Source organism: Triticum urartu, chromosome 3A (genome assembly GCF_056163025.1).
Source record: "Triticum urartu cultivar PI428250 chromosome 3A, HENAU_Tu73, whole genome shotgun sequence".
NCBI classification, from domain to species: domain Eukaryota; kingdom Viridiplantae; phylum Streptophyta; class Magnoliopsida; order Poales; family Poaceae; genus Triticum; species Triticum urartu.
In genome coordinates, this window is record NC_141875.1 from 472,340,734 (window position 1) to 472,412,822 (window position 72,089).

Genomic DNA, 72,089 nt, shown 5'->3' on the forward strand with positions numbered 1-72,089 from the left:
AGTATCGGCGGGGTGCCATCTACACCTCTTGTGACGCCCCCGATTTGACCGTACACTAATCATACACACAAAGGTGTACGATCAAGATCAAGGACTCATGGGAAGATATCACAACACAACTCTAGTCACAAATTAAAATAATACAAGCTTTATATTACAAGTCAGGGGTCTCGAGGGCTCGAATACATAAGCTCGAATACACAAGAGTCAACGGAAGCAATAATATCTGAGTACAGACATAAGTTAAACAAGTTTGCCTTGAGAAGGCTATCACAAAAGTAGCAACGATCGAAAAGGCAAGGAGTCCTGCCTGGGATCCTCCTAAACTACTCCTGGACGTCGTTAGCGGCCTGCACGTAGTAGTAGGCACCTCCAAAGTAGTAGGAGTCGTCATTGACGCTGGCGTCTGGCTCCTGGACTCCAACATCTGGCCGCAACAACTGGGTATAGAAAGGGGAAAAGGGGGGCGAAAGCAACTGTGAGTACTCATCCAAAGTACTCGCAAGCAAGGAGCTACACTACATATGCATTGGTAACAATGAAGGGACAATTGCATTTTTACCCCTAGTTGGTTCCTACCCACGGGTTTTGCCCTTACTTTTCGAGCTTGCTCAGTTTTGCCCTTACTTTTTCCGTCGTGGTCCCTCGAATGCCCTTTGACTGTTTGACCAAAACTTTGAAAATTCATAACTAATTCATATGAACTCAGAAAAATGAAAATAAGATATCAAAATGTTCAGATAAACATTACCTTTATGTGCATATCATTAGCATTCAGGACAAAAGCATCCTTTAAACTACCTAAGGTAATTAATGTTATTAACATTATTAAAAATAAAAAGGTATAAACAATATTTTTTTCATGAATAAAAATGACATGCAAATGTAGGTGATGTTTTCTGAACATCCAGATATCTTATTTACATTTTTCTGAGTTCGTATCATCTTGTTAAGAATGTTCTAACGACTTTGACCATTATTTGGAAACTCCATAACAAGTTGATACGAACTCAGAAAAATGCAAATAAGATATCTGGATGTTCAGAAAACATCACCTACATTTGCATGTAATTTTTATTCATGAAAAATATATTTTTTATACCTTTTTATTTTTAATAATGTTAATAATATTAATTACCTCAGGTAGTTTAAAGGGTACTTTTGTCCTGAATGCAAATGATATGCACATAAAGGTAATGTTTATCTAAATATTTTCATATCTTATTTGCATTTTTCTGAGTTCATATGAATTAGTTATGAATTTTCAAAGTTTTGGTCAAACGGTCAAAGGGTATTCGAGGGACCTCGACGGAAAAAGTAAGGGCAAAACTGAGCAAGCTCAAAAAGTAAGGGCAAAACCCGTGGGTAGGAACCAACTAGGGGTAAAAATGCAATTGTCCCAACAATGAAAGGGGTAGTATATGTGGACTGAACTACAGAATGCCAGAATAAGAGGGGGATAGCTAGTCTTGTCGAAGACTACACTTCTGGCAGCCTCCATCTTGCAGCATGTAGAAGAGAGTAGATGGTAAGTTCACCAAGTATCATCGCATAGCATAATCCTACCCGGCGATCCTCTTCTCGTCGTCCTATTAGAGAGCGATCATCGGGTTGTATCTGGCACTTGAAAGGGTGTGTTTTGTTAAGTATCCGGTTCTAGTTGTCATAAGGTCAAGGTACAACTCCGGGTCGTCCTTTTACCGAGGGACATGGCTATTCGAATAGATAAACTTCCCTGCAGGGGTGCACCACATTTCCCAACATGCTCGATCCCCTTTGGCCGGACACACTTTCCTGGGTCATGCCCAGCCTCGGAAGATCAACACGTCGCAGCCCCACCTAGGCACAACAGAGAGGTCAACACGTTGGTCTAAATCCTATACGCGTAGGGGTCTGGGCCCATCGCTCATTGCACACCTACACGTTGCATACGCGGCCGGTGAGCAGACATAGCAACCTCTATTACAAAGGAAGTTGCGTTACGCGGTCCAACTCGGCGCGCGCCGCTCAGTCGCTGACGTCACAAAGGCTTTGGCTGATACCACGATGTCGAGTGCCCATAACTGTTCCCGCATAGTTGGTTAGTGCGTATAGGCCAGTGGCCAGACTCAGATCAAATACCAAGATCTCGTTAAGCGTGTTATTTTGAAGTAACCGCAAACGCCGACCAGGGCCAGGCCCACCTCTCTCCTAGGTGGTCTCAACCTGCCTTGTCACTCTGCCACAAAGTAACCGTCATGGGCTGTCGGGAACTCAGGCCCACCACTACCTGGATGGAGCCACCTGTCCCTTCAGCCCCCACATCAGAATCACTTGCGGGAACTCTACGAGCTGGCCCGACTTTAGTCACCAAGTATCACATATAATAAGTATGTAAGTATATACCCGTGATCACCTCCCAAGTGATCACGGCCCGATAGTATAGCATGGCAGACGGACAAGAATGTAGGGTCACTGATGATAAACTAGCATCCTATACTAAGCATTTAGGATTGCGGGTAAGGTATCAACAACTGTAGCAACAATGACAGGCTATGCAACAAAATAAGATTAACCGAAAGCAGTAACATGCTACACTACTCTAATGCAATCAGTAGAGAGAAGAATAGGCGATATCGGGCTAATCAAGGGGAGGGCTTGCCAGGTTACTCTGGCAAGAAGGAGGGGTCATCGACACCATAGTTGAACTGGGCTTGATTATTTTGCTATGATCTTGAGGGAATAAAATAAAAGAGAAAGAATAAAAGGAAATAAAAGAGATCATATGGATCTTATGGAGAGTAATGACTTCACATATAAAGAGTATGATGAATAGAAGTTGTTGAGAGTTGACAAACATAGTTTTGGTCATCGTTGCAATTAATAGAAAGTAATAAAGAAAGAGAGGTCTTCACATATAAATACACTATCTTGGACATCTTTTATGATTGTGAGCACTCATTAAAATATGACATGCTAAAGAGTTGACGTTGGACAAGGAAGACAACATAATGGGTTATGTTTTCTTACATCTGAGATAAATTATATTGTCATGGATCATCCAACATGTTGAGCTTGTCTTTCCCTCTCGTGCTAGCCAATTCTTTGCACCAAGTAGAAATACTACTTGTGCTTCCAAATATCCCTTAAAACCAGTTTTGCCATGAGAGTCCACCATATCTACCTATGGATTGAGTAAGATCCTTCAAGTAAGTTGTCATCGGTGCAAGCAATAAAAATTGATCTCTAAATATGTATGACTTATCAGTGTGGGAGAAAATAAGATTTATACGATCTTGTGATGTGGAAGAAATAAAAGCGATGGACTACATAACAAAGGTCCATATCACAAGTGGCAATATAAAGTGATGTTCTTTCGCATTAAGATTTCGTGCATCCAACCATAAAAGCGCATGACAACCTCTGCTTCCCTCTGCGAAGGGACCATCTTTTACTTTTATCTTCTACCTTACATAAGAGTCATGGTGATCTTCACCTTTCCTTTTTACATTTTATCCTTTGGCAAGCACAATATGTTGGAAAGATCCTGATATATATAGCTAATTGGATGTGAGTCTTCATGAACTATTATTGTTGACATTACCCTTGAGGTAAAACGTTGGGAGGCAAAACTATAAGCCCCTATCTTTCTCTGTGTCCGATTAAAACTTCATACCCATAAATACCGCATGAGTGTTAGCAATTGTGAAAGACTAAAAGCTGGTTGAGTATGTGGACTTGCTGAAAAGCTCTTATATTGACTCTTTCCTATGTTATGATAAATTGCAATTGCCTCAATGACTGAGATTAGAGTTTGTTGGTTCTCAATGAAGTTTATGATTCATACTCGAAATTGTGATTGAATTGTTACTTTAGCATAAGAGATCATATGACAATAATTATATAAGTTGTTGTTCCAAGAATGATCATGATGCCCTCATGTACGTATTTTATTTTTATCGACACCTCTATCTCTAAACATGGGGACATATTTTTCGATTTCGGCTTTCGCTTGAGGACAAGCGAGGTCTAAGCTTGGGAGAGTTGATACGTCCATTTTGCATCATGCTTTTATATCGATATTTATTGCATTATGGGCTGTTATTACACATTATGTCACAATACTTATGCCTATTCTCTCTCATTTTACAAGGTTTACATAAAGAGGGAGAATGCCGACAGCTGGAATTCTAGGCTGGAAAAGGAGCAAATATTAGAGACCTATTCTGCACAGCTCCAAAAGTCCTGAAACTTCACGGAAGTTATTTCCAGAATATATAAAAAATACTGAGTGCAAGAAGTACCAGAGGGGGCCCACACCCTGGCCACGAGGGTGGGGAGTGCGCCCTTCCCCACTGTGTGCACCCCCTGCCTCGTGGGCCCCCCTGGTGGCCCTCCGGTGCCCATCTTCTGCTATATGAAGTCTTCCGTCCGAGTAAAAATCATAAGAAAGCTTTCAGGACGAGACTCTGCCGCCACGAGGCGGAACCTTGGCGGAACCAATCTAGGGCTCTGGCGGAGCCGTTCTGCCGAGGACACTTCCCTCCGGGAGGGGGAAATCATCGCCATCGTCATCACCAACGATCCTCTCATCGGGAGGGGGTCAATATCCATCAACATCTTCACCAACACCATCTCATCTCAAACCCTAGTTCATCTCTTGTATCCAATCTTTGTCTCATAGCCTGGGATTGGTACCTATGGGTTGCTAGTAGTGTTGATTACTCCTTGTAGTTGATGCTAGTTGGTTTACTTGGTGGAAGATCATATGTTCAGATCCTATATGCATATTAATACCCCTTTGATTATGAACATGAATATGCTTTGTGAGTAGTTACGTTTGTTCATGAGGACATGGTAGAAGTCTTGCTATTAGTAGTCATGTGAATTTGGTATTCGTTCGACATTTTGATGAGATGTATGTTGTCATCCCTCTAGTGGTGTCATTTGAACGTCAACTACATGACACTTCACCATTGTTTGGGCCTATAGGGAGGCATTGGGAAGTAATAAGTAGATGATGGGTTGCTAGAGTGACAGAAGCTTAAACCCTAGTTTATGTGTTGCTTCGTAAGGGGCTGATTTGGATCCATATGTTTCATGCTATGGTTAGGTTTACCTTAATACTTCTGTTGTATTTGCGGATGCTTGCAATAGGGGTTAACCATAAGTGGGATGCTTGTCCAAGTAAGGGCAGTACCCCAGCACCGGTCTACCCACATATCAAATTATCAAAGTACCGAACGTGAATTATATGATCGTGATGAAAACTAGCTTGACGGTAATTCCCATGTGTCCTCGGGAGCGCTTTCCTTCATATAAGAGTTTGTCCAGGCTTGTCCTTTGTTACAAAAAGGATTGAGCCATCTGTTGGGGATTGTAGAGGAAATTTAAAATTTTCTACGCATCACCAAGATCAATCTATGGAGTCATCTAGCAACGAGAGGGAGAGGAGTGCATCTACATACCCTTGTAGATCGCGAGCGGAAGCGTTCAAGAGAACGGGGTTGATGGAGCCATACTCTTCGTGATCCAAATCACCGATGATCCTAGCGCCGAACGGACGGCACCTCCGCGTTCAACACACGTACGGAGCAGAGACGTCTCCCGCGCCTTGATCCAGTAAGGAGGAGGGATAGGTTGAGGAAGAGAGCTCCAACAGCAGCACGACGGCATGGTGGTGGTGGAGCGGCAGTACTCCGGCAGGGCTTCGCCAAGCTCTTAACGGAGGAGGAGAGGTGTTGGGGAGGGGAGGGGCTGCGCCTTTGATGTGGTGTGAAGCCCTCCCCTTGCCCCTCTATTTATAGGGGAAGGGGGAAGGGGGCCGGCCCCCTCTAGAAGAGATCTAGAGGGGGGGCGGCGGCCAAGGGGGTGGCTTGCCCCCCAAGCAAGGGGGTGCCCCCTCTAGGGTTTCCCCCCCAACCCTAGGCGCATGGGCCCAAGGGGGGATGCTCCCAGCCCTCCAAGGGCTGGTTCCCTTTCCTCTACGGCCCATGAGACCCTCCGAGAGAGGTGGCCCCTCCCGGTGGACCCTCGGAACATCTCCGGTGGCCCCGGTATAATACCGATATGCCCCCGAACTTTTCCGGTGACCGTATCACAACTTCCCACATATAAATCTTCACCTCCGGACCATTCCGGAACTCCTCGTGACGTCCGGGATCTCATCCGGGACTCCGAACAACATTCGGTAATCACATACAAGTCTTCCTAATAACCCTAGCATCATCGAACCTTAAGTTTGTAGACCCTACGGGTTCGGGAACCATGCAGACATGACCGAGACAACTCTCCGGACAATAACCAACAGCGGGATCTGGATACCCATGTTGGCTCCTACATGTTCCATGATGATCTCATCGGATGAACCACGATGTCGAGGATTCAAGCAATCCCGTATACAATTCCCTTTGTCAATCGGTACGTTACTTGCCCGAGATTCGATCGTCGGTATCCCAATACCTCGTTCAATCTCGTTACCGGCAAGTCACTTTACTCCTTCCGTAACACATCATCCCGTGACCAACCCTTAATTAGTCACATTGAGCTCATTACGATGATGTCTTACCGAGTGGGCCTAGAGATACCTCTCCGTCATACGGAGTGACAAATCCCAGTCTCGATTCGTGCCAACCCAACAGACACTTTCGGAGATACCCGTAGTGCACCTTTATAGTCACCCAGTTACGTTGTGATGTTTGGCACACCCAAAGTATTCCTACAGTATCTGGGAGTTGCACAATCTCATGGTCTAAGGAAAAGATACTTGACATTAGAAAAGCTTTTAGCAGACGAACTACACGATCTTGCGCTATGCTTAGGATTGGGTCTTGTCCATCACATCATTCTCCTAATGATGTGATCCCGTTATCAATGACATCCAATGTCCATGGTCAGGAAACCGTAACCATCTATTGATCAACGAGCTAGTCAACTAGAGGCTCACTAGGGACATGTTGTGGTCTATGTATTCACACATGTATTACGATTTCCTGATAACACAATTATAGCATGAACAATAGACAATTATCATGAACAAGGAAATATAATAATAACCATTTTATTATTGCCTCTAGGGCATATTTCCAACAGTCTCCCACTTGCACTAGAGTCAATAATCTAGTTACATTGTGATGAATCGAACACCCATAGAGTTCTGGTGTTGATCATGTTTTGCTCAAGGAAGAGGTTTAGTCAACGGATGTGCGACATTCAGGTCCGTATGCACTTTACAAATATCTATGTCTCCATTTTGAACATTTTCACGAAAGGAGTTGAAGCGACGCTTGATATGCCTGGTCTTCCTGTGAAACCTGGGCTCCTTGGCAAGGGCAATAGCTCCAATGTTGTCACAGAAGAGAGTCATCGGGCATGACGCATTGGGAATAACTCATAGGTCGGTAATGAACTCCTTTATCCAGATTGCTTCTTGTGCTGCCTCCGAGGCTGCCATGTACTCCGCTTCACATGTAGATCCCGTCACGACGCTTTGCTTGCAACTGCACCAGCTGACTGCCCCACCATTCAAAATATACATGTATCCGGTTTGTGACTTAGAGTCATCCAGATCTGTGTCGAATCTAGCATCGATGTAACCCTTTACGACGAGCTCTTCGTCACCTCCATAAACGAGAAACATATCCTTAGTCCTCTTCAGGTACTTCAGGATATTCTTGACCGTTGTCTACTGTTCCATGTCGGGATTACTTTGGTACCTTCCTACCAAACTTACGGCAAGGTTTACATCAGGTCTGGTACACAGCATGGCATACATGATAAACCCTATGGCCGAGGCATAGGGGACGACACTCATCTTTTCTCTATCTTCTGCCGTGGTCGGGCATTGAGCCATGCTCAATCTCATACCTTGCAATACAGGCAAGAACCCCTTCTTGGACTGATCCATATTGAACTTCTTCAATATCTTGTCAAGGTACGTACTTTGTGAAAGACCAATGAGGTGTCTCGATCTATCTCTATAGATCTTGATGCCTAATATATAAGCAGCTTATCCAAGGTCCTGCATTGAAAAACACTTGTTCAAGTAGGCCTTTATGCTTTCCAAGAATTCTATATCATTTCCCATCAATATTATGTCATCCACATATAATATGAGAAATGCTACAGAGCTCCCACTCACTTTCTTATAAACACAGGCTTCTCCATAAGTCTGCGTAAACCCAAATGCTTTGATCATCTCATCAAATCGAATGTTCCAACTCCGAGATGCTTGCACCAGCCCATAGATTGAGCGTTGGAGCTTGCACACCTTGTCAGCATTCTTAGGATCAACAAAACCTTCTGGCTGCATCATATACAATTCTTCCTTAAGGAAACCATTAAGGAATGCCGTTTTGACGTCCATTTGCCATATCTCATAATCATAGAATGCGGCAATTGCTAACATGATTCGGACGGACTTCAGCTTCGCTACGGGTGAGAAAGTCTCATCGTAGTCAACCCCTTGAACTTGTCGATAACCCTTAGCGACAAGCCGAGCCTTATAGATGGTCACATTACCATCCGCGTCTGTCTTGTTATTAAAGATGCATTTATTTTCTATGGCTCACCGATCATCGGGCAAGTCAGTCAAAGTCCATACTTCATTTTCATACATGGATCCTATCTCGGATTTCATGGCTTCCAGCCATTTATCGGAATCTGGGCCCGCCATTACTTCTTCATAGTTCGAAGGTTCACCATTGTCTAACAACAGGATTTCCAGGACAGGGTTGCCGTACCACTCTGGTGCGGAACATGTCCTTGTGGACCTACGAAGTTCAGTAGCAACTTGATCTGATGTTTCATGATCATCATCATTAACTTCCTCTCTAGTTGGTGCAGGCACCTCGGAAACATTTTCTTGAGCTGCGCCACTCTCCGGTTCAAGAGGCAATGCTTCATCAAGTTCTACTTTCCTCCCACTTACTTCTTTCGAGAGAAACTCTTTCTCTAGAAAGGATCCATTCTTGGCAACAAAGATCTTGCCTTCGGATCTGAGGTAGAAGGTACACCCAATAGTTTCTTTAGGGTATCCTATGAAGACGCATTTTTACGATTTGGGTTCGAGCTTTTCAGGTTGAAGTTTCTTGACATAAGCATCGCATCCCCAAACTTTCAGAAACGACAGCTTAGGTTTCTTACCAAACCATAATTCATAAGGTGTCGTCTCAACAGATTTCGACGGAGACCTATTTAAAGTGAATGCGGCAGTCTCTATAGCATAACCCCAAAATGATAGCGGTAGATCGGTAAGAGACATCATAGACCGCACCATATTCAATAGGGTGCGATTACGACGTTCGGACACACCATTACGCTGAGGTGTTCCAGGCGGCGTGAGTTATGAAACTATTCCACATTTCCTTAAGTGCGTGCCAAATCCGTGACTCAAATATTCTCCCCAACGATCTGATCGTAAGAACTTGATTTTCCTGTCATGTTGATTCTCAACCTCACTCTGAAATTCCTTGTACTTTTCAAAGGTCTCAGACTTGTGTTTCATTAAGTAGACATACCCATATCTACTCAAGTCATCAGTGAGGGTGAGAACATAACGATAGCCACCGCGAGCCTCAACACTCATTGGACCGCACACATCAGTATGTATGATTTCCAATAAGTTGGTTGCTCGCTCCATTGTTTCGGAGAACGGAGTCTTGGTCATTTTGCCCATGAGGCATGGTTCGCACGTGTCAAATGATTCATAATCAAGAGACTCTAAAAGTCCATCTGCATGGAGTTTCTTCATGCGTTTGACACCAATGTGACCAAGGCGGCAGTGCCACAAGTATGTGGGACTATCATTATCAACCTTACACCTTTTGGCATTCACACTATGAATATGTCTAACATCACGTTCGAGATTAAATAAGAATAAACCATTGACCAGCGGGGGCATGACCATAAAACATGTCTCTCATATAAATAGAACAACCATTATTCTTAGATTTAAATGAGTAGCCATCTCGCATTAAACGAGATCCAGATACAATATTCATGCTCAAAGCTGGTACTAAATAACAATTATTGAGGTTTAAAACAAATCCCATAGGTACATGTAGAGGTAGCGTGCCGATGGCGATCACATCGACCTTGGAACCATTCCCGACGCGCATCGTCACCTCGTCCTTCGCCAGTCTCCATTTATTCCGCAGTTCCTATTTTGAGTTACAAATATGAGCAACTGCACCGGTATCAAATATCCAGGAGCTACTACGAGCGCTGGTTAGGTACACATCAATAACATGTATATCACATATACCTTTGGCATTGCCGGCCTTCTTATCCACTAAGTACTTGGGGCAGTTCCACTTCTAGTGACTGTTTCCCTTGCAATAAAAGCACTCAGTCTTAGGCTTGGGTCCATTCTTTGGCTTCTTCCCGGCAGCTTGCTTACCGGGCGTGACAACTCCCTTGCCGTCCTTCTTGAAGTTCTTTTTACCCCTGCCTTTCTTGAACTTAGTGGTTTTATTCACCATCAACACTTGATGTTCCCTTTTGATTTCCACCTCCGCTAATTTCAGCATTGAATATACCTCAGGAATGGTCTTTTCCATCCCCCGCATATTGAAGTTCATCAGAAAGCTCTTGTAGCTAGGTGGGAGCGACTGAAGGATTCTGTCAACGACCGCATAATCCGGGAGATTAACTCCCAGCTGAGACAAGTGGTTATGCAACCCAGACATTTTGAGTATGTGCTCGCTGACGGAACTATTCTCCTCCATCTTACAACTATAGAACTTGTCGGAGACTTCATATCTCTCGACCCGGGCATGATCTTGGAAAACCATTTTCAGCTCTTGGAACATCTCATATGCTCCATATTGCTCAAAACGGTTTTGGAGCCCCAGTTCTAAGCTGTAAAGCATGCCGCACTGAACCAGGGAGTAATCATCACTACGCATCTGCCAAGCATTCATAACGTCTTGTTCTGCTGGGAAAACAGGTGCTTCACCTAGCGGTGCATCAAGGACATATGCTTTCCTGGCAGCTATGAGGATAATCCTCAGGTTACGGACCCAGTCCGTGTAGTTGCTGCCATCGTCTTTCAGCTTGGTTTTCTCTAGGAACGCGTTGAAGTTGAGGGCAACATTAGCATGGGCCATTTGATCTACAAGACATATTGCAAAGATTTTTAGACTGTGTTCATGATAATTAAGTTCATCTAATCAAATCATTTAATGAACTCCCACTCAGATAGGCATCCCTCTAGTCATCTAAGTGATACATGATCCGAGTCAACTAGGTCGTGTCCGATCATCACGTGAGACGGACTAGTCATCATCGATGAACATTTTCATGTTGATCGTATCTTCTATACGACTCATGTTCGACCTTTCGGTCTTCCGTGTTTTGAGGCCATGTCTGTACATGCTAGGCTCGTCAAGTCAACCTAAGTGTATTGCGTGTGTAAATCTGGCTTACACCCGTTGTATGTGAACGTTAGAACCTATCACACCCGATCATCACGTGGTGTTTCGGAACAATGGACCTTAGCAACGGTGCACAGTTAGGGGGAACACTTTCTTGAAATTATTGCGAGGGATCATCTTATTTATGCTACCGTCGTTCTAAGCAAATAAGATGTAAAACATGATAAACATCACATGCAATCAAATAGTGACATGATATGGCCAATATCATTTTGCACCTTTTGATCTCCATCTTCGGGGCGCCATGATCATCATCTTCACCGGCATGACACCATGACCTCCATCATCATGATCTCCATCATCGTGTCTTCATGAATTTGTCTCGCCAACTATTACTTCTACTACTATGGCTAATGGTTAGCGATAAAGTAAAGTAATTACATGACGTTTATGTTGACACGCAGGTCATAAATAAATTAAGACAACTCCTATGGCTCCTGCCGGTTGTCATACTCATCGACATGCAAGCTGTGATTCCTATTACAAGAACATGATCAATCTCATACATCACATATATCATTCATCACATCCTTTTGACCATATCACATCACATGGCATATGCTGCAAAAACAAGTTAGACGTCCTCTAATTGTTGTTGCAAGTTTTTACGTGGCTGCTATAGGTTTCTAGCAAGAACGTTTCTTACCTACGCCAAAACCACAATGTGATATGCCAATTTCTATTTACCCTTCATAAGGACCCGTTTCATCGAATCCGGTCCGACTAAAGTGGGAGAGAGAGACACCCGCTAGCCACCTTATGCAACTAGTGCATGTCAGTCGGTGGAACCAGTCTCACGTAAGCGTACGTGTAAGGTCGGTCTGGGCCGCTTCATCCCACGATGCTGCCGAATCAAGATAAGACAAGTAACGGCAAGTAAATTGACAAAATCGACGCCCACAATAACTTGTGTTCTACTCATGCATAGAAACTACGCATAGACCTAGCTCATGATGCCACTGTTGGGGATCGTAGCAGAAATTTAAAATTTTCTACGCATCACCAAGATCAATCTATGGAGTCATCTAGCAACGAGAGGGAGAGGAGTGCATCTACATACCCTTGTAGATCGCGAGCGGAAGCGTTCAAGAGAACGGGGTTGATGGAGTCGTACTCGTCGTGATCCAAATCACCGATGATCCTAGCGCCGAACGGACGACACCTCCGCGTTCAACACACGTACGGAGCGGAGACGTCTCCCGCGCCTTGATCCATCAAGGAGGAGGGAGAGGTTGAGGAAGAGAGCTCCAACAGCAGCATGACAGCGTTGTGGTGGTGGAGCAGCAGTACTCCGGCAGGGCTTCGCCAAGCTCTTAACGGAGGAGGAGAGGTGTTGGGGAGGGGAGGGGCTGCGCCTTTGATGTGTTGTGCAGCCCTCCCCTTGCCCCTCTATTTATAGGGGAAGGGGGAAGGGGGAAGGCCCCCTCTAGATGAGATCTAGAGGGGGGCGGTGGCCAAGGGGGGTGGCTTGCCCCCCAAGCAAGGGGGGCGCCCCCTCTAGGGTCCCCCCCCCAACCCTAGGAGCATGGGCCCAAGGGGGATGCGCCCAGCCCTCCAAGGGCTGGTTCTCTTTCCTCTACGGCCCATGAGGCCCTCCGAGAGAGGTGGCCCCTCCCGGTGGACCCTCGGAACCTCTCCGGTGGCCCCGGTATAATATCGATATGCCCCCGAACTTTTCCGGTGACCATATGACAACTTCCCACATATAAATCTTCACCTCCGGACCATTCCGGAACTCCTCGTGACGTCCGGGATCTCATCCGGGACTCCGAACAACATTCGGTAATCACATACAAGTCTTCCTAATAACCCTAGCGTCATCGAACCTTAAGTGTGTAGACCCTACGGGTTTAGGAACCATGCAGACATGACCGAGACAACTCTCCGGCCAATAACCAACAGCGGGATCTGGATACCCATGTTGGCTCCTACATGTTCCACAATGATCTCATTGGATGAACCACGATGTCGAGGATTCAAGCAATCCCTTATACAATTCCCTTTGTCAATCAGTATGTTACTTGCCCGAGATTCAATCGTCAGTATCCCAATACCTCGTTCAATCTCGTTACCGGCAAGTCACTTTACTCCTTCCGTAACACATCATCCCGTTACCAACCCTTAGTCACATTGATCTCATTACAATGATGTCTTATCGAGCGGGCATGGAGATACCTCTCCGTCATACGGAGTGACAAATCCCAGTCTCGATTCGTGCCAACTCAACAGACACTTTCGGAGATACCCGTAGTGCACCTTTATAGTCACCCAGTTACGTTGTGACGTTTGGCACACCCAAAGTATTCCTACAGTATCCGGGAGTTGCACAATCTCATGGTCTAAGGAAAAGTTACTTGACATTAGAAAAGCTTTTAGCAGATGAACTACACGATCTTGCGCTATGCTTAGGATTGGGTCTTGTCCATCACATCATTCTCCTAATGATGTGATCCCGTTATCAATGACATCCAATGTCCATGGTCAGGAAACCGTAACCATCTATTGATCAACGAGCTAGTCAACTAGAGGCTCACTAGGGACATGTTGTGGTCTATGTATTCACACATGTATTATGATTTCCGGATAACACAATTATAGCATGAACAATAGACAATTATCATGAACAAGGAAATATAATAATAACCATTTTATTATTGCCTCTAGGGCATATTTCCAACACCATCTTGCCGCACCTTGTTTACTTTTATTACTTGTTGCTCGTTACCAATTACTTTATCACAAAACTATCTGTTACCGATAATTTCAGTGCTTGCGGAGAATACCTTGCTGAAAATCGCTTATCATTTCCTTTTGCTCCTCGTTGTGTTCGACACACTTACTTATCGAAAGGACTACGATAGATCCTCTATACTTGTGGGTCATCATATCACGACGGGCCTCCCCTTCTCCACGACTAGCATGCCTCCTACACGCACATGTACAAAACAAGCTCGTCAAGCGACGAGTCTTCAGGAAGGGCGAGTTGGTACTCTTTCTTCGACTCCCCATCGTGGTCACACACAATACGAGGGGGGAGTTTGAGGCAAAGTAGGAAGGACCATATGCCATCGAGCTGGCGTACGACGGAGGTGCGTAACAGCTGGTTGATCCGCAAGGAGCCCGGCCGATGCCATCGATTAACGGTAGGTTTTTGAAAAAGTATTTTTGTGTAAAAAAATCATTCTTTTCTCAGGCTTTCTTTCCTTCGCTTGTTTTCTTATGTTTTCACTTATCAAGAACAGGAGTTTTCGGTGGCTTATCAAAGTCCGCATTGCACTCACAATTGCATGGAGCGGACTTGTTGGTGTTTCTTTTGTTTTCCCCTTCTTATGGATTGCAAAATCCTAAAAAATGGCTTTTCCCAAACCACACTCAGCTATGATGAACTATCTGGCTGCCTTATGACTTGTCTAGTGGAAGCATGGTGCATCGTGTCGCAAGTGGAGCGGCTCTCTCACCCATAAAACAAGACACACATACATCATATGCTCCCAGAGGCAGCGAAGAAGACTACTTGGGTTATTTCTAAGAAATGAAGCCCCACACCCCCATGCTCCTGGATGTGTCTCAGGTCCCAGAGACTCCACACGCTCCAGGGAAGACTATAGGCAAAAGATCATGAAAGGGTTGCCCAATCCAACATAAGTTGGGTCTGGTGCGTAGCCGCTTAACAACCCTAGGGTGTGCTAGCAAAGCTCCACATAAAGTACCTTAGGGTTTTAGTCCACATAGGTGGATGACTGCCTTCCAAGTTCTCAAGGTAGTCCCCGAAGAAACATGAATAAACCTCCAAGCGCATGCAAACCCGCTGAAAGATTAAACAATCTCCCGAAGTCCACGGCCACCAAGGCCGTCAATGAAGCAATCCTCTCCAAGAAGAGACGACCTCCAAAAGATTGCGGCCACCAATGCCGTCCATGAAGCAATCCTCTCCAAGAAGAGACAATCCCCAGAAGTTCGCGGCCACCAAGGCCGTCCATGGAGCTATCCTTGCCAAGGGGAGACGATCCTTGGAAGTTCACGGCCACCAAGGCCATCCATGAGGCAAACCTTGAGATGAAAATCCCCAGGAAATTCCAGAAGCAAGTTCCGACGTTCAAGCAGTCGAGGAACCACTGGAAAGAAGGCGGGAGGTAGTCATCCACTACCCCTCCACAAAGGCATGAACATATGCTTTCAGCCGTTGTCCCAAAACCACAGACCCTAAATTCACCTCACCCAAGTCTCTGGGTTCTTGAGGCCCAAAAGGGAGCATGGTGTAGCTATGGGGTTACTGATACGTCTCCAACGTATCTATAATTTTTGATTGTTCCATGCTATTATATTATCTGTTTTGGATGATTATGGGCTTTACTAAACACTTTTATATTATTTTTGGGACTAACCTATTAACCGGAGGCCCAGCCCAAATTGTTGTTTTCTTGTCTATTTCAGTGTTTCGAAGTAAAGGAATATCAAATGGAGTCCAAATGGAATGAAACCATCGGGAGAGTTATTTTTGGAACGGAAGCAATCCAGGAGACTTGGAGTAGACGTCAGGGAAGCTTCAAGGTGGCCACGAGGCAGGGAGGCGCGCCTGCCACCCTGGGCGTGCCCCCACCCTCGTAGGCCCCTCGTGGCTCCCCTGACCGACTTCTTTCGCCTATATATGTCCATATACCCTAAAAACATCGAGGAGCAGAATAGATCGGGAGTTCCGCCGCCAGAAGCCTCCGTGGCCACCGAAAACCAATCTAGATCCGTTCCGGCACCCTGTCGAAGGGGGGAATGCCTCTCCGGTGGCCATCGTCATCATCCCGGCGCTCCCCATGATGAGGAGGGAGTAGTTCACCCTCGGGGCTGAGGGTATGTACCAATATCTATGTGTTTGATCTCTCTCTCTCTCGTGTTCTTGAGGTGGCACGATCTTGATGTATCGCAAGCTTTGCTATTATAGTTGGATCTTATGATGTTTCTTCCCCTCTAATCTCTTGTAATGGATTGAGTTTTCCCTTTGAAGTTATATTATCGGATTGAGTCTTTAAGGATTTGAGAACACTTGATGTATGTCTTGCATGTGCTTATCTGTGGTGACAATGGGATATCATGTGATCCACTTGATGTATGTTTTAGTGATCAACTTGTGAGTTCCGTGATCTCGTGAACTTATGCATAGGGGTTGCCACACGTTTTCGTCTTGACTCTCCGGTAGAAACTTTGGGGCACTCTTTGAGGTTCTATGTGTTGGTTTAATAGATGAATCTGAGATTGTGTGATGCATATCGTATAATCATACCCACGGATACTTGAGGTGACATTGGAGTATCTAGGTGACATTAGGGTTTTGGTTGATTTGTGTCCTGAGGTGTTATTCTAGTACGAACTCTATGATAGATCGATCCGAAAGAATAACTTTGAGGTGGTTTCGTACCCTACAATAATCTCTTCGTTTGTTCTCTGCTATTAGTGACTTTGGAGTGACTCTTTGTTGCATGTTGAGGGTTATTTATATGATCCAATTATGTTATTATTGTTGAGAGAACTTGCACTAGTGAAAGTATGAACCCTAGGCCTGGTTTCCTAGCATTGTAATACCGTTTATGCTCACTTTTATCATTAGTTACCTTGCTGTTTTTATAATTTCAGATTACAAAAACCTATATCTACCATCCATATTGCACTTGTATCACCATCTCTTTGCCGAACTAGTGCACCTATACAATTTACCATTGTATTGGATGTGTTGGGGACACAAGAGACTCTTTGTTATTTGGTTGCAGGGTTGTTTGAGAGGGACCATCTTCATCCTACACCTCCCACGGATTGATAAACCTTAGGTCATCCACTTGAGGGAAATTTGCTACTGTCCTACAAACCTCTGCACTTGAAGGTCCAACAATGTCTACAAGAAGAAGGTTGTGTAGTAGACATCAAGCTCTTTTCTGGTGCCGTTGCCGGGGAGGTTAGTGCTTGAAGGTATATCTTTAGATCTTGTGATCTAATCTTTTTGTTTCCTGTTTTATCACTAGTTTAGTTTATAAAAGAAAACTACAAAAAATGAAATTGAGGGTACCTCATATGCTTCATCTTTTTAATATCTTTCATGAAAATAAGGATTCCGATAATTGTGCCAAAGTGTTAGAAGAATAATGCATTAAAATGTTTGGCACTAAATCTTTGGATGATGAGCATGATTGCAATGTTGTTAGTATGAATTCTTTGAATATCCATGATGCTAATGATATGCAAAGCCACAAGCTTTGGGATGCTATGTTTTATGAAGATGATATGTTTAACCTCCCAAGTTTTGATATGCAAATTTATTATGATGATAGCATGCCTCCTACTTATGATGATTATGTTGATGAAAGTGGGTTTGGAAGAGTGTAAACTTTAGGAAGTAATGATCCCACTATTTTGGAGGGTGTTTAATCTTATTGTGACAATTATAAAAGTGGATTTGGAGAGGTCATGACTTTATTTAGTAATGATTCCACTATCTTGGAAGAGGTTTCAATTGATTATGATGAGAACAAAGTTGCTACTTATGATGATTATTGTGATAATACATATGCTATAAAAAGTAGTGATGATTATATTTATAAAACTTGTTATGATTATGATTACCCTTTTTCCGAACATTACTCTTTTAATGTGGAAACAATTTATAGTATTCGAGTCTCTTATGATACTCCCACTATTTCGAATGAGAAGAATTTTGCTTATGTGGAGAGTAATAAAAATTCTATGCTTGTAGATCATGAAAAGAATGCTTTAGGTGCTGGTTATATTGTTGAATTCATTCATGATGCTACTGGAAATTATTATGAGGGAGGAATATATGCTTGTAGGAATTGCAATAATATCAAGTTTCTTCTCTATGTGTTGAAAATCTTGAAGTTGTGCTTGTTTTGCCTTCCTATGCTAGTTGATTGTTCCCATAAGTTGTTTTCTCACAAAATCCCTATGCATAGGAAGTGGGTTAGACTTAAATTTGCTAGTGGTATTCTTCATGATGCTCTCTTTATGTTTCAATTCTTATCTTTTATGTGAGCATCGTAGAAATCATCATGCCTAGCTAGGGGCGTTAAACGATAGCGCTTGTTGGGAAGCAACCCAATTTTATTTGTGTTCCTTACTTTTTGTTCCTGTTTATTAATAAAAAAATTCATCTAGCCTCTATTTATATGTGGTTTTATGCTTTTAATTAGTGTTTGTGCCAAGTAGAACCTTTGGAAGACTTGGGGAAAGTCTTTGCGATCTTGCTGTAAAAAACAGAAACTTTAGCGCTGACGAGATTAGCTGTCATTTTTTACTGGAGAGTTATATTTAGTTAATTCTTTTTGAAGATGATTAGTAGATAAATTACGCACGTCCAGAAATTTATTTTAGAATTTTTAGGGTTCCATAAGTATTTGAAACCGACAAATTACTACAGACTGTTCTGTTTTTGACAGATTCTGTTTTTCGTGTGTTGTTTGCTTATTTTGATGAATCTATGGCTAGTAATAGAGTTTATGAACTATAGAGAAGTTGGAATACAGTAGTTTTAATACCAATATAAATCAAGAATTAGTTTATTACAGTACCTTGAAGTGGTGTTTTGTTTTCTTTTACTAACGGAGCTCACGAGATTTTTCTGTTAAGTTTTGTGTTGTGAAGTTTTCAAGTTTTGGGTAAAGATTTGATGGATTATGGAACAATGAGTGGATAGAGCCTAATCTTGGGGATGCCCATGGCACCCCAAGGTAAAATACAATGACACAAAAAATCCTAAGCTCCCTCTTTCGTCTTCATCTATCGGTAACTTTACTTGGAGCTATATTTTTATTCACCACATGATATGTGTTTTGCTTGGAGCGTCTTGTATGATTTGAGTCTTTGCATTTTAGTTTACCACAATCATCCTTTCTGTACACACCTTTTGAGAGAGACACACATGAATGGGAATTTATTAGAATACTCTATGTGCTTCACTTATATCTTTTGAGCTATATAGTTTTTGCTCTAGTGCTTCACTTATATCTTTTAAGAGCACGGTGGTGGTTTTATTTTATAGAAATAATTGATCTCTCATGATTAATTTATATTATTTTGAGAGTCCTTTAGAACAAGCATGGTAATTTGCTTTTGCTATAATTAAAAAAACTTTCATATAAGTGTATTGAATACTAAGATAAGTTTGATACTTGATGATTGTTTTGAGATATGGAGATAGTGATATTAAAGTTGTGCTAGTTGAGTAGTTGTGAATTTGAGGAATACTTGCGTTGAAGTCTGCAAGTCCGGCAGCATGCACATATGGTAAACGTTGTGTAACAAATTTGAAACATGAGTTGTTATTTGATTGTCTTCCTTATGAGTGGCGGTCGGGGACGAGCGATGGTCTTTTCCTACCAATCTATCCCCCTAGGAGCATGCGCGTAGTACTTGGTTTCTGATGACTTGTAGATTTTTGCAGTAAGTATGTGAGTTCTTTATAACTAATGTTGAGTCCATGGATTATACGCACTCTCAACCTTCCATCATTGCTAGCCTCTTCGGTACCGTGGATTGCCCTTTCTCACCTTGAGAGTTGGTGCAAACTTTGCCGGTGCATCCAAACCCCGTGATACGATACGCTCTATCACACATAAACCTCCTTATATGTTCCTCAAAACAGCCACCATACCTACCTATTATGGCATTTCCATATCCTTTCCGAGATATATTGCCATGCAACTTTCCACCATTCCGTTCATTATGACACGCATCATCATTGTCATATTGCCTTGCATGATCATGTAGTAGACATTGTATTTGTGGCAAAGCCACCGTTCATAATTCTTTCATACATGTCACTCATGAGTCATTGCCCATCCCGTTGCGCTGCCGGAGGCATTCATATAGAGTCATATCTTGTTCTAGTATCGAGTTGTAATCATTGAGTTGTAAATAAATAGAAGTGTGATGATCATCCTTAATAGAGCATTGTCCCAAAAAAGGGAGAAAGGCCAAAAAAAGAAGGCCAAAAAAAGAAAATAAAAGGGGGCAATGCTACTATCCTTTTCCCACACTTGTGCTTCAAAGTAGCACCATGATCTTTATGATAGAGAGTCTCTTGTTTTGTCACTTTCATATACTAGTGGGAATTTTTCATTATAGAACTTGGCTTGTATATTCCAATAATGGGCCTCCTCAAGTATCCTAGGTCTTCGTGAGCAAGCAAGTTGGATGCACACCCACTTAGTTTCTTTTGTTGAGCTTTCATACATTTATAGCTCTAGTGCATCCGTTGCATGACAATCCCTACTCCTTGCATTGACATCAATTGATGGGCATCTCCCTAGCCCATTGATTAGACTCGTTGATGTGAGACTTTTTCCTTTTTGTCTTCTCCACATAACCCCCTCATTATATTCTATTCCACCATAGTGCTATATCCATGGCTCATGCTCATGTATTGCGTGAAAGTTGAAAAAAGTTTGAGATTACTAAAGTATGAAAAAAATTGCTTGGCTTGTCATCGGGGTTGTGCATGATGAGAGCATTCTTGTGTGACGAAAATGGAGCATGACCAAACTATATGATTTTGTAGGGATGAACTTTCTGTGGCCATGTTATTTTGACAAGACATAATTGCTTAGTTAGTATGCTTGAAGTATTATTATTTTTATGTCAATATTAAACTTTTATATTGAATCTTTCGGATCTGAAAATTCATGCCACAATAAATAAAATTACATTGAAAAATATGTTAGGAAGCATTCCACATCAAAAATTCTGTTTTTATCATTTACGTACTCAAGGACGAGCAGGAATGAAGCTTGGGGATGCTTGATAAGTCTCCAACGTATCTATAATTTTTGATTGTTCCGTGCTATTATATTATCTGTTTTGGATGATTATGGGATTTACTAAACACTTTTATATTAATTTTGGGACTAACCTATTAACCGGAGGCCCAACCCAAATTGCTGTTTTCTTGCCTATTTCAGTGTTTCGAAGAAAAGGAATATCAAATGGAGTCCAAACAGAATGAAACATTTGGGAGAGTTATTTTTGGAACAGAAGCAATCCAGGAGACTGGAGTAGACGTCAGGGAAGCTTTGAGGTGGCCACGAGGCAGGGAGGCACGCCTGCCACCCTGGGCGCGCCCCCACCCTCTTGGCTTCCCCGACCGACTTCTTTCGCCTATATATGTCCATATACCCTAAAAACATCGAGGAGCAGAATAGATCGGGAGTTCCGCCGCCAGAAGCCTCAGTGGCCACCGAAAACCAATCTAGACCCGTTCCGGCACCCTACCAGAGAGGGGAATCCCTCTCCGGTGGCCATCGTCATCATCCCAGCGATCTCCATGATGAGGAGGGAGTAGTTCACCCTCGGGGCTGAGGGTATGTACCAGTAGCTATGTGTTTGATCTCTCTCTATCTCTCATGTTCTTGTGGTGGCACGATCTTGATGTATCGCGAGCTTTGCTATTTTAGTTGGATCTTATGATGTTTCTTCCCCTCTTGTCGTGGAATTGTCACGGCAGATGTCCTTAGTGTCAGGACTTAGTCGCGAGGCCAACGCGTCTATGTGGTAGCTTGAGAGGGGTTGAGAGGGACGAGAAACGCGATGTTTTACCCAGGTTCGGCCCCTCACGGTGGAGGTAAAAGCCTACATCCTGCTTCATTGATATTGATGATGATGACCACTATTACAAGAGTGCTCTATCTCGAGAGCTATTGTCTAAACCTAACTTGTCCAACTTGTGGAACTTGTCAGTCTTGTCCCTCTTGGGGTGCCCTGCCCCTCCTTATATATGTTGAAGGGGCAGTTTACATGACTAGTCCTATTAGGATTAGGATTACTCTATTACAAGTGGAGTCCTAGTCTTGCTTCCTTTGTAAGGGAATATTCCTTATGCTTTCCTCTTAATCCGGCCCACCATAAATATGAGCCGGCCTTCCATGAACCATTTGCTTGCGCCACTGGGTCTTGTTGCTCCTCTGCTCCGCCGGCCGGGTCACCAATGAGTCACCTGGCTCGGCCGGGTCATCAGTGAGTGGAGAGATCCGGGCGGGTCACTTAGTGAGTCGCCAAGTTAGGGCGGGTCACCGGTGAATCGCCAAGTCCGGCCGGGTCATACTTCCGGCCAGGTCATACTTCCGGCCGGGTCATACCGTGGGGTATATCCCCGACATTAGCCCCCAGTTTAATTTGGATTTATCCATGTTAAACTTGATCCTGCAAAATAAACACAAGAACAAATTTGACAGGTTGTGATCCGGGTTAAAAATTCTTGTAATCCGGCACCTGGCCATCTTTAAGTCCTTATCATTTCCTTCTTGATACATGCCCATGAACTCATAGCAAATCTCCTTTAGTAGATATGTTTGTAGGATCTAGAAGTAGATGTGTCTAGAGGGGGGGGTGATTAGACACTTAGTGCTAAAGTTGCAATTTTTAGGCCTTTTTGGTTTGAGTGGAGTTTTAGGCATAATTTCAACATACACAATACATATCAAGCAAGCATGCAAAGAGTATATGAGCAGCGGAATGTAAAGCATGCAACTTGCAAGAATGTAACGTGAAGGGTTTGGAGAATTCAAACGCAATTGGAGACACGGATGTTTTTCCGGTGGTTCGGATAGGTGGTGCTATCCTACATCCACGTTGATGGAGACTTCAACCCACGAAGGGTAACGGTTGCGCGAGTCCACGGAGGGCTCCACCCACAAAGGGTAATGGTTGCGTGAGTCCACGGAGGGCTCCACCCACGAAGGGTCCACGAAGAAGCAACCACCCACGAAGGGTCCACGAAGAAGCAACCTTGTCTATCCCACCATGGCCATCGCCCACGAAGGACTTGCCTCACTAGCGGTAGATCTTCACGAAGTAGGCGATCTCCTTGCCCTTACAAACTCCTTGGTTCAACTCCACAATCTTGTCGGAGGCTCCCAAGTGACACCTAGCCAATCTAGGAGACACCACTCTCCAAGAAGTAACAAATGGTGTGTAGGTAATGAACTCCTTGCTCTTGTGCTTCAAATGATAGTCTCCCCAACACTCAACTCTCTCTCATAGGATTTGGATTTTGTGGAAAGAAGATTTGAGTGGAAAGCAACTTGGGGAAGGCTAGAGATCAAGATTCATATGGTAGGAATGGAATATCTTGGCCTCAACACATGAGTAGGTAGTTCTCTCTCAGAAATAGGATGCTGGAAGTGTAGGCTTAGTCTGATCGCTCTCTCCACGAATGAATAGGAGGTGGAGGGGTATATATAGCCTCGACACAAAATCCAACCGTTACACACGATTTACCAATCTTGGTGGGACCGAATCAACAAACTTGGTCAGACCGAAATAGGAAACCTAGTGACCGTTAGAGATTTTCGGTGGGACCAACTGGATCAACTCGGTGGGACCGATGTGCTAGGGTTAGGGTAAATCCAAAACTCGGTTTGACCGATTACTCAAACTCGGTGGGACCGATTTGGGTAATAAGTGAAACATAGAGTTGGCCAAGCAAACTCGGTGGGGCCGAATGCATATCTCGGTGGGACCGAAAATATTGCAATAGGTAACAGAGAGTTTGCAAGCCCATCTCGGTGAGACCAAGATCCCATCGGTGAGACTGAACTGATTAGGGTTTCTGGCAGTGGCTATGATAGGTGAAACTCGGTGGCGCCGGATAGGAATAATTGGTAGGTCCGAGTTTGGCTTTGGGTTTAGGTCATATGTGGAAGTGGGAAAGTAGCTGAGGATTTTGGAGCATATCATTAAGCACATGAAGCAAGAGGCTCATTAAGCAACACCTCATCCCTCCTTGATAGTATTGGCTTTTCCTATGGACTCAATGTGATCTTGGATCACTAAAATGTAAAATGAAGAGTCTTGAGCTTGAAGCTTTAGCCAATCCTTTGTCCTTAGCATCTTGAAGGAGTTCCCACAACCTTTAGTCCATGCCACTCCATTGTTGAACTTATCTGAAACATGCTAGATAGAAATGTTAGTCCAACAAGAGAATGTTGTCATCAATTATCAAAACCACCTAGGGAGCACTTGTGCTTTCAATCTCCCCCTTTTTGGTAATTGATGGCAACATACATCAAAGCTTTAGATAAAGATATAAAGAACAGCAAGTAAAGCTTTGGAAGGACATGTAACAAGCATAGGCTCCCCCTACATGTATGCACTCATGTAAATATGAAATATAGAGGCATGTGAGAGCATAACCATGATAGAGTAGGCAATGTGTTACATGTATCTTGGCCATATGCATCATAGCAAAAGATTATCAAGGAAAATACCTTCATGCTCATGAGTCCTTCTTGAAAACAGTATGTACATAAGCAAGAACTCCTCATACTCATGATTTTGATGCATATACTTACCTTGTGGTCTTGAGTTGGCTTAGGATGGAATGAACCTGCACAAACAAAGTTAGATAACACAGGTACATCCACTAGCCAGAGCAAACAAAAGAAACCACAAGAATACCAAGACTGGGATGACATGTAGAGAGTGAGTACAAGGTACCACATTGGATTCAACATGTCCCCAAGAATAAAGATATGCAATGAATTTGACTGATTTCTTTCCCTTAGGTGCCTTGCTCCCCCTGAATCTTACATGGGATATTGGGAGAAGATAGGGAACAAAAAATCAGAGCTGAAAGATACAAATGAACATGTCTTTCCCCCTAAAAGGACATGTGACATCTCTCCTCTTGAACATCAAGCATTTGGGATCCTTGAGTATTTTCTCTCCCCCTGGAAATCTCTTTCTCCCCCTTAATACTTTCTCTCTTGTAGGTTTGGTCCTCGAGACTTCTCTCTCTCCTACAAGCTTTGATGTGATCTCTCTCTCCCCCTTTGACATCAATTTCCAAGAAGGGCTTTCTGGAATCCGTCGTATAGGTTTGGTCCTTGAGACTCAGCACAAAGCAATGGATAAAACTGTGATGCTTGTAGAGGACAAGATTCATTGAGTAGAGCTGGATCAGAAGAAATATAGAACAAGTGGCAAACTGTTTTTCTTGTTGCGAAGTCGGTGGCACCGAGTGGTATGTTTTAGTGGCACCGAAAAGATTCGGTTGGACCGAAAATTACAAGTCGGTGAAACCGAGTTCACACAGAGAAAAACACTTGTCACCTCAGCTCACTAGACATGTAGAATCTCACAAGGATTTGCAATGAATCACCTGAAGGATTTGCAAGGAATTAAATGCAGAAAATGCAGAACAAAAACAAAGAGAAAAGAGAAGAAACTGAAAGATCTAGATGAAGTTTTTTTTTTGAAAAAGAGAAAGAAAATAAACATGCATGAGACAAATGCAATAACATAGAAAAGAACACAAGAGAACTTCATCTAGAGTTGGGCGGTGACATAGTCACCTATGTTAGAGTATATTGACTTAGGAGTCAAGTGAGAACACTTGATCATAGGTCATACTCATTGTTTAAGCTCAAAATGGGGTTACCATTTTTCGTTTAAGCATCTTGATGTATTCACATCTTGTTGAGTTGCTTTGACTCATGTCTTGGAGTAAAGCTTCTCTAAGATGGAATAACATACCTTGGGTGGTGGTGTGGTTCTTGCTCATGTAGTTGAACTTGTGTGGGTGCTCAAGGTTGATGTAGCTCATCAAGAGTTGGGGGCACCACTTGGAGTTTGAGTTCATCTACCTACATGGGTTAGTTCTTGCAAGGAAGAGCACTTGTGTATCCAAAAATGACAATCATGAAGCTCAACATAGAATTTGTCAAAGGATATGTTTGAATGGTTTTGTGCTTCCTTGTCTTCAACCACAATTGTGTAGAGTCTTGGTGATGTAGAGATTGCTCAAGATGTGAGTGAGTCGCAATCTCATGGAATTAGATTCAACCAAGCACCTACATGGGTTAGACAACATGCAAGGTACAAATATATCTAAGACATAAGATAGTCATCATAAGAGATATATCATGGATTAGTCATAAGCTCATGTCTTGCATGTATCCAATGGAGTTTCTACTCCAAGTTCGAAGCATCAATGATGTTCAATTCTCCTCTCAACCTGCAAAACACTTTCTCATCAAGAGGTTTAGTAAATATATCCGCTAATTGCTTATCTGTGCGAACATGCTTAAGATCAATGTCACCCTTAGCAACATGATCTCGAATGAAATGATGACGAACTTCAATATGCTTAGTTCGAGAATGTTGTACAGGATTATGACCAATTTTGATAGCACTTTCATTGTCACAAAGTAGTGGAACATGTTTCACATAGATCCCATAATCTTTAAGAGTTTGGGTCATCCAAAGTAATTGAGCACAACATGAACCAGCGGCAATGTATTCCGCTTTGGTAGTGGATAAGGATACCGAGTTTTGTTTCTTGGAAGACCAAGACACAAGAGATCTACCAAGAAATTGACAAGTACCCGAAGTGGACTTTCTATCAACCTTGTCTCCGGCATAATCCGAGTCGGAATAGCCAACAAGATCAAAAGAAGACCTCTTAGGATACCAAATGCCAAAATTTGGTGTATGGATTAAATATCTCACTATCCTTTTCACAGCCTTAAGATGACATTCTTTAGGAGCAGCTTGATATCGTGCACACATGCACACACTTAGCATAATATCGGGACGTGAAGCACATAGGTATAACAATGAACCAATCATAGAGCGATAAACCTTTTGATCAACCGGTTCACCATCTTTGGTCAAATCATTATGTCCACTAGTAGGCATGGGTGTAGTCATACCTTTGCATTCTTGCATATTGAACTTCTTGAATAAGTCCTTGGTGTACTTCGTTTGAGAGACAAATGTACCTTCCTTAGTTTTCTTGATTTGCAAACCGAGAAAGAATTTGAGTTCACTCATCATAGACATATCAAACTTCTCTGACATTAGCTTTCCAAACTTTTCACTAAAGAGAGGGTTAGTTGAACCAAATATGATATCATCAACATAAATTTGGCATACAAATAGTTCTCCATTAACCCTTTTAGTAAAAAGAATAGAATCAATTTTACCAATTTCAAAACCACTTGCAATAAGGAACTTGGTCAAGCATTTATACCATGCTCTAGGAGCTTGTTTAAGACCATAAAGAGCTTTGTGAAGTTTGTAAACATGATTTGGTTTCTTAGGATTGATAAAGCCGGGAGGTTGTTTGACATAAACTTCCTCCTCTATTTCACCATTTAGAAAAGCACTTTTAATGTCCATTTGGTACAAGGTGATATTATGGTGATTAGCATAGGCAAGTAAGATGCGAATGGACTCAAGTCTAGCAACGGGAGCATATGTCTCACCATAGTCCATACCTTCGACTTGTGTGTACCCTTGGGCGACGAGACGTGCTTTGTTGCGAACCACTTGTCCATCTTCATCTTGCTTGTTGCGAAACACCCATTTGGTACCAATGATGTTGTGGTTGTTGTCGGGCTTCTCAACCAATGTCCAAACTTGGTTTCTCTCAAAATTGTGTAGCTCTTCATGCATAGCGTTTATCCAATCCGGATCTTCCAATGCTTCTTCAACCTTCATAGGTTCAATGCTAGAGATAAATGAATAGTTTTCACAAAAGTTAGCTAAACGAGTTTTTGAGCGAGTGATTCTCCCAGTTTGTATATCATTGAGGATTTGCTCGACGGGATGATCTTTGGCAATTCTTACTCGAACTCGTGAGAGCTTTTGCTTGGGTCTTCGTTGAACATCTTCTTCATCTTGTTCTTCTTCTTGGCCTTCTTCATTGTTGACGTCGTCGTTCTCTTGTCGTGGTGGAGAAATAGGTTGTTGATGTTCGTCTTGATGCATTTCCTTGTCTTCTTCATCTTGGTGTGTCCCACTTGTGGATGCTTCCGTGTCGATTCTTGGTTCACCTTGTCGTGAAGTAGAAGCTTCCACTTGGACGGATGAAGTACTCTCCTTCACCTCCGTTGGACGAATTTTGCCAATGGACAAGTCTTGGATTGCTTCTGAAGGGTCTTTGTCTCCTACATCAATTGGCAATTGCTCTACTTGCGAGCCATTAGATTCATCAAACTTCACATCTACCGTCTCTTCAACTTTTCGGGTGAAATTGTTGTAGACACGGTAAGTGTGAGAGTTTGAGCCATAACCAAGTAGAAAACCTTCATGAGATTTAGGAGCAAACTTTGAACGACGATGCTTATCAAGAATGTAGCACTTTGAGCCGAATACTCGAAAGTATCCAACTTGGGGTTTGTTACCGGTGAGAAGCTCGTATGCCGTCTTGCCGAGTAGCTTGTGAAGATATAAGCGATTTGTTGCGTGACAAGCTGTCTCAACCGCTTCTGCCCAAAAGTGCTTCAGCGTCTTGTATTCATCAAGCATCGTTCTTGCCATTTCGATGAGCGTCCGGTTCTTCCTCTCAACAACTCCATTTTGTTGAGGTGTGTACGTAGCCGAGAACTCGTGTGAAATCCCTTCTTCATCAAGAAAGGTGTCCACATTTGCGTTCTTGAACTCCGTTCCGTTGTCACTCCGAACCTTCTTGATCTTCACGTCAAACTGATTTTGGGCCTTCCTAGCGAAGTTTCTGAAGATCTTCTGGACCTGTGACTTGTCATTAAGAAAGAACACCCATGTAAATCTTGAAAAATCATCAACTATAACTAGACCAAAAGAATTTCCACCGAGACTCTTGTAGGCGTTGGGACCAAAAAGATCCATATGAAGTAGCTCGAGTGGCCTTCTTGTGGTCATGATGTTCTTCACAGGATGCCTTCCTCCAACCTGTTTACCTGCTTGACAAGCACTGCAAAGTCTATCCTTATCAAATATGACATCGTTAACTCCAAGGATATGATTTCCTTTAATAAGCTTGTCAAGGTTTCTCATGCCAACATGACCTAGTCGTCTATGCCACAACCAACCTTTTGAGGATTTAGCAACAAAGCAAGTTTTAGGTTGTGCCTTTTTAGAGAAATCGACAATGTAAAGATCACCTCTACGCATACCTGTAAAGACCATTTTATGATTGTCTCGACGAAATACTTGGCAATCTACCTCAGTAAATAGGACATTCAAACCGAAATCAACAAGTCTAGATACTGAAAGTAAGTTGTAGCCGAGAGATTCAACGAGCATGACATTTTGAATGGAACTATCATGTGAGATGGCCACCTTACCAAGGCCAACCACTTTACCCTTTGAATTATCACCAAAGGTGACATATTTTCAAGGGCCGTCATTTTCAGCAAGTTCACGGAACATCTCTTCATCTCCGGTCATATGATCGGTACATCCACTATCAAGAACCCATTCCTTTCCTCCTGACTCATATCCCCGAAGATTTGCCGTAAGACCAAAATGTCTCATTGCATCGTCAAGATCGAAGTCACTATCATCATCATCATAGTATCCATGTTCATCATGATCTTGTGACTCATCATTTCCTAGAGAGGGTAATTCATTAGATAAATGATCATCAAAGTGGTCACTTTTATGAATTCTTATAGCTTCGAATATAATATCACTAATGATTCCAACATCTCCTTTAGCATGCTTGAGATTGGTAAGCTCAAATAGACAATCACCAAAACTAGGATCACTAGATTTCATCTTACTCAAGGCAATTGATTTATGGAGAATTTCATCCAAATTTTTCAAGGAATGATCGGGAAATCATTCCTAAAGAAATTTCCATATAGTATAGGCACAATTAAGAGTAGGCAAACAAGCAATCAAATTTTTGGGCAATCCTCTAATGATAAGCTCAATAGTTCTAAGATTGCGAATCATGTCAATATCTTCATCTAGGGTAGGATGCAAAGGATCAATATGAGGTGCACAAGGGCTAGCAATATACTTGTTCAAATGATATTGATTGAAAATTACAAGCATCTCATTTTTCAACTCATGAAAATACTCTCCATCAAGAATAGGCACTCTATGTCTAAGACTCCCTAAGGTAGACATATCCATCTTCCTCCAATGGTGATTAAACCAAGGCAATGGAGACCAAAGCTCTGATACCACTTGTAGGATCTAGAAGTAGATGTGTCTAGAGGGGGGGTGATTAGACACTTAGTGCTAAAGTTGCAATTTTTAGGCCTTTTTGGTTTGAGTGGAGTTTTAGGCACAATTTCAAAATACACAATACATATCTTGCAAGCATGCAAAGAGTATATGAGCAGCGGAATGTAAAGCATGCAACTTGCAAGAATGTAACGTGAAGGGTTTGGAGAATTCAAACGCAGTTGGAGACACGGATGTTTTTCCCGTGGTTCGGATAGGTGGTGCTATCCTACATCCACGTTGATGGAGACTTCAACCCACGAAGGGTAACGGTTGCGCGAGTCCACGGAGGGCTCCACCCACAAAGGGTAATGGTTGCGCGAGTCCACGGAGGGATCCACCCATGAAGGGTCCACGAAGAAGCAACCACCCATGAAGGGTCCACGAAGAAGCAACCTTGTCTATCCCACCATGGCCATCGCCCACGAAGGACTTGCCTCACTAGCGGTAGATCTTCACGAAGTAGGCGATCTCCTTGCCCTTACAAACTCCTTGGTTCAACTCCACAATCTTGTCGGAGGCTCCCAAGTGACACCTAGCCAATCTAGGAGACACCACTCTCCAAGAAGTAACAAATGGTGTGTAGGTAATGAACTCCTTGCTCTTGTGCTTCAAATGATAGTCTCCCCAACACTCAACTCTCTCTCATAGGATTTGGATTTTGTGGAAAGAAGATTTGAGTGGAAAGCAACTTGGGGAAGGCTAGAGATCAAGATTCATATGGTAGGAATGGAATATCTTGGCCTCAACACATGAGTAGGTAGTTCTCTCTCAGAAATAGGATGCTGGAAGTGTAGGCTTAGTCTGATGGCTCTCTCCACGAATGAAGAGGAGGTGGAGGGGTATATATAGCCTCCACACAAAATCCAACCGTTACACACGATTTACCAATCTCGATGGGACCGAATCAACAAACTCGGTCAGACCGAAATAGGAAACCTAGTGACCGTTAGAGATTTTCGGTGGGACCGACTGGATCAACTCGGTGGGACCGATGTGCTAGGGTTAGGGTTAATCCAAAACTCGGTTTGACCGATTACTCAAACTCGGTGGGATCGATTTGGGTAATAAGTGAAACATACAGTTGGCCAAGCAAACTCGGTGGGGCCGATTGCATATCTCGGTGGGACAGAAAATATTGCAATAGGTAACAGAGAGTTTGCAAGCCCATCTCGGTGAGACCGAGATCCCATCGGTGAGACCGAACTGATTAGGGTTTCTGGCAGTGGCTATGACAGGTGAAACTCGGTGGCGCCGGATAGGAATAATCGGTAGGTCCGAGTTTGGCTTTGGGTTTAGGTCATATGTGGAAGTGGGAAAGTAGTTGAGGATTTTGGAGCATATCATTAAGCACATGAAGCAAGAGGCTCATTAAGCAACACCTCATCCCTCCTTGATAGTATTGGCTTTTCCTATGGACTCAATGTGATCTTGGATCACTAAAATGTAAAATGAAGAGTCTTGAGCTTGAAGCTTTAGCCAATCCTTTGTCCTTAGCATCTTGAAGGAGTTCCCACAACCTTTAGTCCATGCCACTCCATTGTTGAACTTATCTGAAACATGCTAGATAGAAATGTTAGTCCAACAAGAGATATGTTGTCATCAATTATCAAAACCACCTAGGGAGCACTTGTGCTTTCAATGTTCAAACTTTGTGAATGCAAAAAATCCAGATAATTCTTTTGAGAAATTCGGGTCAATAGGCCAGCTTCAGAGTCAATTTGCTGATATTGGTCTCTTGTAGAGGAATATTGTAAGAAATAATCCACTTGAATCGGCTTCCAAAGCGCCGGCTTTAAAAAATATTGGTTTTGAAATACTCATCTGACTTTCAGCCGGCTTATAAAACTTGCCGGTTTATCATTGCCAAAATATCCGGTTTATGAATATTGATAGCACCGGGTTATAATTGTTGCCGATGCCGGGTTATAGTTATTGGTGATGCCGGGTCAATTTGGTTTACTCAAAACCGAGAATTTGAAGATTTTTCTCCCTTATATCCATATTACATGTAGCCCCCAAGTCTTGAGCAGAAACAAAGTGATGATTTAAGACTTGTTTCAATATAAATATTGCCACTTTGAAGGAATCCATATTGTTCATCTTAGTCACTAGTAAAGACTGAATACTCCATATATGTAGCCCCCAAGTGCCAGGTTGTCATGCTTGCAGCAACCTGGGACTTGTAATTGCCTTATACTCATAAAAACTTCAACCAGTGTAGCCCCCAAGGGCCGGCTCAGTAAGATAATATTGAGCTGGGACTTTATATATACTTCTTTTGAAAAGAACATCATATGATGTAACCCTCATCATGGGGCTTGAACCCACGTCCACAAGGTTAAAAGCTTTGTGCTTTACCAACTAAGCGGTGGACCCTTCAATATAATAGATTAAAACTTGTGTACCTTGAATTATTGATAGGAGCAATTGGTAGCCCCCAAGGGCCGGCTCATTATGATGTGATGAGTCGGGTCTTCAATAAGGCCAGTAAAAATGACTTTGCATTAGCCCCCAAGTGCCATGGTGCATGCTGGCAGTGACATGGGACTTGCATATTTGATATAATCTCAATTTGAATAATATAGCCCCAAAGTGTCGGGTCGTAAGCCTGCTGCGACTCGGGACTATTCCTTCCATTGTAGAATAAATTATATCCATTGATAAAATAATATCCATTGCGCTGAAGTGACTTTGAAAACCTCATTTGTAATATTAGTTATTGATAACCATAATAAAAATCCATCCATGTTGGCTATTAAAGATTTGAATAATATAACCCGGTTTGAAAAACCGACTCCTGTGATATTGAATCGTACTACCGGTTTAGGATACCTGTGCAGTAAGGGTGATAACCCATTCTTTAGAAGCCAAAACTTCCAAATGTTTATGATTTTCATATATGGCGACTTATCATCCAAAGTCAAGCCGGGTTAATCGAAACCACATATATGCCTCAGATATGAACAAAAAGGTCTCAAGACAAAACCAAAGATTGTTTGCAAAAACTTAAACTAAATAAAAATCGAGGTTTCTGATTTGAATACGACCAGTAAACCGTTGCAAAGGGGTTTAAGCTAGGATTCGAATACGATCATGTAGCCCCCAGTGGCTTTGGCGTTGCGCCGATCAAGAGGGTACCGACAGCTATGTTCTCTTTGGTTCGAATACGACCTATGTTTGAACAGGAAGCCCCCAAATGATCTTGAGAGGTTTTTAACGACCCTGATTGGAATACGATCGAAGTTGGACCCAAAAGGGGTTAAGCTATGATTCGAATACGATCAAGAAGCCCCCTAGTGAGTTTGGCAGTGTGCCGATCAAGAGGGTTACGACAGCTATGTTCTCTTTGGTTCGAATATGACCTATGTTTGAACAGGAAGCCCCCAAGTGACCTGTAAATGTGGCTATGAGCCGAATCAAAGGGTAATCATAGCTTACTCAATAAGCAGGAAGCCCCCAAGTGATACATTTCTGAGCTGTGCTCGTCGGGTGCCTATGTTTGAGTTTTGCTGTGCAACAAACTCTCTTTGGTCCCTGTAATTTTTTCTGAAAACTCGAACTTGCGAGAGATGAATTCTTTTTAAACCGGAATTTCAAACCGGATATTTAGAGCTTCAAAGCTTTGTAGGAAACAGATTGTCCTTGAGATGGATGTTTGAACCGCATTTGAGAAAAAGCTTTGTAAGAGACAAATTTACCTTGAGCCGGATGTTTGAACCGGATTTGAGAGCTTCAAAGCTTTGCGGGAGAGAGATGTCTCTTGAACCGGATTTTAAACCGGAATCTTTATTTTGAACCGATAATTTTCTGACGGCCTTTAAATTTTCATCAATATGGCGGTGTCCTTCGGAACCGGGTTATCATTGCCTCCAATGACCCGGAGTTCCCGAGTCATGTCATTGTAGCCCCCGAGTCTTAAGACTACTCAAGGAGTTGGCTTGAGACTCTCCATATTTGACCGTGATATAAACCGGTTCAAGTCCTGCATGGGAGAACTTGCAAGCCAAAGCAATTGCTCTTTTAAAGAAAATAATATGTAATACAAAATATACTGGTCGGATTTCACCTGATATGTTAGGCCGAAAATTATCAGCCATGATGTTGAAGATCACGACGGTGAAGCTGAAATCAACCACGAGTGAGTCGGACGCGGCGTTGTAAGCCGATGCGGACAGGAGAATCGACCGTGACGTTTGTAAGCCGGCGCAGACGCACGAGTCGGCCGTAGGCGCGGACGGATATAAACCGAACAGCGGGGCCGGTAGCTTGCACGTATATTAGCCGAGCAGCATGGCATGGAGGAATGCCAGTGCAAAAATTATGCTAGTGTGCGCTTCATATCTACGGTATAGTTATACCATGGTCATGAATAATTATCCTACATAAAAATATTACAGGATAAAGTAATTGCTTTTTGACAAAAATAATATGTGCTAAATATATTTACAGAGATATCAGCTGATGTTTTGTCGGGCGAACCGCGACGAAGCCGACCAAGTTTTAATACGCAGGTGATCCACAGTAGGAATTATGGACAACATCCAGCCGCCCAGCGCTAAGTCAAATTGGCTGGCATCTTTGACGTGACTCTGGGCAGATTTTATCTCCTCGTTGCTCATTGCTTTAAGTAGTAACAGCGGCGTCCTGTCTGTCTAGCTTTTTTATATTAGCCCCATGGTTGAGAATGTATCTGGTAACAACAAATTCTGCAGACAACACAAATATTTGCAGCTCTTCATTTGAGGCATGCACGAGGCCAATCCTAGTAATCCAACACCCTTTAGTATATCTGTCTCAACAAGCTTTCTCTATCCTCATCCATTTGCACGAACTATATCTTCTTGATCTGTACAATTTGCCAAGGCAGCGACGGCAGTTTTAACGCTCAGCCACGGGCCACAGCGGCAGAAGTGGACGGAGGCGAACCGTTCAGCCGGGCCGGCTCAGTGCAGCTGCAGGTGAAGAGGCCTGCAGCGAGGCGGGTCAACAGCAATAGCGGCTCTGCAGGAGGTGAGGCCGCAGCGGTCGAGTCCACTCGAGGTATAGCTGTTCGGAGACAGGTGCGAGGCAAACGGTCTCGAAACAAGGCCCGCGACTCGGCAACTCGGTAAATCTGACGGAGGTTCTTCCTCCAAGGGTGACAGCAACAGCGGGTCACAGCAGATGCAGCCCGCGGCAGGGGCGGACCCAGAACAAAAATGTTCCGGTGTCCACATGTACACTATGTCCACATATACTACGGAGCTGCATAAGAATAGATATTATACATAAAAGTAATACACTAAACATTTTTCAAATATTCAACAGTAAAAATTCTTACCAAAATAAAGCATTCCACTTAAATGTTCTTAACACTCTTATATTTATTTATAGAGGGAGTAGTTGATTATGTAAAGTTGAATAATAAAGCTTAATAACAAGAGATTCTCTGGTTTTAGATTCGAAGCTTGGTGGGCAATGCAAATAGGGTTCAGAGAAACCGTTGAACATTTTTGGAAGAAACCTTTCTCCTGCTCCGATCACATTCGCAGGCTACACATCAAGCTCACCAGGACGGCAAAAGGCCTCAGAAAATGGAGCAAGCAAATTCTTAAAGAAAGAAAATTGGCTGCTGATATTGCATCCGAAGTGATCTTCCAGTTGGACATCGCACAAGAATCGCGGCCACTTTCTGTTGAGGAACTAAAGCTGCGTGTTTTTCTTAAGTCCAGATTACTTGCACTAGCTGCCATTGACAAGATCAAGTGGCGCCAACGATCCAGGTTGATTTGGATCAAAGTCGGGGATGCGAATACAAGATTATTTCACTTGCGAGCAAATGGCCGAAGAAGAAAGAACCACATCCCCTTCTTACATGTGGATAGTAGAGTTGCAACGGAGCACAATGACAAAGCAGGGGTTTTCTTTGATCACTTCAACACCCTGATGGGGCAACGCCAAGCAACTGAAAAGTGTTTGAACTGGGACTACATCAATATGCCCATTGCTGATCTAAGCCACCTTGATCAGCCCTTCACTCTCGAGGAATTGCAGACTGCTATTTTTGATATTGCCGCTGAGAAGGCACCTGGGCCTGATGGATTTATCGGGACTTTCTTCAAAATATGTTGGCACACTGTCAAGATTGACCTTCTCAATGCAGTCAACCAGATGTCTGCTCTTGATGGCAAACAATGGAACCTCCTCAACACGGCGTACATCGTGCTTATTCCTAAGAAAGAAAATGCCCTCAGACCACAGGACTACAGACCAATCAGCTTAACTCATAGCGTTGCAAAAATACTTGGAAAACTTCTTGCCAGCAGAGTTGGTCCTGAGTTACAACACATCATCTCGGTTAGTCAGAGTGCTTTCCTTAGGGGAAGAAGTATTCAAGAAAACTTTCTTTATGTTCAAAACTTGATCCAGAGTCTACACCGTGCAAAGAAACCTACCTTATTCCTGAAGCTAGACATTGCAAAAGCATTCGATTCGGTTAAGTGGGACTATCTTCTTGATGTTCTGAAACAAGTGGGATTCAGCCAAAGATTCAGAGACCTGATTGCTATCTCGCTCGCCTCTACCTCTTCGCGGATCATCCTAAATGGTGTACCTGGAGCTCCTTTTCTTCACCGCCAAGGTCTGAGACAGGGTGAACCGCTCTCGCCGTTGCTCTTCCTGCTGGCCATTGACCCCCTACAACGAATCCTTGACAAAGCTACTGAGGAACATATTCTTAGTCCAATCAATCGTCACAGTGCCTCAGTCAGAGTCAGTCTTTACGCAGATGATGCTGCCCTATTCATGAACCCTGTCCGAGCTGAAGTGGCTGCTCTTCAATCCATCCTTGCAGCCTTTGGCAAGATCTCCGGCCTCTGTACAAATTTCAACAAATCAGCAGCATACCCAATTGCATGTGAGGACCATGTGATTGAGGAGGTTCTAGCTGAGTTTGAGGGCGAAATCAGCTCCCTCCCGTGCAAGTACCTTGGGATGCCTCTGAGTATTCGCAAGCTTCGGAGGGTGGATTTTCAAGTGCTCATTGATAAAATCGCAGCAAAGCTTGCGGGCTGGAAGGGAAAATTACTTAACAGGATGGGACGGCTGGCTCTCATCAACTCGGTGTTAACCTCCTTGACCACGTACTATCTGACAATTTTTGCTCCAACCAAGTGGGTTGTAAAGAGGATTGACAAGCTTCGAAGAAGTTTTCTTTGGAAAGGAGAAGAAGAGGCCAAAGGAGGCCACTGTGTAGTCAATTGGCAACAAGTATGCTCCCCCAAAAAGCTTGGGGGCCTTGGAATAAAAAACCTAGCTTTCTACAGCAGATCTTTGAGATTAAGGTGGGCTTGGTACTCCTGGAAATACCCCAATAGGCCTTGGGTTGGATTGCAAATTCCATGCACTAGCACTGACATGCAGCTGTTCAACGCCTCCACAATTGTCAAGCTTGGTGACGGTCAAAGTGCTAAATTCTGGAGTAGCTCATGGCTAAATGGCTCTGCACCTAAGGACATCGCCCCAAACCTACATAAGCTTGCAAGGCAGAAAAATGCCTCGGTGGCGGCTGCTCTCCATCGGGGCCGCTGGATGAAAGGAATCGAGCAACTTAGCACCACTGAGGATCTGATCAGTTTCATTGACCTTTGGCACCGGATACAAGGGGTTAACCTCTCGGATCAACCGGATGACATTGAGTGGAAATGGAACGACAGCAAATCATACACTGCTGTCACTGCTTATGATGCCCAATTCATCGGAACCATTGCGAAGCCTGAGTTGAATGCCCTTTGGAAAGCAAAGGTGGAGGGAAAGATCAAATTCTTTGGTTGGCTTCTGTCTCAAAATAGACTGCCAACTGCTAATCGTCTTCGCGCGAGAGGATGTGAACACAACGACACCTGCTCCCTTTGCGACCAAACGATTGAGACTGCCGCTCATCTGATCTGTGGCTGCCCATTTGCAAAGGAAGTGTGGCAGAAGATCAACACCATGCTGCCTAACTTTCAACTTCAAGCAACCTTGCCGTTCACCTCCATCGCAACCTGGTGGAGCAGTTTTGCCTATGGGCAGCAGAAAAAGGCAGCAGCTGCGCTATACTTTGCCTGGAATATTTGGAATGAGCGAAACCGAAGAATATTCCAAAACCTGTCTTCAACTGCTGATATGGTGGCTTGCTTAGCCAGGTCTGACTTAGCATACTTGGACATGGCCAACGTAAGGCCTTAGCTTTGTATATCTGCTGTATCTTTATCTTTTTTATCTGCCTTAGGGCTTCAGACTTTTTCCCTTGTAAATTCCTGAACTATAATGAAAAGGCAGAGCACCTGCCATTAGCCCTAAAAAAAAGCTTAATAACTCCAAACAATAAAAACACATATGATCAGCGACGGCAGCATAAGTCAATAGAACCGGGTTACATCGTTTGTGTTTAGAGATGCATGAATAGGAACAAGAAATAAAGCATATTGATTGAACTGTACAGACGTTAAACTTACTTGATATTTTTTCTTATTATCGTTGTGTGCGGTCGACAAATAATCCAAATTGATGTGAATTAGTAGGAATAGTTATCGAATCGTAGCAATCCAATCCCCTATTGTAGTATCTTTAATCTTGAAACCCTAACCACACAATTTAGACATAAAAAATTAGGCAAGAGTAAGGTAAGTACACGTACTTGAGCGAGATCGACCACCATACTTATTTCCTTCTATTATTTCCAGTCTGCAATGGGGAGGGCCGGACCGGGCAGCCGGCGGCAGGCTCTGGCTTCCGGAGCACTTAAGGAGGCGGCGGACGCCTGACACCGTATCGCTATGGGGGCAATTGGAATTGCCGAATAGCGCACGTAGGTACCGTAGAGAGATCGATCCAATCGATCAATTGCTTTTTTATTTAGCGCCTTGGTGGTGGGCCGTGGTGAGTGCCCGTTCAGTTTTGGAGGAACCTAGGCTGCTGCGTGCCCGTTTCAGAATTCCAATGATCCAATCAACTGATGGGCCGTGTCTGCCGCCCGGTGTCCAGCTTAAAATTCTACCGGTGTCCAAGCACAATATCTCGCCAGTATATAAGGTAAGCATAAATTTCAACCGGTGTCCTGTGACACCGGGTAGCAAAACGTGCGTCCGCCCCTGTCCCGCGGCGATGGAAACAGCCGGCCACGGGCGCTCGGAAGCACGAGGCAGTGCAAGGCATACGGGGACCAAGACGGCCAGGCAAGTGACGACAACGGGCGGCTCAAGGTGCAGCGACGGCCAGGGCGGCTTGGAGGCGCAGCCCTGCGGTAGAGGCGGACTCCCAGTGGTGGCTCGAACCCGACCGAGGCAGAACGCGGCCGGCTGTTCCGAAGCAAAGACCCAGCCGGAGACCAAGTTGGTGGCTTGATCCACTTTCGGTCGTGGCCTTCCTGTCTTATGTGTTTTTTTCTTTGAATTTTGCTCTAATGATCCGCCAGCAGTACTTGATCTCTTCCGACTCGGATGGATGCAGTAATTAAGGCCGAAACATATATGATCTAGTAGTACTAGCCCTCTTCCCAAAAAAAATAGTTGATGATGGATTTCATGTGGCCGGGTACTAGTTTAAGTAGTACTATTAATCTAGTACTTTTTTTCTTTGGATATACATACGTATGTGGGTTTCCCTCAGATGAATAGCAAGAGTGATTAGTTAAATCTCCTCGTGACCGCAACGCTGGGTCGTATCTGGACTTGAGCATCTCAGAATTGATTTTGATTTCTGATGATTTTTCCTTCATCTGGATATTGCAACAGTGTGGACGACTCATGATCTGACAGTTCCAATATTTGTATCGCGGACTAACCACCATACTTAGCTCAAACAATACTTTTTCTCGGTCTCCATGGATCGCCATGATTTTTTTTGGCGGCTGTAGAAAACACAACCCTCAATCTCTTTCATCTCAAATCTCATACGTCGTTCTGGCTGATTGTTATGGAGACAATGTAGATCCTTCCCAACCGGCTCTTCTTTGTTCAACAAATCACGAGCCTCTCGATCCCTGAAGAGCTCCCTCCAAGAACTCAACACCACCGGACACAGGCCCCACGGTGGGCGCCAACTGTCGTGGAATTGTCACGGCAGATGTCCTTAGTGTCAGGACTTAGTCGCGAGGCGAACGCATCTATGTGGTAGCTTGAGAGGGGTTGAGGAGGACGAGAAACGCGATGTTTTACCCAGGTTCGGCCCCTCACAGTGGAGGTAAAAGCCTACATCCTGCTTCATTGATATTGATGATGATGACCACGGTTACAAAAGTGCTCTATCTCGAGAGCTATTGTCTAAACCTAACTTGTCCAACTTGTGGAACTTGTCAGCCTTGTCCCTCTTGGGGTGCCCTGCCCCTCCTTATATATGTTGAAGGGGCGGTTTACATGACTAGTCCTATTAGGATTAGGATTACTCTATTACAAGTGGAGTCCTAGTCTTGCTTCCTTTGTAAGGGAATATTCCTTATGCTTTCCTCTTAATCCAGCCCACCATAATACGAGCCGGCCTTCCATGAACCGTCTGCTTGGGCCACCGGGTCTTGTTGCTCCTCTGCTCCGCCGGCCGGGTCACCAATGAGTCACCTGGCTCGGCCAGGTCATCAGTGAGTGGAGAGATCCGGGCGGGTCACTTAGAGAGTCTCCAAGTCAGGGTGGGTCACCGGTGAATCGCCAAGTCCGGTCGGGTCATACTTCCGGCCGGGTCATACCGTGGGGTATATCCCCGACACCTCTACTCTCTTGTAATGGATTCAGTTTTCCCTTTGAAGTTATCTTATCGGATTGAGTCTTTAAGGATTTGAGAACACTTGATGTATGTCTTGCATGTGCTTATTTGTGGTGACAATGGGATATCATGTGATCCACTTGATGTATGTTTTGGTGATCAACTTGCGAGTTCCGTGACCTCGTGAACTTATGCATAGGGGTTGGCACATGTTCTCGTCTGAGATTGTGTGATTGAATAGATGAATCTGAGATTGTGTGATGAAACTTTAGGGCACTCTTTGAAGTTCTTTGTGTTGGTTGAATAGATGAATCTGAGATTGTGTGATGCATATCATATAATCATCCCCACGGATACTTGAGGTGACATTGGAGTATCTAGGTGACATTAGGGTTTTGGTTGAGTTGTGTCTTAAGGTGTTATTATAGTACGGACTCTATGATAGATCGATCTGAAAGAATAACTTTGAGGTGGTTTTGTACCCTACAATAATCTCTTCGTTTGTTCTCTGCTATTAGTGACTTTGGAGTGACTCTTTGTTGCATGTTGAGGGCTAGTTATATGATCCAATTATGTTATTATTATTGAGAGAACTTGCACTAGTGAAAGTATGAACCCTAGGCCTGGTTTCCTAGCATTGTAATATCATTTATGCTCACTTTTATCATTAGTTACCTTGCTGTTTTTATAATTTCAGATTACAAAAACCTATATCTACCATCCATATTGCACTTGTATCACCATCTCTTCGCCGAACTAGTGCACCTATACAATTTACCATTGTATTGGGTGTGTTGGGGACACAAGAGACTCTTTGTTATTTGGTTGTAGGGTTGTCTGAGAGAGACCATCTTCATCCTACGCCTCCCACGGATTGATAAACCTTAGGTCATCAACTTGAGGGAAATTTGCTACTGTCCTGCAAACCTCTGCACTTGGAGGCCCAACAACATCTACAAGATGAAGGTTGTATAGTAGATATCAGTTACTCCTTGCCATGATGGGCTAAGGTACGATTCCATGCTGCCTCTCGGGAGCATTCCAATCACGTCATCGTGATACAAACATATTCACACACAAACCAACACAGAAGGCAATAAGTTACTGAGTTGTGATCATCATGGCTTTTCGATGATTCCTGATGACTAAGCCCTTCAGTAGCCTTTTCCGACGTCACAGTCATAGCTAGTGTCAAGCAGAAAAGCCAACATTTTAAACAATTTTTTTTCTTTTTCTCAATTCCTCTCCCTGAGTTGGTTTTCATTTGGTCTTTTCAGTCGCTTGGTTCCTTTAAATTTTTGTAGGAGCGACTAAGTTTTTATGCCGATGAGAGACGATGCCCACATGTATGTGTGCTAGCGATGCACCTTTGGCTTGACATCACCACGAGCGTCGGGGGGGCATCACCGCCCTTCAAACGTCCACTTCACCGACAACCTCTACAACACCATGGCGGGAGGGCTGGTGTCGGTGTCAAAACCGGCGGATCTCGGGTAGGGGGTCCCGAACTGTGCGTCTAAGGCGGATGGTAACAGGAGGCAGGGGACACGATGTTTACCCGGGTTCGGGCCCTCTCGATGGAGGTAAAATCCTACGTCCTGCTTGATTGATCTTGATGATATGAGTATTACAAGAGTTGGTCTACCACAAGATCGTAGAGGCTAAACCCTAGAAGCTAGCATATGGTATGGTTGTATGTTGTCCTACGGACTAAACCCTCCGGTTTATATAGACGCCGGAGGGGGCTAGGGTTACACAAAGTCGGTTACAAGGGAGGAGATCTACATATCCGTATTGCCAAGCTTGCCTTCCACGCCAAGGAGAGTCCCATCCGGACACGGGACGAAGTCTTCAATCTTGTATCTTCATAGTCCAATAGTCCGGCCGAAGGATATAGTCCGGCTGTCCGGAGACCCCCTAATCCAGGACTCCCTAAGTAGCCCCCGAACCTGGCTTCAATGACGATGAGTCCGGTGCGCAGATTGTTTTCAGCATTGCAAGGCGAGTTCTTCTCCAAATTCTGAATATCTATTGAGTAGTGTTCGGCTCCCCATAAATGTTTCACTTCTTGGCTTTTGCGCCCAATAAGGGCTATCTTCCACGTGTCGAGCGAATGCGAGGAGCCAGGGCGTTTTTACATTCGCCCCCCTAGCCATGTAAATAAATTGTCTATTAAAGGGACGGGGATTCTTAGATCCAATCCACACCATCCTCCCACGGCGAGTATCCATCGGAGAGCGCTCGGAAAAATCCATTCCAACATGGCCGACCATTGCAGCTCCTCCTCTCGCTCTCATAGCCCTAAGCCCGATGATTGGGAGAAGTGTTCTGTCCCGCACAGCCAATTAGTAGAGTTACAGACCCATGGATTTCTCCCTCCAGCATATATGGTCCCCATTCGAGCCGGGCTCGCCACCTATAATGGCGGGGAGCAAGCGGAGAGCTTCCCCAATACCTCCGAGGAGGAGCGGGTATGCCTTGTCCCTTATTTACTAAGGGGACTTGGATTTCCAATCCATCTGTTCCTCCGCGGGCTCCTGGAGTTTTACGGCCTCCAGTTGCATAATTTCACCCCCGCTTTCATATTACACATAGCCGGTTATGTTGCCCTTTGTGAACTGTTTCTGGGCTGCGAGGCTCATTTCGAGCTGTGGAAGAGGCTATTCTACCTTGTGCCTCGTACACAGGAGGGGTCACTATATCAAGTGGGCGGAGCCGAAATATGGCACATCGCCGGGACCAGATACTTGTCCAGTACCCCAAAGAAGACGTCCAAAGATTGGCCTTCGGAGTGGTTTTACATGGAGGACGTCCCCCTTCCAGATCCTATTCGGAGGGGTCTTCCCGAGTTCAACAATACTCCTCTGAAGAAACGCCGAAGCTGGCGCCCACGGAGCCCCCAGGAGGAAGACAACGGAGAAGTCCTTTACTTGATGGACCGGATTAAAGTGCTGGCTCAATCAGGATTGACAATACTCGAGATTATGTCAATATGCATAATGCGGGGGGTGCAGCCACTTGAATATCGAGGGCACCCCCTATGGTGGTTTAACGGGGAAGATGATGCCACCCGCTGCGGGCGTAAGGGACCGGACTCCGCTGCTGCTCTAGCAAAAATCCTGTCCGAGTTGTTCAAGGGAGAGGAAGAGGAGTTCACCCGTATCAAGCCACGGGATGGATTCTCCATGTACAACCCTCCAAGCTGGGTAAGCTATCACTCTTTATTCCCAACCTTCCCGCATTCTTCGTCGTAAATACTCACCTTGCCGTTTCACGACAGGAACTGCGTTAAGCTGTAAGGGAGGTCAGCATCCCACCTCCACAATCGGAGGACCCTGACTGGGCCTGACGGTGTCCTGGACTAGGGGGTACTCAACACGTCACCTCCCGATCTGATAGATTGGGCCAAGGACCCCCATGGCCGTATACTCATGGGCCAGTTCGGACAGTTGCCGCATACATGGAAGATTCCACAAGACTTGGTGATCAAGACAAGGACTCCTCCCCACCGGCGTATTCGGCTAGGACTCTTGTTATCCTAGGCCTCTGGTGCATTATATAAACCAAGGCCAGGCTATTCGATAGAGATATACAATAGACAATCATACCATAGGCTAGCTTCTAGGGTTTAGCCTCTCTGATCTCGTGGTAGATCTACTCTTGTACTACACATATCATCAATATCAACCAAGCAGGACGTACGGTTTTACCTCCATCAAGAGGGTCCGAACCTGGGTAAAACATCGTGTCCCTTGCCTCCTGTTACCATCCGGCCTAGACGCATAGTTCGGGACCCCCTACCCGAGATCCGCCGGTTTTGACACTGACATTGGTGTTTTCATTGAGAGTTCCGCTGTGTGATCGACAAAAGGATCGATGGCTCGCCTGCAGATCAACTGCAACTTCGGCATCTTCGTCACCAGCTCGACTGGTCACCTTGGTCCGACCAAGAATTGCACCCCGTGTTCGGATCACCATGTTCGGACGAGGGCCTTCATCAAACATCAACTCCGATCTCTATCAAGATCACGGAGGAATCATCTATGGAGCTCGGGGGCTCAACGTCAACATTGCCCTCAAGCGACCGTGCTGTTTTTTTTGGACAGCGAACTCGTATCTGCCGCCACCACCTCCTCGAGTATCGCTTTGACGATCGCTTTGGTGTAATTGTGAGGAATTGAGTCTATGACAACTCTGGAAAATTTCGTCGAGTTCCGATGGAGGAATCTCAGGCAACCCACGATATACCGGAGCCGTGTCAAATCTGAACGGGAATTTGGATGAGTTTAGGGCGTGGTGTCCAGCTTCTAGCTCGGACGTCCTTTGGAAGATCCAACCGTTGATCGGCTGCGGAATTCCTATATCTACCACCTCTAAAAATTGCAGCTCGATCCGACCGTACAAACTCCGGGAACCTTCCGATTAGTGCACCACTTTTCGGATCTGTTTTCTGCGCGAAAACGAATCCGACCCGAGTTCATCTTTTTTATGAACGGGATTTCGGACATCCCTTTTGAAGGAAGTTTTGTATGGGGTATTGTGTTTTGTTCCCGAACACATCCCACTAACTTTAAGATCTTTTGAACATGATCTTCAACATCATGCTGGTGTCAAACCAGTCCGGCAATATCACTCCACGGCTGCCGACCTACGCTAGGCATGGCGTCACTTTGTTGAGCCGAGCTCAACTTTTTCGGATCATCATCTCGGCAAGCCGAACAAGAGTCCGGTATCGTGAAGGATAAATCATCACCAACATTGCCGCCCCATGGATTACACGGAGCGGGCATACTGGCATCGCCGCACGGTCGCTTCATCAAGCCGGCATCGACCACGTTACGACCTGCATCGGCAGGGCCGCACTATTGCCTCTTCAAGCTGGTGTCCATCACGCCGACCTACTTCGACTCATCGGCTTACATCGAGGCTTCGACATCTCGGCTGGACCGGGGGCTTCGCCATCTCTTCATCAACCTACTCCGGACACTTCAACGTCACTAGCCGAGCAGCCCCGTCACGTTAGCTGGGCCGAGGGCTTTTCCACGGCGAGTCAACCTTTATCAGCATTGCCATGCCGTCGTTTTATCACCCATCAGGCAATGGGCGTGCGGAACGAGTCCCAATTTTGGGAATCACCTTCCTTCGGATTGCTACAATAAATAAACCAGGTCTATCAAATGGTGGCCGCATTAACGACGGTCGCGTGGTGGTTCGATCAGTTTCCATACATAGTCCGGCGAACGCCGCATCCGGAGCTCGGACCGACCTGTGAATTCAGGCTTTGCCACGCCTTTACTGCATCACGCCGACGCCCTGCATCGACATTGACTTCGGCGCCAGGCCATATTTCTTCTATTACTCACTTTGCATAAATTATTTATTATGCAACGATTTTTTAATTATCATTATTACTATTATCTCCGGTTTGCACTATTTTTTGTGCACATGAAAATGATCAGGGGACTTCGGCGTCACTCTGCCGGTCTGCATTGACCGAGCCATATCACCACTTCGGCGTGTCAAGCTCTCCGCTCCGCCACCTCGGGACCGGTTTGGGGGATGGAACCTTGTCCCGCATCAAGCTCGGACCGCGTCATCAATACCGAACACATTAACCAGCTAAGTCGCTTTCATGCTCAAAGCTTTAATTTCTAACTTGTGTTCGGTTCGACCAAGCATTATACTTTTTTAGAAAAAAGTCGCTTGTAAAAATTTTTCCTTGTCCAAACTTTGTTTGTGGCGCATAAATTCAAATACCCCATTTACTTGGGGGCTTCCTTTATGAAGTTTTTCCTGTTGCATATGATTATACTTGTACGGCTTCGTTCCTTGTTCGTGTATTACGCCACAATATGCACCATATTGACTTAAGCGATTTGCAAGCTGGGTTGCCTCGCTTCTGTGTTTACCCCTACGTTCCCGATTGTTCGGCTAGGGAGTAAAGGGAGCACCTCTGCGATTGTCGCGATCGGGTCACCCGAGCCGGACCTTAGACTGGGTGAAGCCGAAAGCTAGCGCTCTTATAGTTTTCAATGATGGTCGGCACACAACGGAACTCATGAGTACAAAAAATCTATTGCACAAGTCTCATAATAACAATGAGCACCGAAGAAAGGTATCGGTGGGGGTACTATTTTCTTCGAAGATGCTTCTTACACTTCGCAGTAATATAGCATAAGTTCCCTGAGCGCGTTTTGTCTGTTACAGCCTTATGACCTGATTGCCTGGTTATTGGAAACACCGTTGATATTCTCGACAGATGGAATACATAACACTTTTCGGTCCTTGGCCCAAGAGGGAGAAGCCGACGGTCGGTTAAGACGCGTTTAAAGTTCGGTTGAACATAGATATGATATAAGTACTTCAGTACATGCAATCATTCTTTTACCCAAGTCACTTGGGGGCTCTTAAATTTATGTGAGCCGTTTTATAATAAGTGTTCTTCTTAGTCGTTGCAAAGTTTTTCTTACTATTATTATTTATCACTCCTCTTTTCGACACGAGTGTGTGGTCACTAGCCGGGGAGCCTAATTTCTCTCTCAAAGCCGCTAGAGTTTAGTTTGCTAAACTGGCCTAATGAGAAGTACTCCGCCTTCGGGATAGGAGGTTGAAGCCGTAGGATGACCCGCTTGAAGTCTTGAGATAGGATGTGTCATGTTAAAGCACGACAGAAGCACTTTTTTTAAGACCAATTTTCGGATTGGCACCGAACACTTGATCTTGTTCGGACGTCATGTTTTTACTGACGTTTTTTGGTTTTCCAATCTTTTTGGCACTTTTAAACTATTTGTGCTTTTCCAGCATTAGTCTCGTAGTGCAACACCGGACACCTTTAGGGATTCGGCAAAAACATTCTCGGATATTGCTATATATGCATCGGTTTCGAATTGTGTCTTCGGTCAATAGTTGGGTTGCCCGGCTCCTGTGCTTTCCTCCTACGTTTTGCTTTGTTCGGCTAGGTGTGCAAAGGGAGAACCACTGCGATTGTGCTTCCAGCTCGCATGGTCAAGCACCTCAGTGGAGAAAGCCGAAAACTGACTGTCACAATAAGCGTAAACTGGTCAGCGATCCGATGACTATGTTAAATGATGGGCCATTCATAACAATGGCCGAAGTGTTTATGGCTTGACCTCGACTGTCGCCGAACACTACCGGGGGCTATTAACTGGCCTCCCAAACTAAATCCTTGATATTTTTCTCTTACATTCGAGCTGAGGTTTCATGGTCATGCTTAGCATGACAACCCAAAGAAAGGAACCGATAGCGGGACTATTTTCTTTGGAAGACATTTCTTCTGTTAAACAGCAATATAACATATCTCTCTACGTACCTTTGTTTATAAAACTATGTGGCCAGATTGCCTTGTTTGTCGTAAATCTTTGCCCTCATAAAGGCTTTATAAAGTAGGACAAACACTCCTCGGCTATTGGCCGAGGAGGTGGAAGCCGATGGTCGATCAACAAAGTTTGGTACAATGCGGATCCGAGCATTAATGACGTAAAGTACTTGGATACATAGAGTCATTACACATAATTTGCGATTTTACTATGGATATTGATCCTTAATTCAGCCACCCGTGCCCGCATTAAGGCTCGGGGGCTACTGGGCTTCGGGCCTATTATTTACAAATATTAAAGGGGCACATCGATCCCCTGATCCGGTGTTGCCACCCGACCAGTGTCTCGGGGGCTACTGCATTGCTTGTCCAATGCAGAAAATTTTATGTGCAATATAGTTTCTGAGGAGATTTTGATCCTCAGGTTGGTCGGCCGCACCCAACCTGAGTCTCGAGGACTAAGCACGCCGCTTTTTGTGTCCCGAAGTATTCTGCCGAGCTAGGACTTGATCCTCAGGCCGATTTTGCAAATCAACCTGAGTCTCAGCGGCTACTGGGATCAGCGGTCTTACGTCATCCTTCAGGTGCATCTTGGGTTTTAGACTGACACACACCTTGAGGGCTACTGGCTATATATCTCGGCAGAGAATAAATTACAATAATAAAAAATATTGACAAAAAATCGGCCCACAGTCGGGGTGGTGCACCAACTCGGAAGCAGTCTGGCATAAAGCTCGGGCGCTAGTGGCTGTCTCCATAGAGGGCATTTCCGGCATTAAGCTCGGCTAAACTCCTTCAACTTTTTTGAACCAAGGTGATATGACACCTCGGATATAGTCCGGCGTTGGAGCTGGGACACTGTCCGGCGTTGGAGCTCGGATATAGTCCGACGTTGGAGCTCGGATACAGTACGGCGTTGGAGCTTGGACATAGTCCGGCGTTGGAGCTCGGATACATTCCGGCGTTGGAGCTTGGAAGCGGTCCAGCATTGGTGCTCGGCCGCAAAAGATACCTCGAATGCAGTCCGGCGTTAGAGCTCGGACGCAAGATGACACTGCCTCCCGGGAACAACTTCAAACCCGAGGTGTGGCATAAAAATAACAAGGCATTGATAAAGGCCGGAAACTTAAAGGGGCTCCTCGGATACCCGACGTGTAAACTCGCCGAATGCATTTCGGCGATCCTCAAGATCGAAGATGAGAAGATTTGTTGAACCAGTTTTCAAGACCGTCAACCGAGGATGAAGAACAGTTCGGAAGAATCGAGGAGCGTCCCTAACTTGAAGACCAGTTCAGGGGGCTACTGACGGTGTCCTGGACTAGGGGGTGCTCAACACGTCACCTCCTGATCTGATAGATTGGGCCGAGGACCCCCATGGCCGTATACTCATGGGCTAGTTCGGACAGTTGCCACATACATGGAAGATTCCACAAGACTTGGTGATCAAGACAAGGACTCCTCCCCACCGGCGTATTCGGCTAGGACTCTTGTTATCCTAGGCCTCTGGTGCATTATATAAACCGAGGCCAGGCTAGTCGATAGAGATATACAATAGACAATCATACCATAGGCTAGCTTCTAGGGTTTATCCTCTCTGATCTCGTGGTAGATCTACTCTTGTACTACATATATCATCAATATCAACCAAGCAGGACGTAGGGTTTTACCTCCATCAAGAGGGCCCGAACCTGGGTAAAACATCGTGTCCCTTGCCTCCTGTTACCATACGGCCTAGACGCACAGTTCGGGACCCCCTACCCGAGATCCGCCGGTTTTGACACCGACAGGGCCCTCGATCCCGGACTCGAAGAGGATTCAGACATATTTGTGGAGCTGATAGATAGGACGTTCTATCAATTGAGCTGCGATAACGCCATGGTGGCCATCATGGCCGACTATCCTGGGCTACTCCCTACATCGCATGTAAGAAAAAACCGGAGTCCCAACTTCCGAGAAGGATCCCCTTTTATGCACTTCACCTACCGTACACATATGGTGTTTTACAGGGAAGGCCTTCGGGACGCCATGACGAACCTGCAGTGACTCGCCAACAAGGGGCACTGAAGCCGGGTAGGCCAAAAAGGAAGGCGGTCAGGACTGAGACGCCGGCGCAGAGGTATGATTCAAAACCTCGCTCCGTGGTTGTCGTCTTTCTTAAAATATAATGACGTCCATGTTTCCTAGTAGAAAAAATGCTCCCTGGACTATATCCGGAGAGGTTGCCTATCACGCCTCCACCAGTCGGGCTCCAGGGCCGGACGTAGAGGTGGAAGCTAACACGGGGCGAACGCTGGATGCTCCTCCTATAGAGGATGCAGACAGACTATTCGCTACAAATTCCAAAGTGGAGAGCGCCATGAATCACAGGCGTCGCCGGGCCGTGCTCCGTGACGCTTGTTTCTCCCAAGAGGCGTTCGATGCCTTCAACTCAAGAGATGCGTTCATCCGTGCTGCTCAAAATGGTCTAGCCAGAGCCACGGGCCAGTATGTAAGGGATAAACGGGTAAGAAAATCTGACGATTATATATATCAGTAGCCCCTGAGACTTGAAACAGTTGACGCAACTGATTTAAGGATCATTATTTGTGTAGGTTCTTACAGGGAAGAATTCCCAATTGTCTCAAGAGCTGGAAGAGTGCAAGGCCCAGCTAGGGGCCGCTGTTGCCGCGTTGAAGGATTCCGAGAAGGGCCCCTCTGGGAACACTTGTTTCCATTGCAAAGAATACAGGTACCAGATAGTATGCGGCATGCATGCAAATCTAACAATAGAAGTTGCAGATGACCCCGGAGTGACTCCGGAGGCCGTGGCGGTGAATGCGGCACGTGCTGATCGACAGCTAAATGCTGGCGAGCGCGTGCTTACGTGAGTCAGGCAGGAGAAAAATCTCCAAGACGCCAATATCCGGCTAGGCGTGGAACTGAAAGATGTTCGAGCCCAGCTTGCGGACTCCGTGAAGGAGAATAAGCGGCTCCGACACGGCATTTTCAGTAAGTGCTTTGAACGAACTTTGGAAGGAGTTCGGCGGAGAAGCCGGCTAACAGGTATGCTGACGGGTCGTCCCGCGGAGGAGATGCCCGGGTCTGCAGGTGATCTTCTACCAGAGCTCTCACAACTGCACGAACAAGTTCGGCAGGTGACGCAGGGTATTGCCCAAGCCTTGTGGCCATCTGTGTCCCCGTCAGGAGGCATGGGGGAGCTTATAGAGAAGCTCAAGGGAGTGTGGCGGCGCTTCTGATTATGGAAGATATCGGCCTACCGACAAGGTGCAAGGGAAGCCTGGGCTATGGTGAAGACGCGATATACCAAAGCTGACCCAAACCACATGGTCGAAGTCAGACCTGTGGGGCCTGATGGGAAGGAGATCCCTGTAAGTTTGGTGCATGACCAAGTAGAATTAGCCGCAAAGTATTCCCAACAGGATTGTAGGCTAGACAGCCTGTTGGATGGTATAGAAGAAGAAATTAATCAGTATTAGTGATTGTGTACTTCAAGTGACATGTATAATGTCCCTAGCCGGATTGTAAATCATTTGTCATGGCAGACCTTTTCGCTTCGACCTCTGGACCCGATAGTCCGAAGTGTATCCGAATACCCGCTCGGTTATGTAAAAACTGATTATGCATGGAAACCAGACGTAGGGGTCATAAGTGCTTGAACAGATAAGTACCCAACTAGCTATGTTATATTACATGGATAGTAAGAAACATCTTCCAGGGAGAATAGTTCCGTTAAGGGTTCCTTTCCCTGAGTACGCATGCCCTAATGTGCATGTCCGAACTGCGAAAAGAGACGCAGGCTATAAACGTCTGGGGGCATGTGTCAAATTAAATAAAATTCATCTTTTGTTCACCGACTGAATATTCCCTTAAGAACGCTAGCTTTCGGCTTCACCTAGTCTGAGGTACACATCCGGCTGACCCGGCAGTAACAATCGCAGAGGTGCTCCCCTTATGCCCTAGCCGAATTAACAGGAACATAGGGCATAAATACAAGAGCCAGGCAACCCAGCTTGGCCAAGACTTAAGTCATATCGATGCATACAATGGCGAAAAAAGGTACATGCGGAAGAATAACACATGTGCAGGGCATAAAAGCCCAGAAAAATAGTTATATTAAGCTTTTGTATAAGAAGCCCCCAGGTATAATGAGCGTGGTTTAGCGCGTCAAGATTGTGTAGTCAAGACACAAGTTAGCCTTTTTAAGGCATTGAGGAGAAGAAAAAGGAAGAGAGAAAGAGAGAAAAGACAGATAACGGATATGCAGAAAATTGACGGGGGTGAGGAGACGAACATAGAGTCTGGCACTAGGCGTAGAATCTTCGGAGTCTGGCTGCGTTCCATGGGTTTGGCTCGAGTCGATTGTCCGATGCATCCCGCAGACGGTACGCTCCACTGGTCAGAACTTGGTCAATAATGAAGGGACCTTCCCATTTGGGCTTGAGCTTGTTCTTTTTCTTCTCCGGCAGGCATAGAACTAGTTCTCCAACGTTATAGGTTTTGGGATGTACTTCTCTGCTTTGATACCTTCGAGCCTGTTGCTGATAGAATGCGGAACGGGCTTTTGCCACGTCGCGCTCCTCCTCTAGGGCGTCCAAACTGTCCTGCCGATCGAGCTCGGCTTCTTTTTCTTCGTACATGCGCACTCGAGGTGAGTCATGAATTATGTCGCAAGGCAGAACTGAAGGAAATATGCCCTAGAGGCAATAATAAAGTTATTATTTATTTCCTTATATCATGATAAATGTTTATTATTCATGCTAGAATTGTATTAACCGGAAACATAATACATGTGTGAATACATAGACAAACAGAGTGTCACTAGTATGCCTCTACTTGACTAGCTCGTTAATCAAAGATGGTTATGTTTCCTAACCATGGACAAAGAGTTGTTATTTGATTAACGGGTTCACATCATTAAGAGAATGATCTGATTGACATGACCCATTCCATTAGCTTAGCACCCGATCGTTTAGTATGTTGCTATTGCTTTCTTCATGACTTATACATGTTCCTATAACTATGAGATTATGCAACTCCCGTTTACCGGAGGAACACTTTGGGTGCTACCAAACGTCACAACGTAACTGGGTGATTATAAAGGAGCATTACAGGTGTCTGCAAAGGTAGATGTTGGGTTGGCGTATTTCGAGATTAGGATTTGTCACTCCGATTGTCGGAGAGGTATCTCTGGGCCCTCTCGGTAATGCACATCACATAAGCCTTGCAAGCATTGCAACTAATGAGTTAGTTGCGAGATGATGTATTACGGAACGAGTAAAGAGACTTGCCGGTAACGAGATTGAACTAGGTATTGGAATACCGACGATCGAATCTCGGGCAAGTAACATACCGATGACAAGGGAACAACGTATGTTGTTATGCGGTCTGACCGATAAAGATCTTCGTAGAATATGTAGGAGCCAATATGGGCATCCAGGTCCCGCTATTGGTAATTGACCGGAGACGTATCTCGGTCATGTCTACATTGTTCTCGAACCCGTAGGGTCCGCACGCTTAAGGTTACGATGACAGTTATGTTATGAGTTTATGCATTTTGATGTACCGAAGGTTGTTTGGAGTCCCGGATGTGATCACGGACATGACGAGGAGTCTCGAAATGGTCGAGACATAAAGATTGATATATTGGAAGCCTATGTTTGGTTATCGGAAGTGTTCCGGGTGAAATCGGGATTTTACCGGAGTACCGGGAAGGTTACCGGAACCCCCCGGGAGCTAAATGGGCCATGATGGGCCTTAGTGGAAAAGAGAAGAGGCAGCCCTACATGGGCTGCGCACCTCCCCCTTCCCCTAGTCCTATTAGGACTAGGAGAGGTGGCCGGCCCCCTCCCTCTCTTTTCCCCCTCCGCGAATCCTCTCCTGGCGCGCCCCTTGTGGACGGCCAGCCTCCCCCCCTTTGGTCCTTTATATACTGAGGTAGAGGCACCCTAGAACACACAAGTTGATCCACGTGATCTATTCCTTAGCCGTGTGCGGTGCCCCAACCACTATATTCCTCGATAATACTGTAGCGAAGTTTAGGCGAAGCCCTGCTGCTGTAGTGCATCAAGATCGTCACCACGCCGTCGTGCTGACGGAACTCTTCCCCGACACTTTGCTGGATCGGAGTCCGGGGATCGTCATCGAGCTGAACGTGTGCTCGAACTCGGAGGTGCCGTAGTTTCGGTACTTGATCGGTTGGATCGTGAAGACGTATGACTACTTCCTCTATGTTGCGTCAACGCTTCCGCAGTCGGTCTGCGTGGGTACTTAGACAACACTCTCCCCTCTCGTTGCTATGCATCACATGATCTTGCGTGTGCGTAGTAAATTTTTTTGAAATTACTACGAAACCCAACAGTGGTATCAGAGCCTAGGTTATTTATGTTGATGTTATATGCATGAGTAGAACACAAGTGAGTTGTGGGCGATATAAGTCATACTGCCTACCAGCATGTCATACTTTGGTTCGGCGGCATTGTTGGACGAGACGACCCGGACCAACATTACGCGTACGCTTACGCGAGACCGGTTCCCCCGACGTGCTTTGCACATAGGTGGCTTGCGGGCGACTGTCTCTCCAACTTTAGTTGAACCGAGTATGGCTACGCCCGGTCCTTGCGAAGGTTAAAACGGAGTCTATTTGACAAACTATCGTTGTGGTTTTGATGCGTAGGTGAGATTGGTTCTTGCTTAAGCCCGTAGCAGCCACGTAAAACTTGCAACAACAAAGTAGAGGACGTCTAACTTGTTATTGCAGGGCATGTTGTGATGTGATATGGTCAAGGCATGATGATAATTTTTATTGTATGAGATGATCATGTTTTGTAACTGAGTTATCGGCAACTGGCAGGAGCCTTATGGTTGTCGCTTTATTGTATGCAATGAAATCGCGATGTAATGCTTTACTTTATCACTAAGCGGTAGCGATGGTCGTAGAAGCACAAACTTGGCGAGACGACAATGATGCTACGATGGAGATCAAGGTGTCACGCCGGTGACGATGGTAATCACAACGATGCTTCGGAGATGGAGATCACAAGCACAAGATGATGATGGCCATATCATATCACTTATATTGATTGCATGTGATGTTTATCCTTTTATGCATCTTATCTTGCTTTGATTGACGGTAGCATTATAAGATGATCTCTCACTAAATTATCAAGAAGTGTTCTCCCTGAGTATGCACCATTGCGAAAGTTCTTCGTGCTGAGACACCACGTGATGATCGGGTGTGATAGGTTCTACGTTCAAATACAACGGGTGCAAAACAGTTGCACACGCGGAATACTCAGGTTATACTTGACGAGCCAAGCATATACAGATATGGCCTTGGAACACGGAGACCGAAAGGTCGAGCGTGAATCATATAGTAGATATGATCAACATAGTGATGTTCACCAATGAAACTGCTCCATCTCACGTGATGATCGGACATGGTTTAGTTGATTTGGATCACGTGATCACTTAGAGGATTAGAGGGATGTCTATCTAAGTGGGAGTTCTTAAGTAATATGATTAATTGAACTTAAATTTATCATGAACTTAGTCCTGGTAGTATTTTGCAAATTATGTTATAGATCAATAGCTCGCGTTGTTGCTTCCCTATGTTTATTTTGATATGTTCCTAGAGAAAATTGTGTTGAAATATGTTAGTAGCAATGATGCGGATTGGATCCGTGATCTGAGGTTTATCCTCATTGCTGCACAGAAGAATTATGTCCTTGATGCACCGCTAGGTGACGGACCTATTGCAGGAGCAGATGCAGACGTTATGAACGTTTGGCTAGCTCAATATGATGACTACTTGATAGTTTAGTGCACCATGCTTAATGGCTTAGAATCGGGACTTCAAAGACGTTTTGAACGTCATGGAGCATATGAGATGTTCCAGGAGTTGAAGTTAATATTTCAAGCAAATACCCGAGTTGAGAGATATGGAAGTCTCAAACAAGTTCTATAGCTAAAAGATGGAGGAGAATCGCTCAACTAGTGAGCATGTGCCCAGATTGTCTGAGTACAACAATCGCTTGAATCAAGTGGGAGTTAATCTTCCAGATAAGATAGTGATTGACAGAATTCTCTAGTCACCATCACCAAGTTAGTAGAACTTTGTGATGAACTATGATATGCAAGGGATAACGGAAACGATTCCCAAGCTCTTCGTAATGCAGAAATTGATGAAGGTAGAAATCGAGAAAAACATCAGGTGTTGATGGTAGACAAGACCACTAGTTTCAAGAAAAGGGCAGAGGGAAGAAGGGGAACTTCAAGAAGAACAGCAAGCAAGTTGCTGCTCAAGTGAAGAAGCCCAAGTCTGGTCCTAAGCCTGAGACTAAGTGTTTCTACTGCAAAGGGACTGGTCACTGGAAGCGGAACCACCCCAAGTGATTGGCAGAAAAGAAGGATGGCAAAGTGAACATAAGTATATTTGATATACATGTTATTGATGTGTACTTTACTAGTGTTTATAGCAACCCCTCAGTATTTGATACTAGTTCAGTTGCTAAGATTAGTAACTCGAAATGGGAGTTGCAGAATAAACAGAGACTAGTTAAGGGTGAAGTGACGATGTGTGTTGGAAGTGGTTCCAAGATTGATATGATCATCATCGCACACTCCCTATACTTTCGGGATTAGTGTTGAACCTGAATAAGTGTTATTTGGTGTTTGCGTTAAGCATGAATATGATTTGATCATGTTTATTGTAATATGGTTATTCATTTAAGTAAGAGAATAAATTGTTGTTCTGTTTACATGAATAAAACCTTATATGGTTACACACCCAATGAAAATAGTTCGTTGGATCTCGATCGTAGTGATACACATAATCATAAATATTGAAACCAAAAGATGCAAAGTTAATAATGATAGTGCAACTTATTTGTAGCACTGCCGTTTAGGTCATATTGGTGTAAAGCGCATGAAGAAACTCCATGCTGATGGGATTTTGGAATCACTTGATTATGAATCACTTGATGCTTGCGAACCATGCCTCATGGGCAAGATGACTAAGACTCCGTTCTCCGGAGCGTGCAACTGACTTATTGGAAATAATACATACTGATGTATGCGGTCCGATGAGTGTTAAGGCTCACGACAAGTATCGTTATTTTCTGAACTTCACAGATGATTTGAGCAGATATGGGTATATCTACTTGATGAAACATAAGTCTGAAACATTTGAAAAGTTCAAAGAAATTCAGAGTGAAGTGGAAAATCATCGTGACAAGAAAATAAAGTTTCTACGATCTGATTGCGGAGACAAATATTTGAGTTACGAGTTTGGTCTTCAATCAAAACAATGTGGAATAGTTTCACAAACTCATGCCACATGGAACACCACAGCATAATGGTGTGTCCGAACGTCATAACCGCACTTTATTGGATATAGTGCAATCTATGATGTCTCTTACCAATCTACCACTATCGTTTTGGGGTTATGCATTAGAGACAGCTGCATTCACGTTAAATAGGGCACCATCTAAGTCCGTTGAGACGACACAATCTGAACTGTGGTTTGGCAAGAAACCAAAGTTGTCGTTTCTTAAAGTTTGGGACTGCGATGCTTATGTGAAAAAAGTTTCAACATGATAAGCTCGAACCCAAATCGGAGAAGTAAATCTTCATAGGATATCCAAAGGAAACTATTGGATACACCTTCTATCACAGATCCGAAGGCAAGACTTTTGTTGCTAAATTCGGAAACTTTCTAGAGAAGGAGTTTCTCTCGAAAGAAGTGAGTGGGAGGAAAGTAAAAAAACTTGATAAGGTAATTGTACCTTCTCCCTTATTGGAAAGTAGTTCATCACAGAAATCTGTTCCTGTGACTACTACACCAATTAGTGAGGAAGCTAATGATGATGATCATGTAACTTCATATCAAGTTACTACCGAATCTCGCAGGTAAACCAGAGTGAGATCCGCACTAGAGTGGTACGGTAATCCTGTTCTGGAAGTCATGTTACTAGACCATGACGAACTTGCGAACTATGAGGAAGCGATGATGAGCCCAGATTCCGCAAAATGGCTTGAGGCGATGAAATCTGAGAAGGGATCCATGTATGAGAACAAAGTATAGACTTTGGTTGACTTGCCCGATGATCGGCAAGCCATAAAAAATAAATGGATCTTCAAGAGGAAGACGGACGCTGATAGTAGTGTTACTATCTACAAAGCTAGAATTGTCGCAAAAGGTTTTCGACAAGTTCAAGGTGTTGACTACGATGAGATTTTCTCACTCGTATCTATGCTTAAGTCTGTCCGAATCATGTTAGCAATTGCCACATTTTATGAAATCTGGCAAATGGATAAACAAAACTGCATTCCTTAATGGATTTACTAAAGAAGAGTTGTATATGATGCAACTAGAAGGTTTTGTCGATCCTAAAGGTGTTAACTAAATATGCAAGCTCCAGCGATCCATCTATGGACTGGTGCAAGAATCTCGGAGTTGGAATATACGCTTTGATAAGTTGATCAAAGCATTTGGTTTTATACAGACTTTTGGAGAAGCCTGTATTTACAAGAAAGTGAGTGGGAGCTCTGTAGCATTTCTGATATTATATGTGGATGACATATTATTAATTGGAAATGATATAGAATTTCTGGATAGCATAAAGGGATACTTGAATAAGAGTTTTTCAATGAAAGACTTCGGTGAAACTGCTTACATATTAGGCATTAAGATCTATAGAGATAGATCAAAACGCTTAATTGGACTTTCACAAACAACATACCTTGACAAGATTTTGAAGTAGTTCAAAATGGAGCAGTCAAAGAAAGAGTTCTTGCCTGTATTACAAGGTGTGAAGTTGAGTAAGACTCAAAGCCCGACCACAGCAGAAGATAGAAAGAGAATGAAAGTCATTCCCTATGCCTCGACCATAGGTTCTATAAAGTATGTCATGCTGTGTACCAGATCTATTGTATACCCTGCACTGATTTGGCAAGGGAGTACAATAGTGATCTAGGAGTAGATCACTGGACAGCGGTCAAAATTATCCTTAGTAGAATAAGGAAATATTTCTCAATTATGGAGGTGACAAAAAGGTTCGTCGTAAAAAGTTACGTCGATGCAAAGTTTTGACACAGATCTAGATGACTCTAAGTCTCGATCTAGATACATATTGAAAGTGGGAGCAATAAGCTAGAGTAGCTCCGTGCAGAGCATTGTTGACATAGAAATTCGCAAAATACTTACGGACCTGAATGTGACAGACCCGTTGACTAAAATTATCTCACAAGCAAAACATGATCACACCTTAGTACTTTTTGGGTCTTAATCACATAGCGATGTGAACTAGATTATTGAATCTAGTAAACCCTTTGGGTGTTAGTCACATGGAGATGTGAACCAATCACATAAAGATGTGAACTATTGATGTTAAATCACATGGCGATGTGATCTAGATTATTGACTCTAGTGCAAGTGGGAGACTGAAGGAAATATGCCCTAGAGGCAATAATAAAGTTATTATTTATTTCCTTATATCATGATAAATGTTTATTATTCATGCTAGAATTGTATTAACCGGAAACATAATACATGTGTGAATACATAGACAAACAGAGTGTCACTAGTATGCCTCTACCTGACTAGCTCGTTAATCAAAGATGGTTATGTTTCCTAACCATGGACAAAGAGTTGTTATTTGATTAACGGGATCACATCATTAAGAGAATGATTTGATTGACATGACCCATTCCATTAGCTTAGCACCCGATCGTTTAGTATGTTGCTATTGCTTTCTTCATGACTTATACATGTTCCTATAACTATGAGATTATGCAACTCCCGTTTACCGGAGGAACACTTTGGGTGCTACCAAACGTCACAACGTAACTGGGTGATTATAAAGGAGCATTACAGGTGTCTCCAAAGGTAGATGTTGGGTTGGCGTATTTCGAGATTAGGATTTGTCACTCCGATTGTCGGAGAGGTATCTCTGGGCCCTCTCGGTAATGCACATCACATAAGCCTTGCAAGCATTGCAACTAATGAGTTAGTTGTGAGATGATGTATTACGGAACGAGTAAAGAGACTTGCTGGTAACGAGATTGAACTAGGTATTGGAATACCGACGATCGAATCTCGGGCAAGTAACATACCGATGACAAAGGGAACAACGTATGTTGTTATGCGGTCTGACCGATAAAGATCTTCGTAGAATATGTAGGAGCCAATATGGGCATCCAGGTCCCACTATTGGTTATTGACCGGAGACGTATCTCGGTCATGTCTACATTGTTCTCGAACCCATAGGGTCCGCACGCTTAAGGTTACGATGACAGTTATATTATGAGTTTATGCATTTTGATGTACCGAAGGTTGTTCGGAGTTCCGGATGTGATCACGGACATGACGAGGAGTCTCGAAATGGTCGAGACATAAAGATTGATATATTGGAAGCCTATGTTTGGATATCGGAAGTGTTCCGGGTGAAATCGGGATTTTACCGGAGTACCGGGAAGGTTATCGGAACCCCCCGGGAGCTAAATGGGCCATGATGGGCCTTAGTGGAAAAGAGAAGAGGCAGCCCTACATGGGCTGCACGCCTCCCCCTTCCCCTAGTCCTATTAGGACTAGGAGAGGTGGCCGGCCCCCTCCCTCTCTTTTCCCCCTCCACGAATCCTATTCCAACTAGGATTGGGGGGGGGGGGGGAATCCTACTCCCAGAGGGAGTAGGACTCTCCTGGCGAGCCCCTTGTGGCCGGCCAGCCTCCCCCCCTTTGGTCCTTTATATACTGAGGTAGAGGCACCCTAGAACACACAAGTTGATCCACGTGATCTATTCCTTAGCCGTGTGCGGTGCCCCAGCCACTATATTCCTCGCTAATACTGTAGCGAAGTTTAGGCAAAGCCCTGCTGCTGTAGTGCATCAAGATCGTCACCACGCCGTCGTGCTGACGGAACTCTTCCCCGACACTTTGCTGGATCGGAGTCCGGGGATTGTCATCGAGCTGAACGTGTGCTCGAACTCGGAGGTGCCGTAGTTTCGGTACTTGATCAGTTGGATCGTGAAGACGTATGACTACTTCCTCTACGTTGCGTCAACGCTTCCGCAGTCGGTCTGCGTGGGTACGTAGACAACACTCTCCCCTCTCGTTGCTATGCATCACATGATCTTGCGTGTGCGTAGGAATTTTTTTTGAAATTACTACGAAACCCAACAAGAACCGCCTCTGCGGCGTACACCATAAAAAACGGTGTGTATCCAGTAGTACGATTCGGCGTGGTCCGCAGCCCCCATAGTACGGAGTAGAGCTCCTCTACCCAGTGCGTGTTTGATTCCTTTAAGGACTGCACTAATCTGAGTTTGATGTCGCTCATGATAAGACTGTTTGCTCACTCGACTTGATCGTTAGTTTGCGGGTGATAGACAGAAGCATAATCGAGCTTGATGCCCATGTTGCTGCACCAAAGTTTCACCTCGTCGGCTGTAAAGTTTGTGCCGTTGTTAGTGATGATGCTGTGGGGGATGCCATAATGGTGTACAACCCTAGATATGAAGTCTATCACCGGTCCAGATTCAGCCGTTTTGACAGGTTTGGCTTCTATCCATTTGGTGAATTTATCCACCATGACCAGTAAGTATTTTTTCTTATGGGTTCCCCCTTTAAGGGGTCCGACCATATCAAGCCCCCAGACCGCAAAGGGCCAAGTAATGGGTATTGTTTGGAGAGTGGTAGGCGGCATATGGCTTTGCTTTGCAAAAAGCTGGCAACCGACGCAATATTGGACCAGATGATGTGCATCTGCTCAGGCCGTCGGCCAATAGAAACATGTACAGAAGGCCTTGCTTACAAGGGCCCGGGCTGCGGCGTGATGGCCGCCGAGTCCAGCATGGATTTCTACCAAAAGCTTCCGCTCTTCCTCTTCGGAGATGCACCTTTCACTATTAGGGAAAACCTTATACACAGAATATTACCAGCAGCGCTCTTCAAAATACGACGCTACTGCTATTTAGCAACAACGCGTGCCGAAAAAACGCGTTGCTGAAAGAAAAATAGCAGTAGCGCGTCATCTCTAAACCGCGCTACTGCTCTAATTGCCATGACCTCGCCGTCCAGCTAGTTATAGCAGTAGCGCCTTACACCGTACCGCGCTACCGCTATTCTCCTTACCTGTAGCACTTTTTCATACCCGCACTACTACTAACCCTACCTTATCACCACACGGCCGACCCTCTCTCTCACTCACTCTCCCTCTTAGTCACTCTCGCCCGCGCCGATAACCATTGTCGTTCGTCGCCGCCGCCGCCGTCGTCCGTCCGCCACCGAGGTACTCCCTCCTTCCGTCCCTCCTCCTCCCACCCCGCCCTCCACCCTCCTCCTCCCACCGCGCCCTCCTCCCTCCGCCTGCGGCCGCCCCCTCCTCCCTCCTCCGCCGGCAGCCCTCCTCCCACCGCCCCTCCCTCCTCCTCCTCCGGCCGGCCCCTCCCCCTCCTCCTCCGGCCGCCCCTCCCCCTCCTCTCTCCTCCCTCCCTCCCTTGTCTCTGTTTTTGCAAATCGTAGGTAACTAGTTTATTTAGCAAGTGATTAATATAACTAGCTTATTTATATTAAGTGCTTAATTGACCTAGTTTATTTAGTAAGTGCTTAATAGAACTAGTTTATTTAGTAAGTAGTTAATAAAACTAGTTTATTTAGTAAGTAGTTAATAAAACTAGTTTAATTAATGTTAGGATTATATATAAGATATTTTTGATTTTTTTTTTCATATTTTGAACCATTGAAATGCAATGACCATCGATAAGTGGCCTATGTTTTGCCGGAGTGTTGATTAAATTCCGTTCCGGCAAATTTCAGGCGCTCGATGTGTCCTTTTTTAGAAAAGGTCATGCCGGATTTTTTGGGTTTTGCTGTCGAGTTATAATCTCTGAATTTTGAACAGAGGAGATGTCTGATGACGATGGGATCCCGGAGTGCGGGTACTGCTATGATGACCGGGGTGTGTGCGACAGGTTTCCTGGCCTACAAAATGATAGGTTTTTCACCGTGAAGCTGGAAGAGACCTTCGATGTTTGTACGGTATGCAACGACAAGCATTTCATCATAATTAATATCATCACTTGTGCTTCTTTTGTTCAACCTGTAATTTATGGATTTTTTTCAATTCGATTAGTACATCCCGTGCCATGCTAGACCATATGTATTGGAGAAGCTTGGTTTTGGTTTAGATGACTTTGAGAATGTGGAGAGAGGAGGGCTCACTTAAGAACTAAACATGATTACGAGTTTCTGGTTAAGTTCTACAATGCGGTCGATCGCTCCCATTTCGGTTGCTCTAATTGGGAAGCTCTCTGCAAGGCATATGGATTTGAGGAGGGAATGCGAATAAGATTTGATATTCATCCCGAAGATTATGAAGATGATGATAATATCGACATCTGGGTGGATGTGGATATGCCTCCAGTTTTGCCTAGATGTGAGTTTGTCAAACAAATTTGTTAAGTTCAGTAATTTATGTTGTTAAATTTAAAAATATTTGGTGTTCGTCCATACTAAAATTATTTATTTATAATTTTCAGCTTATTTCTTATCTTCAAGAAATACTCGGAAGGTAGTAGACAACACATACTACAACTATGACTCCAAGCTTAATTGTGAGGAGAAAGGTTATCTTGTCTCATTCATAGAAGATGTTGAGGCCTTCAAAACCAGTCACTCTATCAGCCAAAAATATACTAGATACGTGCCACTAGTCCATACATTGCTTGATGATAACTTCATTGCTAAAAACTTGGTAAGATTTTGTTAATGATGGTAACTTCATTGCATACATTATTCTTAAGTAAACCATTGCTAACTATATATGTTACTATTTTGTTTTTGAACATAGGCTCCCGAAGCAGGTTGTGCCTGACATGCTATTTACCGAAGGTGATATGCATATGGTTACCTTACGACCAACTCCTTCGGAGGCTTACCATACTGCATACTCGATTTCTTCAAACGATGGAAGGCTCAAAATCAAAGAATGGAGCAAAGTGATGAATGTGCACACGCAAATAATTGGAGACAAAATGAATGTGCGCAAGCCACAAGTTGGAGATAGGTTTATGTCCATTCTTCATTATGGTGAAGGACCGGTTTATCTGTTTTATGGTATTTTAGCTAGGAGAGAGGAGTAGGTCCTAAGTATTAAGAACAATTAGTTAGTGTTGATTATATATGACTACAATGTCTTAGACTTGATGGTGATGCTGAGTAGGAGTAGTGACTATGAGTACTATGATGATGATGTGGACGAGTTGTTATTATAACTAGTGACGAAGTTGTTATATGATGTCCCATCATGGACGAAAATGATGATTATGAGGAGTTATATGACAATGATATATTATGATGATAAGTTGTTAATGATATTATGATGATGATGATGAGAAGTTATTATGTCATTGGGTGAAAGAACCGCCGATTAGTTTCAAATGGATGGATCCAAAGTGACCATTGGTTACTTTGGATCCATGCACTTGAAACTAATCCAAGGTTCTTTCACCTAGTGATTTAATATAACTCATTATGATGTAAAAACAATCTCTAAATTGCTACTGTATGAAAAATTGTATACAGGTATATGAATACGACCTGAAATTCAGAAGAAATGGAATAGGGAATAATAGTAGTAGCGGTTGTTTTCGAAAGCGCTACTAATAATTAGCAGTAGCGATTGACTTGGAAAGCGCTACTACTAAGTAGATATAGCAGTAGCGAGTGCCAGTAGGCGCTACTGCTAAGCATTAGCTGTAGCGCCTTATCAGTAGCGCGCTTACCCGCGCTACTGATAGGCCAAAAACCAACGCTACTACTAGGCTTTTCCCTAGTAGTGTTTGAAGGACTCCGGTAGTGCTTTTCTTATAAAGCTCTCCCTCGTGGACCTTGTAGGCTTTAGATCGCTGCACTATGCAGCGTGCCTCATTTTGGTCCTTGGGTAGTTCCTGCCTGGTTAGGTAGGCCAGGAATGGTTCTGTCCACGGGATGATGACGGTCATTATTATGTGGGCTGAAGGTGTTATTTCAATGGCAGAGCCTCCGATTGTGTCAGAGTGTTCGGTATATGGTGTTGTGGACGAGTCCAGACTATTGTTACCGGTGTCCCCTTCCTAAACCACGGATGGCTTAAACAGTTTTTCCAGGAAGATGTTAGGTGGGACAGGGTCGCGCTTAGCGCCGATACGGGCGAGGATATCCGCCGCCTGGTTGTCTTCCCGAGCCACGTGGTGGAATTCAAGCCCCTCGAACCGAGCTAACATTTTGAGGATGGCGTTGTGATATGCCGCCATTTTCGGATCCTTGGCATCAAAGTCTCCATTTATTTGAGATATTGCGAGATTCTAGTCCCCACGCACCTCCAGGCGTTGAATGCCCATGGAAACTGCCATCCGAAGACCGTGTAATAGGGCCTCGTATTCGGCTATGTAATTGGAGTCTGTGTATAGTATTTGGAGTACGTATTGCACTGTATCTCCGGTGGGGGACGTCAGGACGATGCCAGCCCCCAGACTAGCCAGCATTTTAGAGCCGTCGAAGTGCATGATCCAATTGGAGTATGCACCGTACTCTTTAGGGAGTTCGGCTTCTGTCCATTCGGCGATGAAATCGGCCAGTACTTGCGACTTAATGGCTTGCCGTGGTCTATATGTTATGTCTAACGGGAGGAGCTCGATAGACCATTTGGCAATCCGACCCGTGGCATCGTGGTTGTTTATTATGTCGTTGAGTGGTAATTCTGAGGCCACCGTAATTTAACACTCTTGAAAGTAGTGTCGTAAATTCCGGGATGCCATGAATACCGCGTATGTTATTGATAACCCACAAGTATAGGGGATCGCAATAGTTTTTGATAAGTAAGAGTGTCGAACCCAACGAGGAGCTAAAGGCAGAACAAATATTCCGTCAAGTTCTATCGACCACCGATACAACTCTACGCACGCTTGATGTTCGCTTTACCTAGAACAAGTATGAAACTAGAAGTACTTTGTAGGTATTGTTGGATAGGTTTGCAAGATAATAAAGAGCAAGTAAATAAAAAGTAGGGGCTGTTGTAAGTAAAGAAGCAATAAAGTAAATATAGCGAGTGTGGAAAAGTGGTGGTAGGAGTTGCGAAATTGCCCCTAAGCAATAGACTACTTTACTAGACCGATAGCAAATATTATGTGGGAGAGGCCACTGCTAGCATGTTATCCCTGACTTGGAATTCTATGCACTTATGATTGGAACTATTAGCAAGCATCCGCAACTACTAACGTTCATCAAGGTAAAACCCAACCATAGCATTAAGATATATTGGTCCCCCTTCAATCCCGTATGCATCAATTTCTATGCTAGGTTGAAGTTTTTGTCACTCTAGCCCTCTAATACATAGTCCTATCAACATACAACTAACCCTATGGTGTGATCCACGCGCGCACTCATATGATGGGCACCAAAGGACAGCAACATAACCACAAGCAAATTAAATCAATCATAGCAATTCATCAACCACCAATAGGACAATGAAAATCTACTCAGACATCATAGGATGGCAACACATCATTGGATAATAATATGAAGCATAAAGCACCATGTTCAAGTAGAGGGTACAGCGGGTTGCGGGAGAGTGGACCGGTGTAGATAGAGGGGGGAAGGTGATGGAGATGTTTGTGAAGATGGCGGAGGTGTTGGTGTATATCACGGCGATGATTATGGCCACGACAGCGTTCCGGCGCCACCGGAAGAGAAGGGGAGAGGGGGCGTGTCGGTGTCAAAACCGGCGGATCTCGGGTAGGGGGTCCCGAACTGTGCATCTAGGCCGGATGGTAACAGGAGGCAGGGGACACAATGTTTTACCCAGGTTCGGGCCCTCTTGATGGAGTTAAAACCCTACGTCCTGCTTGATTGATATTGATGATATGAGTAGTACAAGAGTAGATCTACCATGAGATTAGAGAGGCTAAACCCTAGAAGCTAGCCTATGGTATGATTGTATGTTGTGGTTGTTGTCCTACGGACTAAAACCCTTCGGTTTATATAGACACCGGAGAGGGTTAGGGTTACACAAGGTCGGTTACAAAGGAGGAGATATCCATATCCGTATTGCCTAGCTTGCCTTCCACGCCAAGTAGAGTCCCATCCGGACACGAGACGAAGTCTTCAATCTTGTATCTTCATAGTCCAACAGTCCGGCCGAAGGATATAGTCCGGCTGTCCGGAGACCCCATAATCCAGGACTCCCTCAGTAGCCCCTGAACCAGGCTTCAATGACGATGAGTCCGACGCGCAGTATTTTCTTCGGCATTGCAAGGCGGGTTCCTTCTCCGAATACATCATAGAAGAATTTGAATGCGAGGATAGTGTCCGACCCTGCAAAATAAGTTCCACATTCCACCATAGAGAGAATGATATTTTCGCAAATCCAATTTGCTAACTTGTTTTGGCAGCATGACGCTATGTCATGGCCTGGTGATTATTCGAACCATTTTTCTTCAACTAGCTCCACACATAACGCGAGGCGGTTTCTTGACACGTCTTGTCAAAGCAGAGATCATGTTCCCCCAATTGCGGGATTCTCATTAATGCGGTCGTGGGTAACCCAACCGTGTCTAGGACTCCTAGATTATAGGCAAGTCCTAAACGGCTACGGAGAGGACGCTTGATATTCACCCTCTTTATAAAGGGACAAGGTTTTCGCTTTTTCCCTCTCGTGCTCAATCGAACCCTTCCCCTGCCTCGAGTTCCAACACCCAAAGCCCAGGTTAGGTGCTCCGGATCTAGCCTTCAAGGCCGATGGATGCCCTCCTCCGTTACGCAAGAGGACATCAAGAAGTTGAGGGAGGCCAGATACCTGACCGCTGAGGTTTCGCATCGGCTGCCTGCTCGAGGGCAGGTCGTCCCTACTCCTGAACCCAACGAGAACGTCGTGTTCGTCTCCCACTTCCTCCGAGGCCTAGGCCTCACTCTGGATCCCTTCGTTGGGGGTTTGATGTTCTATTACGGGCTAGATTTCCACGATCTAGCTCCGGACTCCTTTCTCCACATCTTGTCATTTATCGTCGTGTGTGAGGCCTTCCTCCGCATTACCCCTCAATTCGGCCTGTGGCTCAAGACCTTTGAAGTGAAGCCGAAGATGATCAAGGGGCAACATGCAGCGTGCGGAGGTGCATCAATAGGCAAGATGGCAGGAGCTCCATGGCCGAGAGGTTCCTTTCCAGAGGTGTCTGAATTATGGCAACGGGAGTGGTTTTACGTCACAGCTCCCAGAAGTGCCAAGTGGGCGGCTGCCCCCGCTTTCCGCTCGGGCCCCCCACCACAACTGATGTCATGGATTAGCATAGGTCTGAGCTGGGGTCCAGCCAAGGACGTGCCTATTCTGCAAAGCTGCATTCGAGATCTCTTCGAGGGAGATTTGAATTTGGTTGTGGTAATACAAGTTATGCTGGTTCATCAAGTCCAGCCTTGCAAACGCCGGCCCCTTCGCTTGTGGGAGTTCAACCCAGAGGGACCACGTGCCATTCAAAGTTTCCTCGGCCTGACGCATGAGGAGATGTACAAGTTATTCTTCAGACCTCAAGTAGAGTGTATGGATATTACCGAGGACGTGGGCCTGAGCAGCAACCGCGCCGCCGAACAAGTAAGAAATCCTCTGGCCGAACACACTGTCTTTTATTCATCATGAAGTTATTTCTGAGAGTTTGCTCTTTGACCAGGACTGGCTAACAAAGGCGAAGATGATTCGGTGTTTGCCCCCCCTCCCTGAGGGTTTGGAAAATCCGGTATTGGAAAAGATGCTCAAGGTCGCACCTTGCTCGGAGCCCTCGAAGGAAGATATGGGGGGGGGGATAATACGGGCGGACGCGGGCCCCCATCGCTGCCAGTTCCAACCGAGGGAATGAGCATCTCCCTGAAGGAGGATAACCGGGGGAGGAAAAGGACTGCTTCCGAGGATTCGGAAGCCGAGGCCTCCAAGCGGGAGAAGAAGTCTCCCACAGAGTGTCCTGCCTCGGGGGGTGCTTTTGCCGCACAAAGTCCGCGGGGGGATCAGCCCTCCAACGAGTCGTAAGTGATCCAAAATACTTTAATAGTGAAGGTATGCTATCTTTCTGAGAAAATAACCACCGCATATATCTTGCAGTTCGGGCCTTAGCCCCTCTCAGCTAAGCTCGTTTTCGGCGGATCTTCTTCCAGAGATGATGGAGAGCGAAATGCCTCCCCCGGACTCCTCTGCTCAAGAAGCGGGAGACCCCGAAGTGTCGTCATGGAGGGCCTCTCCGGATCCGGTGAGGCCAGAAGATAATCCCATGGACCCCCGAAGTCCCCAGCGTCCGGCTCCCGAAGAGAGCAAACAAAAGAGTCCGGCACCGTCTGGTATGCGGTCGGACGTTCTGAGGGAGCTGGTGGGGCGAGCAGCCATCTCAGAAGAACACCGTACGCTGATGGGTACGGTGATGGAGAGAATTTCGTCCGCCAAAAGCAGATTACATGAAGCCTTTATGAGTCTACTGACAGGCTTTGAGGTACGTGAGATAATATGTGATAGTACTGCACATGTTAGGTGTGCCCTGTGTAGATATTAGCCCCTGAGACTCTGGTTGTCGTCAAGAACGGCGGCGAAAAGAGGATCATAGTCCCAGGCAATAACCAGACTGCCCCTATGTGCAGGTGGTGGAAGCTCCTGTGGCTAGCCGGACTAGTGAGTTTGCCGAATTAAAACGGCAACTGGATGCGGTAGACGCCGACATCGGGCTTGTTAACAAGAGGCTTGATGAGGCACAGGGTAAGTGCTATTATATGGTGAACGCCACATAGTAAGAGCAGCATGATGCCAGTATCTTTAATATGTTGTGACTACAGATGGAGCTTCCACCATGGAAACCTAGTGGGCAGAACTTGCCCGAGCCAAGGAACAAGCAAGGGTTAGTAATGCGGATGCTTTGAAGGCGGCCGAAGAGTTGAAAGCCAAGAAGGACGCACATTGCGAGAGCCAAGAGAAGATGGCCAAGATGGCCGTAGAATTAAAAGACACTGCCGACCGTTGCCGGCTCCTTGAAAAAGAAAACCGAGCGAAGGCAACGGACCTTGAGAAGGCCACGATGGCGGACAAAGACACCCGCTCTGCTATGAGAGCGAAGAAGGAGGAGCTGCGGGAGGCCGGGGATATTGCGGCTGGGAAGCCCTTCATGCTACGGAGGAAGTTCAGAGATCCACGGTATGCCCCTCTGGATCGGCTATGGAGTTCAACAGATGCGTATATGGACTTGGCGACGAGCGCTGCCGATGCGGCCAAATACTTCCACGGTCAAACAGATCGTGAAGTGGACAAGCTGTTCTTGTCGCAATTCAACGTTCTAGAGCGTCCGCTTCCATTGACTGATCAGCTAGCCGAATGGGCCGAACTAAATAGGTTGTCCGGACTCGCCATGAGGTCTGTCGTGGATCAGCTATGGCCGGAAAAGCCAAAGCCGAACAGTTATTTCAGTTTAGTGCAGCGGTTCCTTGGTGTGGTGCCGCACATTAATGCGATGAAGAGGTCGGCGTGCATAGAAGGCTCGCGGATGGCCCTTGCCCATGTTAAAGCATACTGGGCGGAGATGGACGCTACCACTGTTGCGGCGCAGGGTTCGGCCATAGGCCGAGTGGCTGCCGAGCACTATTTCAAGGAAGTTCTCGAGGGTGCTCGTTTGATACAGGCCCAGTGCTCGAAGAATATTATGTTTGAGTGATATGTATTCTCATTGTAAACACAATGCTTTTATGAAATTTTATAAGGCCATGTTTATACTTTTGCCTGAAAGTAGTATGATGCCTCCTGTGCGGCCGTTTATGTATACATGTGTATAACCTGAAAGATTGCAGCCGTCGGCTTCAACCCCCACGCATATAATGCGGAGGTGCTCGCGAAAAACGCGTGTTCACACTTAACCCAACGTCTTGGTCCTATTAAGGAGGTGATAGCGTAGCGAACGAGGCAACTAGACTATAATGCTTTAACACTTTCACTTAGCCATATGAGTTTGACAGTGGGGCTACTAGATAGCCCCTGGTTGCTCCGCACTCTCCCGATCTTGGGGTGCATACATGCCTGGCCGAAAAACGGCCCTTCGTTAAGGCGGAGGAATTCTAACATTCCGATAGGTCATCGAGTGGTTGACTAGTCTCACGCTATATCATGACAGTCAGTTTTCGGCTTTCTCTATTGAGGTGCTTGTCCGGATGAACCAGGGCACAATCGCAGTAGTTCTCCTAGTGCTGCCTTAGCCCGTAAAGCGGAACGTAAGGCACCAAAACACAGGAGCCGGGCAAACCCAACATTTGACCAAAGATAATGATTCGGAGCTAATGCATATAAGGCCAAACTCGCGACGCCGAACACTCCCTAAGGTATTCGGTCTTTATTGTATAAACCGGGCCTAAATAGTGCCCTTTGTAAGAAGCCCCTTTTGTCCAGGTACGTGCATTATTCTGACGTGGCCACATGCCAAGACGACAACATCCTTCTCAATTGTGCTGAGAATTCGGTGGATGTGTATCAACAAGAGACAGTAAAAAAGGTTTACGCAGGGTCTTAATCTAAAAAGAATCCTTGGAACGGGTCCCTGCTGCACGTCTGCGCCTGTATCTCCGTTGTGCCGTATCCTGGACGGGTGTAG